At 48.9% G+C, this 72,089-nt stretch overlaps 1 protein-coding gene across 1 annotated transcript; it reads right to left on the bottom strand.

Annotated features, from left to right (window-relative positions):
• Nucleotides 1-32,359: 32,359 nt before the first annotated feature.
• LOC144179432 (carboxypeptidase inhibitor-like) lies at nucleotides 32,360-41,967 on the bottom strand. Its single transcript, XM_077707784.1, has 3 exons — nucleotides 41,751-41,967; nucleotides 34,021-34,137; nucleotides 32,360-32,660 (listed from the first exon to the last, which is right to left on the bottom strand). Exons 1-3 carry the CDS (start codon nucleotides 41,797-41,799, stop codon nucleotides 32,539-32,541), a joined length of 288 nt encoding a protein of 95 aa, XP_077563910.1. The 5' UTR covers nucleotides 41,800-41,967; the 3' UTR covers nucleotides 32,360-32,538.
• Nucleotides 41,968-72,089: the final 30,122 nt, after the last annotated feature.

Raw genomic sequence — 72,089 nt, 5'->3', positions numbered from 1 at the left:
TTTGCTAAGGAAATGCCCCCCTTTGCTTTCCCGCTCATCTCTTGTGCTGTTCCTCTACCGTCCCGCTCATTCCAAGGTAAACACACTAAAGGTTTGCGCAAGGCGATTCGAATTTACCGCCTTCCACTGCTACAGGCCGGGTTCCTCTATGCCACCGCTGCAGTACGGCGGAGACGCGCGTGAATGGAGGCGGCCGACTAGAAGGTTTATAGAGCCACGTGGCCGTGCTCCACGTGCGTTCCAAGCAGAACGTGGAACCTAGCTAGTGGAACCTTTCGTTGCTGTTGCCGCGTGATTTTTCTTATGCCACCAGGAGGCGGTGGTTTTCTGCGGTAGATGTAGAATATCATTTGCTATCAAAAAACCAAGAACCCAGGAATTATTACTAAAGGAACACTGTAAATATCCCTTGTGTACTAATTTCCTGTCTTATATTTGCGTGATGTCTTGTTCTTGTTCAACAAAGTTGACAGGTATCAACATATAAACCGGGCTTAGACGTTTACACGTGGCTGTGAGTATATAAGACTATTGCGCAATATCAATTTTACTTTGGCCGGGCGACTAGAGTGGAACAGTGATTTTATGTCTTAGTGTAATGGGTTTGTTTTGTTGTTGTGTATTATGTTTGTAACAGCGGTGTTTGTCTGGAAATAAAAAAAAGGGTGACTGAATTGAGTCACAGACATACAGACGGACAGACAGACAGACAGAAACACACACAGAAAGGCATACAGACAGACCAAACTTTCTGGGTTTAAGAAGCCCAAGAAAGACTATCGTTTTTAAAAACAAAGAGAAGCAGTGTTGTTTATAGACGAGGCGTCTTCCATCCCCTCACCGTTCGGAGCAGATGGTGCGTGACCCGGGGTAGTCAGGCCAAGTCCTGACAACCTCCCGGGCCCTGGCGGTCGCGGCGGCCCTGTGGGCCACCTTTACCCCCCGTACCTGATCCAGATGGACGAAAAAACGTATTCCTTCCTTCCTTTCTTGTTTCACTTAAAATTCGGAAGCAACCAGACTACCTATAGGTGATCTTCCAGACCTAAAAGCTGACTGCTCTTGTCTAAAAGACCGTGAAACTAAAGAAAATAAATCAGTTCCCGATTTATTATTGTTTCGAGGAGCTTACATAAGCAGCTAGTCACACCCATAGGCCTGTAGCTAGCAGCGAGACAGGATTCCTTTCCTTCTTTTAGATGATGTACAATAACAGCCTGTTCCCATGTTCTTCGAAAGTGACGTGTTTGCCATATTTTTGTTAAGAGACAGAGTATTGCATTGAGAGTGTCACTGTGTAGGTGTCTAATCATGTGATAGCTGATTCTATCAGCTCAAGCGGCTGACTTAATAATTGTCGTGAGTGCCCTCATTAATTCACGCATGTTAAATGGGACATTATATCCCACATTGAAACGCTAGTTCACACGTATAGGCTGACAGTCAGCTGTCTTCTTGTGCTTCATAAATGATTGCGTATGATGCGAAGAACTAAATACATGTTCAAAGTGTTTCCCAACAGCAACTGCTGTTCTTTTACGGTGTGACATACACTAATTACTAGGGCAATAGGATGCGTCTTGTAGCCTTCTAGTTTATTCTAGTCCCGACTTTCCTATAATCTGTATAATACTTTATAGACGATATTAAGCTGGTCCAACTTTCGTTTTTTGCCATACGACGCGTATGCTTTCCTTTGGATTTTGTCCGTTTAGAGTTTCGCTGGTTGTCGGCCGTGGGACAGCGGCGTAAGAGTGCCCATGCCTTGTTCTGCTGATACCGTGCACATGTGCCGTCCTCATTCTACCATGGTCTGGGTTTTGGGAAAATTTTAGATATTGTCTCTAGAATGCTTTTCGGCGCAGAGTCAAGAATATGAGCCGTAATCAGTGAAGCGGCTTCTTAAACATCTAAAAGGCTTATTAATGCAGGGGGTAGCCTTGAACGTTCCTTGTATATTTTCCATCAAGCTGATTGTAATTTAAATGTCCGTAGTGGCTCTTTGCCTTGCGAGTCATTGTTTACAGCCAATAACTTTACGGAAGAATGGTCGCTGCCGTAGGGTTTGTTACTTCCCTTCCACCCAAGCATAGGCACTAATAGTGTGGAGCCAATTGCCAGGTCTATTGCTGGAAAAGTGTGGTGTGTGGAGTAGTTATAGGTGGTGTGTTCCTTATTAAAGATACCACATCCGGACGACGTCACAAATTTTTCACAGAGCCGCCCTCGCGCATCGGTTCGCAAAGATTCCCAGATAGGGGTTCTGAGCATTAAAATTACCGGTTATGATCAACGGTTTGGGTAGCTCATTGATGACATTTTCAAATTAAACGTTAGAAAGACGATATTCAGGTGGAATGTAAAGCGAGAATACTGCTACCAGATTGCCGAAAATACCGGCTCTAACAGCTACAGCCTCCATTGACTTCTGTAGCGGGAGATATTCGCGCGCCACAGATTTCTGTACTACTATAGCCACACCACCACACGGATGGATGCAGTTTTGCCTGTGCAGAAAACAATGTACAGTGTTAAGAAGTTTGTTCGTGATGGTTGGACGTGTGTTTCTGGGATGCACAGGATTTTTGGTTTGTGATTGGAGAGGATATAATAAATATCTTCAAGATTTCGTAGCGACCCCCCACAGTTCCACTGCATATTTTCAGCAGCCATGAAAAAAAGAATCACTGGATTTTAAGTGCGTTTCCTTGGTAGGCCGTGTTTTTGGAGTGCTTTTCAACAGGTTGATTAGGTTGCAGATTCTGTTCCGCGTGTAATTACCTCACGGTCCTTTGGTTTGGTCTGTTTACCCTCACCAGTAGCACCGCGGTGCTCCAGTGATGTCTGAGGAGTAGACTTGCATGGTGAGACATCCATGGCCTCAACTGCGGTTTATGAGGATGAGAGTTTTGTGGGGACCAGAGTTTGTGACAGAGGCCGTAACCTCAGAAATGGACACATCTGCAACAGTAGTCGCCACAGGGGCAGCTTCTGCTCTTGCACAGGAGTTTTAGACGAAGAACGACATAAGCCAACAAACATAATGCACCTGCTTCGCAATAATGCAGAGTCTAGCTGTTGCTACCGGATATTGATGGGATGTGTTGAGCAGTTCGAGAACGCTTTTCTCGGACCAGATGCGAACTCAAAACCGGCGAGCAAAACACAGTTCTGGTTGTGCAATAATAACAGTTATATAATAAAATTTATTATTATAATTACTAATACAATAACATAATAAAAATATGTTTAAAAATATAATAAAATAAAACAAAATATACAGAAAAGATAAAGGATACAAATTTTAAAATACGTTTTTACAGCGGAACTCTGTAACATAGCTGAAAGTTGTAAATTGTTGCACGGCCGGGCTAGAGAGCGAGCGGCGCGCGCTTACTCGCCGCTCCCTCTCTAGCCCGGCCGTGATTGTTGAAAGAGCTCTTTAGCCTCACGCGGCGCAAGCGTGCGCGGGCCACGTGAAGAGTTTGTAAAAACGGACAAAACAGCTCACGTGCGTCCGCGACTCATATGCGGAGCACACGACAGCTCGCGCCACGGACCCCGCGTTCGCTAAGCCGGTTGCCGTGAGTTTTATCGCATGCTAACGCGGTCCACTTCGGGTAGACATGAAATGCTACGAACAAAAGGATCTGGGATACACTCATGGAAAACTTTCAGCGGCAAGTTGAGAAATCCATGAAAGGGGTACAACCGAGTCCCCGAAGAACGGAGAGGGGCCGCACTACAACAACCGAGCCGCTCTGAACCGCTCTGAGCACATCTTAACAGCAGATACGTTTACGCTTGAGCTTCGCCCGGTAACGTGGTGGGGTTCGGGTTTGCGCCTTGTGCTTGCAGCACGTGAGGAGTACACAAAAAAAAAAAAAACATACAGCTCACGTGCGTCGGCGACTGAAATGCGGAGTATAGGACAGGTCGCGCTAGCGACACCGAGTTCGCGAAGGCCGTTGTTGCGGGTTTTATCGCGTGCTAGCGCGGTTCACATTAGGATAGATGTGAAATACTACAGAAAAAACGATCCGGACCTGCAGCCATGGAGAACCTTCAGCAGCAAGTTCGGAAATCTATCTGAAGGGCACAGCCTGGTCTCGGGAGAACGGTGAGGGGCCGCACTGCAGTTACCAAGCTGCCCTGAGCCGCTATAAGCAGGTATTAACAGCAGACAAGTTTATTTTTAAGCTTGGCCCGGTAACGTGGTGTCACCAAATCTTTCGACTTGTGCTTGCGCCGCGTGAGGAGTGCGCAAAAAAAGAAAAAAAAAACAGCTCACGTACGTCTGGGACTCAACGGCGGAGCACACGACAGCTCGCGCCACGGACACCGAGTTCGCGAAGCAGGTTGGCGCGTATTTTATCGCGTGCTAACGCGGTCGAATTTAGGATAGATGTGAAATGCTACAGACAAAACGCTCCGGGCCTGCAGTTATGGAGTACTTTCAGCGGCAACTTTGGAAATCCATGTAAGGGGCACAGCCGGGTCACCGAAGAACGGAGAGGAGCCACCAGCTCTGCTGTTTCGCCAGCCTTGCACGACCAGTGGAAGCTGGCGCAATTTTAACGGCGAATCTGTGGTCACTGGCCGTAATTCCCTCGTTCCAAAAAACTCCCAGAGCGCTTATAACCCTTAGGGAGATTGGCCAAGATGGCCCCACCCCCATAAAAAAAACTCCAACCTTTACCGTAATCGTTGCAACACTTGCTCGGAGCGAGAAATACACGTCATAGCTTACCCCTTCATTCGGTCGTTCTCGTGTCGCCGTACGCAGTCGCTCAGTACCGTAGAAAATACCACGCGCGCGGCAGCGTCTCAAAGTCACTGTGCTGGGGAGAGGTCACCGCAGCCACCGAAATTCTCTAGAAACTGTAATTGATAACTCAAAACTGTGTGTCAATCATTGCCGAGACAGCTTTCCGATACCGCCAGCGTTGCCTCGAGTCAGTGACGAAGAACTGGTGGAATTCTACAATGCTGAGGATGACGTTGCATCCACCACTCGCCGCGAAAGAGACGCCGACCTCCTCGATGCGTATGATGACGATAAGTAGTACCACAGCTACGAAAATAAACAATGAAAATGAAAGTTAACTACGTTACCAGCAAAGCTGACCTACAGCAGATTCGCCATTCAAGTTTTTCCCGTGAATTCGAGCTTCCCTGATTTTTTTTTCCTGCGAATTTGTTTGTCTTCATCACAAAAGCTTCCCTGTGCAGTAAAGCTTCCGTTACCAGCGCTAGCTGTTATTTCGGTGATTGGCCACAAACTATCGGCATTTTGCTTTGCTCTAAACTCCACTTATCTCAAAATTTTCATGGGATTTGACGACTTAGAATTAGCGAGGTTTTACTGTACAGCGATGAAAAATCTAGTCACGCTGAGGAATATTAGACACCTTATAACACTAGGCTGATTACGCCGTACGAGAACGTGATTGACTCCAAGACCCGCTCCACCATGGTCCTCAGAAAACTTGCAGAAACCCCTTGTACGCACCCGGTACGTTGAGATCAGTGGCTCTCTACGTGCTTCTTATGTATCTTGTGATCTTAGGGATCCAACGAGATACCTCTTTCTCAGACGTAAGAGCTCGTTGGGAGCACGAAACAGTTTAAATTTACTAATTGACGGTACTCGCAGTCAATGTGCGGTTTGCCTTTTGTCATTTTCCCGGGAGTGCAAAGGATCGCCTGGTTGAAGGCACACCTATATGCTCGTTGGAAGTACGACTCGCTCCCTGCTCATTATAAGCAATAACATGCTTGTTGGGGTTCGTTGAGTTACTCGAGTATTCTCGATCAACGTCGTGGTTCATTCACCTCTTATAATGATAATACCCGTCCCCAACTTGCACCGTCGGTACGGGCCATCTATGGGGTTTTCTGTAGCGTTCCGCTGTTCAGGAAACAGTCACGGCGGTGGCAGTTCGTGCACTACCGAATGAATCAGTACAAAAAAATTCCCCGCATTTCCCCGAGGGGAAGAATGTGAAAGTGCGAATGCACGAGGTGAATTTGCGCGGTTCGGTAACGTTCGCGAAAAAGAGATCACACACACACACACAACTACAAAGAAAGAAAGATGCATTTATTCACAGACACCTATTTGTGTTGTCGTTGTACTTGATTGCTAGAGCGGATCTCAGCTTTGAAATTTCGTGTCAGTACTCCTTTAAGCGGGTGCATTAGCCCTTCTCACGCCCGATTCCTGGCCAATCCCCGCGGTGGGTATGTGCCATGTCAGCGGCCAGGCAGCACGCGCCCATCTCCCCCCGTTGCTAGGGAAGACGAGGAGCGCGCGCACCCGCAGCTGTTGCTATGCGGACTACGGCGGCGGACGATTCAGGCTCGCTTAAGAAGTGCATTCGCACTTAAAAAAAGTTAGTGAAATCACAAGCATAGCTCCTTTTTGAGCGTTAGCAGCCTCAGTTGTGGCCCGTCCTTACCATTTCTTCCCGTCCCCGAAGAATCGCACGATTACTGTGGACCTCAATATGGTGTGCCCTATATTCGCACGCAAAGTTATCTTACTCGTGAAGTCCGGAACACCACATCAGAAAGATAAACACTAAGACTAACGTCTTGTACCGCACAAGATTTGTTACCTGTTAAGCCATTGTTTGTGAATATCGTCACCCGCAGTGTCTTTGTACAGTCTACGGCTTTCAGCAATATTTTATGATATGCGAAGGCAATGTTTATTGTTTTGATCCGTCTCGAGTTGTTTTCGTTGGCTGAAAGAGATGTTTATGCCGGAGGCAAAAGTGACCATCCCTATTGCACTTCAGATTGCATGAATGCTTTGGCAATAAAATTAGAAACCACCAAAAATGTGGTTATTTCATCCTTTAGGTTGCTGTGAAGCAGTTTTTCAGGACAACAAACAGGGTGTCCTTTCCCAAAAAAAGATGGTTAATGCTTGCCTAATTGAATTTAAAGGCAGCCGTGACTGCACTTCTCGCACCCGGATATCTGCATTATCTAAGGGACACTGCTCCATCAAGAACATCACTGGTTTCACCAAGAGCAATGGGGCACCACAAAAGGTGTACTTACTTAAAAACACTACTAGGATTGTAGGTGTGGCATTATTTAACTCATTGAGCACGAATACTGTTGCACGTATGACTCCTTATGAATTTTAACATTTATTACTTTATTTCCTCGTATACATGCCGCAGGCTCCTCCCGGGCAGTAGAACGAGCGTAGAGATCACACACTTTTTTAAAACACAACTAATATTTCCAGCCCTGTTTCCAATATCGATACATACAGTGACTACAACATGTGGGTATTCCTCGGGGCAATTGCTCGAGACAGCCGAGCGCCCCCTCCCTAGAACGTTATGAAAAAACACATTTCCCACTCCCACAAACAGTGTAGTGGGGGTTGTTACATCGAGTACTTCGAGTGCACGTTACGTCAGAAGAAAAAAAAATTGAAAACTATTCACACCGCGATTCCAATACAGATACTTGCAGCAGTAGGCGTAGCCACAACCCCAATAGCAAGGTATGCAACGACGTCCTTTCAAGCCGGCCTGAGCGAGCTACTTCATTCACGTCCGGTGAACCTCATCGAAACAAAGAAGTAATTCGGTACCTGTGATTAATATATCTGGCCTCCTAGGCACACTGCCACTTGCCCCATCTACTTGTTTGCTTGGAACACTATTTCTATTCTCTTGAGCAAGTGCTGCACAGAGTATTCGTTTCGGCCCCAGCACTGCAGCCTAAGCGTAGATTTACAAGTTTCGATGCAAACGGCCCCGGGTAAAGCCCATTGTTGTTAATTCTTTTTTTCGCACTCCAAGTAATCTGTTCGGCTGCAACGAGCTTTGTTACGTTAATTCCACGCTTCTTTTCTAAAATAAAAATATTTTTTTTCTTTCAGATCAGGTTAGCTACCAACACGTGTATTAGTTATATCAATCGAGTACGACGCAAAGAAAAGGCGAACGTGCGCTGCATCCAGGCAGACAGGTTTGTCAAATACGTATCCAGTACATCATTTGCCAGCCACCGACACAGTGGGCAATTTTTCTAGATTAAAAAGCCGCTCCACAGAGCGTGTAAAGTGCTAGCTGCTTTAGGATTCACGATCACAACCAGCGTCAATTGAAGTATCTCCACCACCTCGCATAAGCCGCTCGCCCGAGCGTAACACTTCAGTGGTTCGAGGACACTTTGGTGTATTCTGAAGCCACAGAGCAGATGTAGCTGCACGCAGGGGCCTACAAATGGGAATAAAAAAGAGTTTTTTCGCCAAACGTGATGCCTAGGCGCTGACCGAGGCACCAGCCCTGAACAAAAAAGCAGCCTATGGTTCACACCGGAGCATCATGATGATTTTTTACTCCATTGAACCACAGGTGAGATTGATGCTTCCCCAATGACTACCCTTCTCACTAGAGACCTTGTTTCATACACCGCGCGTTAACGCGGCATACAGAAGCTCTTACTTACCTCGTGTAGGTCAAATTTCAAGCTCACATTGCGACACCTTTTGCTCTCCAGAAACAATAAAACATGTGCTGCCAGAGTTCTGCACTTACATAGGATAAGGTCACCGCAGAAGGTCTAATGTCTTAACTATGGGCCGATTGCGCCAATCCTGATACTACTTTTGTGGCCTAAGCCTAACTGTCACCGGAAAGGGCTCGTCGCATTATTTACCTACCCCGTGGATATTAGCATCGGCACACGAATAGTCCGGACTGTTTACTTTACTTTCAATGCCCCTGAAAAATGCAAACTACTGTTCTATTTCTTCTTTTTATCCTGATTTTGTTATTTTTATCCTGATCTCCCCTTTCCACATCCCCTTCCTGCAGAGTAACACGTAGGCAAACGCATGACGGCAAACCAGTCCTCATTTTCTTCTAAAAAAGTATCTCTCTCTCTTTTATTCTTGTTTGGTTTCGACGTTTTCGGTTTACATACATCAATATGGCCATGCGATTCACGAAATGAAGATATTTGGGGACACCAATCCATCTCCGTCATTAAAATTTTCTCGAACGCTATGGTCTCATCTTCGTACGTTTGAAGCTCCAGTAGATGACTCTGTCATCTTGGCCTGAGGGTGTGATTTTTTCAGAGTTCATATAATGACAGAGCTTCATGCTCACAGGTACTCACGTTTTAAAAGTTCTTCTGGGTGCTTCCCATTTACAGTAATGTTACGAAAAGGGAGAATGGTAGTGCCCTTTCAGGAAAAAAGAAATTTCAATCTGCGTTGTATTGAACAGCCCTTTATTTCAATTCAATCCTACCATAATCTTCTCTTAAAAATAAATAAATTAGGCCGGTAAGCACCAAAGGGAGCAGAGTAAACGAAGTCGGCGATGCTTCCTTGTAGCTGACTGAATAAACTTTATTGAAGTAAAGATGGAGGAAAGGGGAAGGGGAGAAAAGGATGAAAGAATCATAGGTGGAACCCTTTGTCCAGGGCTCCAGTGGCTTCTCCTCCCGTCTTCGCCCGGCTGATTAGGTCCGTTTGGATCTGTAAGTCGGGGCTGGCGAGGGCGGCCTCCCGTGATTCACGGGAAGTCAGTGGCGGGTTCTTTTAGTGTTCGGCCCCTGCCAGAGGTGTGGGCAGGCCCACGTGGCATGGAAGAGGGTAGCAGTCTCTCCGCATAGCATGCAGTCTTCTGGGTAGTCAGGGTGCCATTGTTGGAAAATCTTCGCCCCTCGAGATTTATGTATGATAAGTCGCGCTCCTTGTAGCAATGCAAAGTAGCAATGCCCCCTTGTGAATATGTGCGAAACGTAGCAAGAGCCGCGGCATCGTCATCATCATTATCATCACTTCAACGCTAATGACAGCAGGCGGTAGGAATGGGCCGCCGAAGGAATCCAGAAAGCCTGTCTCCGCAGGCTACGTACTATGACCCTCGCTACAACAAACACTTCTACTCGGGCGTGCTCCCGCCGCTGCCCCCCCAGTTGTACCCGACCTTCCAGCGGCAGCCCAGACCTCCAGCCACGCCCACCGTGGATGTCTACCCGATGAAGCGCACCCGCCGGCCTTCTATCCTGATCACGGAAGACGATGACAGGCCCAGGTTTGTACACGTCCTGAAAAAACATTAATTGTACCACAAACGTTGCTGGAAACGTCGACGACGAGTGGTAACATTCGTTTGCATGGACAGGCATGATAATGCAATCATTCGTCCCCGCCAGTTTTGCTAAGCTTTGTGGGCGGTGGAGACGGTAATTTCCTCTCTGGCGTTGCGTTATCGGCGTCAATTTTGCAAACAAGAATATTGGGCACACGTTTAACGGCTAGCGTGAAGGAGTGTCCTGTTGCGTCTATGGTGTGATAAAAAAACACAATGAAACTTGTGTGTCCGCCTAAACATTATCAAGACGTGTAAACGTTCCCGAAATTGAAGTCTGTACTGACAGTCTCAAAACAGCGTTTTCATCCGCAGTGGAAAGTTCTGGCAGTTGTCGGTGTTTTTTTGTAACGGCCTGCACCAATTGATGGTGAACGGGTATACATTATAATAAATTACTGATATCTAGACCTTGGGTTTTGTTTATGTGAACAGACGCTGAGATATCTTTCAAGCAACATTGGGAAGTACCGTCAGGAGTTCAAATTAAACACTTGTAGAATGCAGTGCCTAGGCTGTTTAGATTATTTATTTGTATTCGATTTCTTTTTTTCTGGTCACCACATAGCTCAGCGCGTGTACGGTCAATTTAACACATGGTTGGTGTTCTCTTATTTCGTCGCAATGAATGTTTGAGGCTATTGTGGAGGCACAGCAACGACTTTATAAGTTGCCTGAATAGACTTTGGGAGACAGTTACAATCGATATATTTCACTGTATGAACTTCCACAGAAACTGGCTTTGCTGCTTATTTATACGCAATAATCATAAAGTCAATCGTCCATAAGTGTTTACAAAGGAGTTCTGGATGGGCTATACAACGGAAACTGTCGGTAGGCAATACCCTAGGAAAAAAGTTCCGTGTATCTGCTCCTTTCGTTGCAAATGTCGACAAAAGACGATAGTCGTTGTCTACATTTGCCAAGTAAATGCCTCCCTTCGCTTTCCCACGCACCCCTCCTGTTGTTTCCCTTGCGTCGCGCTCCTCCCAAGGTAAACACGCTAGAGCTTTGCTTAAGCCAATTTAAATTTACCTCGTACCCCTGCTCCAGGCCGGGTGCCTTCATGCCAGCTCTGCCGTATACCGCGGAGGCGCGCGTGAATCGAGGCGCCCTACTTCAAAGTTTATATAACCGCATTTTCCCAGTCCACGTGCGTTCCAAGCAGAGAGTGGAACCTATCTATGGAAAGCTTTCATAACTGTTGCCGCTTGGTTTTTTTAAAATGCCGCCAGAAGCTACAGTGGCGCGAGCGACCGCAAGTGAGTGTGTGAATTCTTTTTCTGCACTGGACGTAGCATTCCATTTCGCAAAAAATCAAGCTTGTATGAATTTTTTTTTGTAAAGGAACACTGTAAATATCTGTGCTGTATGAAGTTTCTGCCTTATATTTGCGTAATGTCTTGTTCTTGTTTAACAGTGTTGACAAATATAAGCGTATAACGCGGACATAAACGTGTGAGTATATAACACTATTGCGCAGACATTGTTTCAGTTTGGCCGGCTGGCTGAATCGAGTCACAGAGAGACAGACAGACATACCGACAGTCCAAAATTTCAGGGTTTCAGTAGCCCAAGAAAGACTATCGTCTTTAAAATAAAAGGGTGTTGCCAAAGGACACAAAAACTGGACATGCTGGTATTTATTCATTTAATACAAATGACGCTAAACCGACACAACGCCACGACCGTCTTTATAGATAGCAACCTGCCCACGCTCGCCGATTCCGCGTGCGGAATTTGTTTTACCTTTTTGTTTGGCTTTTTTGGGTTCTTTCCGACGCACTGCGACGCGTGACGCTGCATTTGGTCCCCATTTCTACGCGGTGTATGGGTTTGTTGGCCTGCCATAGTTGTTATTAGATGCGACCCTGAGAGGAGCATCTCTTGCCGGCGGCCCTGTCCTTCCTGCGTCGTTGTCGTCCGCGTCCGCACAGCTGCGTCTCTCCTCCGCTCGCCTCCTCTGCTCTCTCCGATAGCGCCGATAGCGAACGCTCTCTCCCAACAACTGTGTGCGGCGCTGAGCGTAGCGCAAGCGCGCTGTGCGCATGTGCAGCGCCCTCTCTCTTCGCGGTCTCCTCTCCTTCGGGCGCGCTGCACTCCGCAGCGCGCTGCACTCCGGCAGCTGCACTGCGCGCTGCGCTGCCGGAGTGCCGCGCTCCGGCCGGTCTCTCAGTCGACGGTCGTCCGCGCTACGCTTTCTCTCTCTCTCTCGCATTACCCGACGATTGCTCACGCAATTCGAGTAATCGACCCAACGGAAACGCACAATGGAACTCCCTTCAGCGTCGCATCACACCAGGGTTCCCGCGAGGGGACTTGGGCGTAATTTTTTTGTTTCTTGGTTCGTTTTGCTCAGTCTTTGCGATTCACAGTGGGGGAAGGACACACCTTTTGTGACATTAGAGGTAGGCTCAAATAATTGACTAGGCTGGTGAAAGCACGCACCGGCCGCCGTCGGATGAACGAGCACCGACCCGGATACCGTCCGCAATAAAAGTGTACACATATGCTAGCCCTTTGCCAGCATGTTCCCTGCCATTCAACGCGGTTGATAGCGCGCGTACACCAGAAAAAATAAACCCCCCAAAAACTCACCGCAATTTGTGTAATAGCATAAATCAGAAAAAAATATGAAGAACAGTTTAACTTGCTAGATTTTTCCGTCTATTTTTTCTATTTCTGGGTTTTGCAAAACACTGTTACACCAATACTCTCGATTTACGCGATTGCAACGATTATGCCTGTTACTTCTGCCAGATAGGTATTTTTGTGGAAATGGGATGTGTTACAAGGTTTGATCATTTTCGATATTTCGTGGAATTGCGAATATACATTGTCGGAATTTTTTTATTTAATCTTCTGATTTTCGAGGAGATATACCGGGGACGCATTTTTGATTTCGTCAGCTCATTTTTGTACTTTTTTCTGCTCTACTTTATTTTCTTTTTCGTTTTTTTTTTCAAATTTCTGTTCGACCAATCTTTAGGCTATTATAACGATTAAATGTGCTACTTCGCCAATCCTGCATTTTTGTGCGAATGAGGGGCGTTACATTGTCTCGGAAAAGAATGCTATGCATTAACATGGCCCCCTGAGTTCGTAACATTCAAACAAACCCTTCAGAGGGATTATACAGCAGAACCTTGAGCGAAACAGGCGGTGACTGGCATGGATGTACACCCTCCCATTTTTTTTTATCAATATCACTGGAGCCTCGACCATTTGGTTGAACAGCGCCGTGTTAAGGAGTGACAGCTCGTCCAGGAGCTAAGCACAGCCGCAATTGTTTCCTTGGCCAATCCTACTGCATTGCGTGTGGCAGTCTTTGATGGCACCTCGCGCGAGAACTTCAGAAATCGCTAAACACGCACTATTCGAAGCTTCCTCGCTGAAAGATTAGGCTGTTGATATCAGTCACTTTCATTTGCCCTCTTTGCGCCGTTAGCGTTAGCGGCTGTTTGCCAAGCAGCGTGATAAGCAACGATAAAAATCGGGGGCGGTGCTCCGCTGTTGGAAAAGCCTAGCGCACGATGGCCGTCGTAGCACGAGGTTAGTGCGCATGCTGTAACTCTCTCCGTCATACAACGCAGAACAACCAAACCGTCGATGCTCTCTCGATATATATTAAAAATTGGCCGGGTGTCCACAATGGGAAGTACGGTCCTTTCAGGAGGCGCTCCACAGCCGTGGCTTATACTGGGCAGAAAGTGCCAATCGTCGCCTCCAGTACACGAAGGAAGAAGAATAACGATCACACAAGTTCACCATCGTCGTAAACCTTCCCATTACGCGGCGAGTTGAGCCAGCAGTGATCCGTGGTTACGATTGCGCAAGCAACAAACAAGGACCAGGAAGAAGAAAAAAACAGAAGGACGACTGCACTCTAACAAGAGAATTTTATTGTTTCGACTAAAACGCTGTATACCTACTAAACTGCGTAACATCATCACAAAAGCGCTTGACAGCGCAAACAACAACCACTTATACTACTCCCGACATTACACAAAAGTCGATAGCCACGACATTTCTTTATCCGACAAACCCACAAGTGACACACCCACAGATGACACACCCACAGATGACTGACACACGCGTCTTGGTACCTAGAAATATAAAGACTTCAACAACCCAGTTATACGATTCCAGATATAGCGATATATCGGTTATAATTACCATACTTAGGTGCACGTACGACGTTCCTATGCTACCGATTGAAACAGCGTGAAGATACACCGAACGTTTATCAAAGCGTCCTACTTTTCCAATGAACACTTCCGACGCGGTCGCGGTAAAAGCACGGCGCATACAAAGGGAAAAAAGAAATCAAAACATTTCTTAACGCACGAAACAGGCGGCATGCTGGTGCGTTCATCGCTTCAGTTAAATCCCGACGAAGATATCCTAGATCGCCGAGCAACGCCCGCAGATTTCGGGCGCAGCGACCAAGGTCACTTTCTTTCCAGGCACTTCTCCAGATGCAGAATGGCAGTGAGGAAGGAAAAATAATTAGGGAACATAAAGCTTGGAAGGGCTATGACGCCGCCCGGAGTCGACGCAAACTCGGCATCGCGCACTGCAAAAAGTGCCGGTGGTTACTTAACTGCCATCTAGAGATCGCGGTTCGCGGACACTTCGTTTGCCCAGTTGCTGATAACGAATCATGATGGTATTCAAAGTTTCGATCTGCGCTCTTCTCCGGCCGAAGGGACGCAGCTGCAGGCGCGCTCAGCCTAGCGTGACTGACTGATTTGATTTGATTGTGGGGTTTAACGCGCCGACGCAACGCAGGCGATGAGGCGCGCCGTAGAGGAGGGCTCCAGATTAATTTAGACCACCTGGGGATCTTTAACGTGCGCCGAAATCTCGTACACACGGGCGTTTTTGCTTTTCGCCTCCATCAGAAAAGCGGCCGCCGCGGCCGGGAATCGAACCCGCGACCTCGTGCTCAGCAGCGCAACGCCTTAGCCACTGAGCCACCACGGCGGGTAGCGTGACTGACTGCTACCGAAGAAGCAATTATGGCGAGCGGGGATTTGAAGGCGTCCGAGAGAATTTCTCCGCAACCATCCCCGACACATACGTAGACGCATGACCATATTGTTCGGTCCCTCACGCATCGTTATCCCCTATCATAGGGTACTGTCACAGCATCCCACTATCCAGGCACCGATCCCATCCCACCACCAACGAGGCGTGCTGGGAGGCCGCCCTGCGTGACCCAAACCACCAAGTTCAAGAAGATCTGGCCCGGTTGGTTGAAGGAAACAGGCCCCTGCCCAAAAAGGGCCCTGCTGCCCGACGGACGACGGAGAAGACGTCGCCGGGCCTAATCGCTGCAGCGGTGGCCAAATTAAGTTGTTTTGTCTGTCTGTCTGTCCGCAGCCACTGTTGCAGTAGCGGCAGGTTCCACACACAGTTCACTTCAGGAAGACGCGGGCGTCCCTTCATGAAACGAACTGGCTTAACGTAAAGGTTGTTCGACATGTTCACCAAATTGCGCGTGTTTTGAAGGGCGAGTCCATATACAACATGCTGCGGATACAACGACCACTTTTCGCGGCACTCTAGAGTTATAAGTGGGTTTGGCTCTTTATAGTTTTGCGGGTACATACGTCTTTCTTCGCAACAACAAAATTCTTTTTTTTCGAGTGCGCTCATTCTTGTGTTTCCTTCCTGATCCTAGTTTTTTGCGCACTTGTAACCGTGAATCGTTTCTAACTATGCCGGCTCGCTGTGCTGCGAGCAGTGACGCAATGCGTAGAAGACAGATCAACATTATGGCTGTTAACTAACTTTCCCGTGATGTGTTTGTCCACACAGCCGCGATGACCAACTCGAACGCCGTGTTTCCTGGGACGCCCCGTATGATGAAGGCGGCGAGGAAGGCGAGGAGAACCCACGTGGCGACGAACATGCCGCTGGGAAGCGCCGTCCGCTGGCCCTGGCCGCGTGCGCGGCCATAGTTCTCGGGTTCTTGGTTTTCGCCGGGATGCAGCTGGCGGCAGGGTACCGGGCGCAAGGTTCGCTGCGTGCAAGGCCAGCCGAGGAAGAGACGACCGCCACGACTTCAGAATACTTCCCAATGCCGGTTCAAGAGTGGAACGCGACGACTGCCGAGGGGGTAAAAGAGGCCACGGAGATCACCGCGTCCGATAGCAACAGCGAGACAAACACAACAGCGCGGAGGACCACCAGAAAGCTGAGAAAGCTGTCGTCGACGCGAGGCGCAGGCAGTTGGCTAGAACGACTGAACGACTCAACTTATGGCACGGCCGGGGATCAGTGAGCCCAGGGCAAGACGACGCTCTCGACGAACATTTCCAATGCGATGAGCAGCCCTGGGTTATGATGAGCTACCATTAAGTCACAGCGCTACTTTAATGTTCTTTAAATCGAGAACAAAAGAACACCACCGCAGATAATTTGATTTTTGCGTCACCTATATACACCTTTCTGCTACAAAATCCTCTAACTTCCAGAATGTTCTTTAACGGGAAAACATTGGTTGTTTTGAGTATGCTCAGCTTCATCTCCTCAGCAGTCTGCGAAGCAGGGGAAAGTACCCAGCCAGAGATGCCTACGCACTACAGAATGGTGTTCGGTTTAACAGCAAACGCAAACAATATCACGCCCATATTTTTATAAAGAAGTTTCCGTTATTCCTCGAGAGAATGATCATGCGTGGACCCGTGCGTGTTTTGTTGCTTGCCGTATTTTTACGAGTTATGCGCAAGCAGAGAATAGGTTAAAAGTGCAATCCATTTTCCTCTGCTGTGCGTAATTTGCGAGAAAAATAATGGAAAGGTGACGCACGGGACGCGCGATTTCCGACGACTGCTGTTTTTTTCCTGCTTCGGGGCTTTGCGTACGGCAAGGTTTGATTGTTTTCGGTAAAATGTGTTGGAATACAGCAACTAAAACAAAACAAAATGGCAGACAGTTCAAAACAGGTTTTGCGTTGTGCCGTGAAGAGAAAAATTAAAATAATTTGTGAAATCTTGCTGTGCGCTAGATTTACAGTTTGACTCCCCTTATCTGCGTATCGTTGATTGTGACCAACATGTAAGTGGTAGGTAACGTCGGCTAGTTATCGGTAAATATATCTGCAAAATATCGCATTTCTGGAGAACATATAAATGTACGCCAAAAAATATTGACTTCTGTGCTTTTTCTAAAAATCCACGACTTCAAACACCAAAATACAAAAAACGGTTTTGATATACTTAAAAGTACGGGAAAAGAGGCTCCTCAAGAGGGTAAACGCTACTGCTAAAAACCATGTTGAATCATTTTGTTTGTACCTAATGTATAAGCAGCTGAAATCACGCGTTCGAGACGCGTCTCCATGCCGTGTGCTTTGATAAAAAAATTTCTGTTCGCCTTCTGCAGCCATACCAAGTACTTTTCTACCTTTTCCGTCCTTTCAAAGCAACAGCCACGCTTTTATATTGTTATTTACGATCTTTTACTGAATACGCCCTTGCACAGCTCCGCCTGTGGCGAAGACGCGCCAAAAAGCGGACTTTTGCTTGCGTAACGTTTCTTCTAGAAATTTAAAAGACGGGAAACAAAAATGTTTTTGCTGTGTCGACTGCCGTAGGTGACCCGGCGCCAGCCACTGGTTCAAAAAAGGTCACTTGTGTAAAAATGGAGCCCTTGTTGAAATAATGAAAAATTAGAAACTGCAATTTATTTTTGATGTCAGAAAAACACCTGTATTTAGAAGGACACGGCTATAGTATGCAAATGCCGTCTGAAAAATTTATTTAAAGCACCGATCCGGTCACAGCATGACTGAACTGATAGAAAAAGTCGCCGTGAGTGTTTTGTCATGATTAATGTGAAATAACGCGAACGTCTGGTGATATGCCGGATGACGTGGTAGAGATTCAAAACCATTGCTTTTCCATTTAAGCCACTCAGAAGACATGATGATAACCGTAAAATTAAAGTGAAATTCTCACAACATTTTTATTACAACTTCCACGTTCGCACATCCAGACGCAACACACCAAATTTCATTATAGGGGCATATGAAAGGTCCCCTTCGTTGCTGTGCTATGTAACTGAAAAATAGACGGGGCTGTATCATAAAGACTAGAACAATTTTAGACAGCTGAATTTGTTAGGTCCTTTATTATAACCGATCCTCACCCTAGCCTCACGATAACTTCACGCGCTAGGCGGCATCTCCGAGGAATGGCGCGTCACAGCCGCTGCTGACATCATGGGCGTCTATGCGAAGAGGCTTGCTACTGGATTGCTGATTTCATGAAGGAAAGTTTGACATCCACCTGAGTGCAGCCATACGGCTACAAAGGAAAGCTATACAGCTTTCTCAGAAACTTAGCAGTTGAAGAAAAGTTCGTCCTGGTCCAGGATTCGAACCCGGGACCACCGCTTAATCGGAGCAGTCGCACTACTAACGGAGCTCACCAGGAGGCTAGCCGTTTGTGGCGCGAGAGTGAATTGATCAACAACTCGAAGTGAAGGACAGGTGTAATCGACCAGATTTAGGGGAAATCCCCAAGGTGAAGTAAAGATCTGTGAGGGAAAGTGTGACATCCACCGGAATGCAGCCGTACAGCTACAAAGAAAAGCTATACAGCTTTCTGAGATACTTCGCAGTTGAAGGAAAATACGTCCTGGTCCAGGATTCGAACCCGGGGCCAGCGCTTAACGGGAGCAGTCGCTCTACCAACTGAATCCGGTCGATCGGTGATTTCAATGTCGGGATATCTGCAGCCTCGGTGGCCAGCGCTTAACGGGAGCAGTCGCTCTACCAACTGAATCCGGTCGATCGGTGATTTCAATGTCGGGATATCTGCAGCCTCGGTAGAGACAGACGTCATTTCTTTGTTGGAGGGCGCCCAACCTTCGTCGCCTGCGTAAATGCGCCCGTCGAGGAGCAGTGAGTTTTAAAGACGATAGTCTTTCTTGGGATACTTAAAGGGACACTGAAGTGATTTGTAAACATTGCGGGATTACTAGCGCAAATTGTAGTTCGGAGTCCGTAGGCATTGTTTCCACCACTTTGGTCGCGTTTACGCGAATTTATTTAGTAGAAAAATCAATTCGAAAATGCTGTCCTCCTCTCTTTACGCTCGCCCATTTTCTGTGGCGTTTTCGTGGGACGTCAGCAGGAGATGAGCTGGAAAATGGCTGCGCTACTGCGCGGTTCGCCGACCAGCCGACCTACCGATCGAGAGAGAGAGAGAGAGAGAGAGAGAACACTTTATTTTGTACATTCTGGGTTACTGAGGTGTGGTGACCGACACCTGCATCTTGCCGGTGACCTCGGCCGCTCGTTCCGTTAGATTCTTCTGAACCTGCAGGTCTGAGCTGCCCAGCGCCTCCTCCCAGTGCTCGCCAGTGGGTATTAAGGGAAAAGGGTCTTTGGGGCAATTCCACACAAGATGTGTGATGGTCTCGTGTGCACCACATGCAGGGCAATTGGGTGAGGGGTACACACTAGGGTAAATTAAATTCAGCCTGGCTCGACATGACAAAGTGTTAGTTTACATGAGGCGCCAGAGTCGCTCCTCGGCGTTAGTCAGTTCCGGGTGAGCAGGCGGGTATCGACGGCGGGTGAGGCGGTAATGCGCAGTGACATCGTGGAAGCTCAATAGGCTGTCGCGAGCCGACTGGGCTCCATGGAGGGGGACAAGAGTAGGTCCTGCTCGGATGGTAAGCTCTCGAGCTGCTGTGTGGACCGCTTCATTGCCCCCCAGCCCTGTGTGGGCAGGAGTCCAGATCAGCTCCACCTGGGAGGTTGGAGGATTTTGAAGGAGAATTTTGAGCGCCAGGGGAGAAATATTCCCCTTGGCAAAATTTTTGATGGCCGTTTTCGAATCAGAAATTATAATTGCCGGGGTCGGCCGATGTGATATAGCCAGCGCAATAGCCGCCTCTTCCGCCGATGACACGTGGCGCGTACGTATGGTGAGAGAATTGAGGGGGGGTGCCATGGGGTCATACATAGCCGTCACTGCATATGCTTCGTGATGTCTGTAACTAGCAGCGTCTACATATACCGTATTTGGCCTGATGGGGTACTTTTTAGCTAATGCCCATGCACGCTGTTCTCTCCGCTTCTGATTGTGCACAGGGTGCATATTGCGCGGGAGTGGGCGCACACGTAGAAATCCATGAATTTCTTGGGGAATGGGGACACGCGCGTCACTTATTATTGGGGCTTTGATGCCTATCCTGTTCATAATGTGTCGGCTGGTAGGTGTTTCCGACAGGCGAGAGTACTGGCTAAGCAGGTGAGCTTCGATTAGCTCTTCCGCGGTATTATAGACGCCAAGCTGTTCCAGTCGGGCAGTGGAAATACTTTGAGGTATCTGGAGAGCAGTTTTATAATTTTTCCGAATCAGACAATTGATTTTAGATAATTCACATGGAGAGGGATTAAGATATGGCAAGGAGTAAGTAATGCGGCTAATTACAAAAGCTTGAATTAGCTGTATTCGCTCGGCCTCTTTTAGCCCCTTGTTGCGGACAGTAATGCGGCGTAGGAGGCCTATCGTTTGGTTGACCTGAGAAGTTAGTTGTGCTATGTAACGAGTGTTGGCTCGGTTACTCTGTATAGTGAGCCCTAGGATTTTTATGCTCGGTACTGACGGTACGTTTGTGTGGCTCATATGGATTTTTATTGAGGTGTTTGACGGAGAAGTTCGTTTCGCTGGAAGTACAAGAAGTGCGGACTTTTCTGGGGAGCATTCAAGGCCTGCCTTAGTGGCTTCTGCAATTACTATGTCAGCCCCGGTTTGAAGAACATCTTCTATTTGTGCGTCGCTGCCTCCCGACGTCCAAAGGGTTATGTCATCCGCATAAATATTATGCTAAAGATGAGGAATCCGAGCAAGCTGCTGAGGAAGATTGAGCAGGGCCAAGTTAAAAAGCAGGGGGGAGAGTACAGCCCCTTGAGGAGTGCCTATTAAAGGAAGGGGTATGGTGTCGGTTAAAATATCCCCAATTTGTAGCACTGCAGTGCGGGCGGTTAAGAAGTTCGTTACATAGTTGTACGTGCGTTGGCCTGGAGCTATTGATTCTAAATTTTGGAGTATGGTTGTATGGGATACTCGGTCGAAAGGTTTTTTGAGATCAAGTGCAAGAATGGCTGCCGCGTCCACTTTGGAGGGAGGTGTGATGACCTCGTGTTGTAGTTGTAGAAGTATGTCTTGGGTAGATAACCCATGCCGGAATCCTATCATAGTATGCGGAAATGCCCCGGTTCGATCAAGATATTTTACCAGACGCGCGTGGACAACGTGCTCCGTGACTTTTCCCATACATGACTTAATAGAAATTGGACGAAGGTGTTCAAGGCTGAGCGGTTTTCCAGGCTTAGGTATTAGGGAAATTTTGGCGTGTTTCCACGTAGGAGGTAGGATTCCATTGGTCCAGTAGTAATTATAGTATTGGGTCAATACTGTGATGGAGTTGTCATCAAGGTTGCGGAGCAGTTTGTTTGTTACGCCATCCAGACCTGGTGCTGACCCAGGCCGGATGGTAAGGAGTGCCGCTCTGACCTCGGCTTCGGTTATATCTTGATCGAGCTCCTCGTTGTCGGTTCCTTGATAAGGCGGAAGTGATATCGTGCTCCCCTGGGCTATGTATAGTGCTTGGAGGCGTTCTAGAAGTTCTTGGTTAGTTCCAGGGAATGTCTGGATTATTTTTGTGAGGCGATGGTTGTTGGCTGTTCGGGAGTGACCGGGATCGAGCATATGGCGCAATATGGCCCAAGTGCGACGCATGCCAAGGTTGCCTTTCATCTGGTCACAAAACTGCCCCCATTGCGCGCGGGTCAACTCGGCTGTGTATGCTTCTATTGCTTTACCGACGTTTGCTAGCTTAAGGCGAAGGCGTCTATTATGTTTCTGGTGCCTCCATCTGCGCTGTAAGCTTACGCGTCCCACAGGTGCTGTAGGCGAGTGTCCACCGTTTCAGCGGGAATATCTGGGTCTATTAGCTGATCGTACTGCCGTTTTGTGTCTATGAGTTCGTTAACCCACTCCTGAAGTGTAGCGGCATTGACCTCGGGGGGAGAGTTCTGCTCGCAAGCACGTCTGAAGGCGTCCCAATCGGTGAGATATTGTTGTCGAAGGCGTGGTGTTAACGTGGAAGCAAACTGAATGTCAAGATGAATGATAAAGTGGTCGCTACCCTAAGTGTGGGTCGTGCAGCTCCATTTTGCCACATCTATCCGGCGTGTAAAAGAGAGGTCTGGCGAAGTGTCCTTTTGTGCATTATTACCTATCCGCGTGGGGATTGAAGGATCTGACTCAACAGTGAGCCGTTGAGATTGTACCAATTCCCATAAGAGGCGGCCTTTTCGTGTGGATTGGCTGTAGCCCCACGCCGTGTGAGGGGCATTGAAATCACCTAGCACAACTAGTGGGTGCTGTTGCGCGGCTCGTGAGGCAAGAGCGAATAGTTTAGTAAAGCTGTGGGCGTGTTCTCGAGGGCTGCTATACACATTCAGTATATAGAGTCGGGAGGCAGCACGTTTTGGAGGATATAATACGACAAAATCATGAGGTATGTCGATGCTATCGAATTGCTGACGTTCCGCGGGGATGTTTCGTTGCACTAGCGTAGCTGTATACGGATTATTGCTAGACTGAAATGTTTGGTACCCTGTGAGTTTTACCTTGAGGCCAGGTTCCTGTAAGGCTATAATTGAAGGTGTTTCTGATTCCGTTGAAAGAAGCATCTCCAGGTAGGGGCGTTTTCGGATAAAGCCCCTGCAATTCCACTGCCAGACTTTAATTGGCTTATGACGCTTGTCCATTGGCGGGATTGAAAGGTGGGATGGGAATATTTTGCGCAAGGATTGGGGCAGTATTGCTGGCTACCAGTCCTTGTATGAAGTTATGCATTTCAGCACGTAGCGCTTCAATGTTAGCTTGCATAGTGGATTGGTTTTTAAGAGGATTTGATGAAGATTAATATATTCCTCTTTTTGTTCAGCCAGTGCATTTCTGCATGCATTTTCGATGGATGCAAGTCGTTCTTCCGAAATGGGGGAAATAGTTGTAGGAGTGGCGTCGGCCAAGACTGCTTTTCGTTTTGTCGGTGGTTCGAGGGGAGTTCCGTTATCATTTTCAGTATCATGGCTATTTTGTGAAGGTTCCACAGGTCGAGAGTTCATCTGCTGTCTTAAGGCATTATTTTCGCGTTTCAACGCCGCGTTCTCCTGACGTAACATAGTGATTTCAGCAAGGATAGCTTGTAGTTCTTTAAAAACATCAAGGTGAGGGGTAGATGTCAAAGAAGGGTGGTTCGGGGATTGAGGCGAGCTACTGGATGGCGCGCTTGGGCAGCTCACCTGGTTTCCGACTGGGTCTTCTTTTCTGGGCTTGCCGCGTTGTGGCATGCTCTTGGAAGGAATATTCTTGTTGGGGGGTGAGTTTGAGGGCTCTTGCTGCTCGTTGCCCGGCAAGGGAGGGAAGTCTTCTTTTGTCGGTGTCGTGTTCTGGGTCGCCGCCTGCGCGTATGACTTCGGGTGGCGGCGTGGTTGGTACCGTTTAGGGCATTCCACAGTTCCGGTAAGATGGGGACCTCCACAGACAATGCACTTTGGTACACACGGGTGGTCCTCAGGAGCAGTCACCAGTCCGCAGGTGGGGCATCTTGGAGGTGCTTGTGCGTTGGGGCAAACGTCCTGGCGATGTCCAGGTTGCCAGCATGCCGTACATGCTTCAGATTTCCTGCGGAAAGGCTTACAACGGTAAGTTGCAGCCCGGTATCGAATCCAATAGGGAACTTTGGTTCCATCAAAAAGGATTTGTACAATATTAGAGGAATTGAGCCGCTTGGCGTCCAGTATTCGGAGGCCAGGGTTGTATTGACAAACACTGTTGAGGATTTGTTCTGGTGTGTCATCCTCGGGAATGTTAAAAATCACTCCCGTCACAGTGTTTGCTGGGGCCGACACGTGCGTGGAGATTTCGTATTGATGGCCTTTCAGCACAAGAGAAGTGATTTTTTCATATTGTCGAGCGCGAGCTTCCGAGGGTGTGCTCACGACGATGAAATTCGATGTAGCTTGAATACGGACCTGATCGGCGCTGTAGGGATCAAGACCCGCTTGTTTTTGAACAGTGTCTGCTAGCGTGGCTAGAGAGATGGCCGTGAGTGCCAGGCCACCATGCGGGCGCAGGATTATCTTAATATCATCTTCTGGTAGAGGCTCAGCGGGAGGCTTGCGCTTTGCAGTGCGACGCGCACTCTTGCGTGGGGGATTATTGGTGTGGTGTTTTCCACTTGCCTGAACCGATCGAGTCAGTCGGCCCAGCGTTTCGTCCGCCGGCCGCCGACGGGTCGTCGCTATTCGCTTGCTCAATTGAAACTAAGCCACAACACCTTTGTGAATGAAAGAATGTGCCTTTCCTTACTTTGTTAGTTTGTACACTGTGTCAAACTCAGAGTCCGGGTCGCTCCACACAAGCGCAGCACAAGTGCACATGCGACGCTTCGCTGACTTTACGCTAGTAGGAAAATCTAAGGCCAATTGAAGGCGGGAGAAGAGTCAGCGAAGTCAATATAGGTACTAAGAAAATAAAAGCACCTGAAACTTTTACCGTACAGCGCAAAACTAGGGAGCAGGAAGCACTTTTTGCGCTGGGTAAACAAGCACAGCGGTCAGCAGCACGACCGCACATCTGCGAACGCTTTTCCGTCAAAGAAATGCAATTGCTAGACGTGAGATATTGTGGAAGTTTGGGGGACACTTACTGTAGGAGTGATATACAACAAATAGTCACATAAAGTACTTAAAATGCTTAAAATAAATAAAAGTGTAAACTGGTCATACATTATAAACCTTATATATCCATAGCGGCCACCGCCGGCTTGTGGCCTAGCGGTCTGAGGCGCTGGAATTTGTTTCGAAAGTCGCACGTTCGAATCCCCAAGGGTACAAGGATTTTTTTGTTCTGTAAGTTGAATTTTTTCGTATGCGGCCGATATTTTCTGAACTGAGTTCCCCATTTTTGTGCCGTAACGTTCACTGCTCCACGAGCGAGATCGCAGAACGCGCGCATACTGACAATGACGCGCTAGCGAGTTCTCGTTGGCGTGCTGTTGCCACAAGCACCGACTGCTTGCGGGCAGTGGGCCCAGGCCTGAATCAGCACACCCTTGGCCTGGTGCGAACTAGCTTTTTACGAACAGACATGAGTGAGGCAAGCTGCGAATATGCGGGAAAAGCGCATGGCATTTGAGAGTCTGCGGTGACGCGGAGGGCGTTCATCCACTGCCTCGTCTAGTGATTTCTGCGATTCCAAGCCGCCCTGGGAGGTTTATCTTAGACATTTGACAGCCGACAACATGGCAGAAGCGCGGTACGGCGATAATTGAGAAATCGAGAATGCCCATCCAACAACGCCATCAGATGTCAAGCGTGTTGTTTTACAGAACCGAAACCGAAACTTTTGATTGCTAACCTTGGGCATCGTCCAATCACGGTGCCCCCCCCCCCTCCTGACGTCACAGCCTTTAGTTGGTGCGGCCGCCGCAAACCGCGCATAGTAGTTTTTCTTCTTTCGCGCTTTGTAAAATAATTTCCGATTTGTCAACAGGATGAACGATGAATAGTGTGTTAATTTGAGCCAGTCTACACAGTGCAAGCAAAAACGGGAGCTTGACAAATTCACTTCAGTGTCCCTTTAAACCCAGAAATTTTGGTCTGTCTGTATGTCTTTCTCTCTGTCTGTCCGTCTGTCTGTCTGTAACTCGATTCAGCCACCAGGCAAAAATAAAATTGATATTGCGCAATAGTCTTATATACTCACAGCCAAATGAAAATGTCTAAGCCCGGTTTATATGTTCATACTTGTCATTGAACAAAAACAAGACATTACGCAAATATAAGACAGAAAATTAGTACGCAAGGGATATTTACAGTGTTCCTTTATTTAAAAAATCATGGATGCTTGGTTTTTAAATGCAGAGCATTTCTTTAACTCACGATGTTATGCGTCCGTAAGTCGGCGTCCGCAGCCAGCCAGCACGTGCGCCCCTCCCCCGCTCCTCCTCGCTCTCAACAACAGGTGCGGGCGCGCATGCGCGTGCTCCGGCGCTGAAAGAGGCGTTGCAGCAGCAGGTGCTACCTCCTCTCCCTCTACTGCGCGCGCTACGAATATACTCGTTGCCCGAGCGAAGGATCCGCGGCCCGACGTTGACGTTTGGCCGCGGCTTCTCGTGCACGAAGTTCGGCGTCGGCAGCGCGCTTCAGACGCTTCGGCGTCGGCAGCGCGCCGTCTCGATCCAACCGATTGCCCCGCAGAGAGGGTGGGGTGCAAACGATCGCAATAAATAACACGTTACGTACTTACGTCTCTCTCTCTCTCTCTCTCTCTCTCTCTCTCTCTCTCTCTCTCTCTCGTCTCGCAACCCAACTACCCAACCCCTACGACAACAACTACAACTACCACCGCCAACCACCACAACCTACGCCACGTGACCACCCCCAATGCTCTGCATTTACTCGTGTCCCTCGCGCGGGGGCATGCGACGGAGGATTTTCGATAACAAATGATATTCTACATCTACTGCAGAAAACCGCCGCCTCCTGGCGGCATAGAAAAAATCACGCTGCAACAGCAACGAAAGGTTCCACTAGCTAGGTTCCACGTTCTGCTTGGAACGCACATGGAGCTCGGCCACGCGGATCTGTAAACCTTGTAGTCGGCAGCTTCCATTCACGCGCGTCTCCACCGTAATGCAGCGCTGGCGTCGAGGAACCCGTTTAAGTAATAAAAAATAAAATACTGCAATCGATTTCGATGTCGAAAAAACACCGACATTAACCTGGACACGGCTATTGCGTGCAAAAGCGCGCCGTGCAATTTAGGGGCCCAGATCGTTTTGTCCTCAGGCTTTAACATTCTTCCCAATGTAGAACGCGTCTACAACCGGCGGCAACCGGGTTCGCGAATTGAGCGTCTGTAGCGTGACGTCTTTTGTGCTCCCCCTTGAGGCGTGGACGCATGTTAACTGTTTTTAGATGCAGAGCATCTGATTCACTCGCCTTGTCCCTCCGGCGTCGTCGTCGTTGTCGTCGTCGTCGTCGTCGGCGTTGTCCACCGCTCCCCCATTCTCCTCGCCGCGCCAGCTGCTCTCTCCGCCGCTCACCCCCTCTTCCCTCCGATAGCGAACACTCTCTCGCGAGGGGCATTGCATTGGATTCGATTGGATTGGCTTGGCTTGGATTGGCTTGGCTTGGATTGTATTGGATTGGATTTGGATATGGATTGGATTGGATTAAAGTGGATTGTGCTGGATTGTGTTGCGTCATAGCCACGGCATGTTGCGTCATAGCCGCGGCAGACGCGCTGGGGCCGGAGCATGTGCAGTACTCTCTCTTCCGCGGTTTCCTCTCCTTCGGGCGCGCTGCGCATATAACCGGTGTGCCGTTCTCCGGCGAAGCAACATCCACGCTTGGCTGAAACACCTAGAGTCCACGCCGCTTTACAAGTACGCCATCGTCGTCATCGACTGGGACCGGCTTACCAGTCCCCTCAACGTTATGCGCGCTATAAAACGCGGTCCCTTCGCCACTCCGCCTATGCGTCGCATCTACACAGGGGTTCCCGCGAGGGGAGGTGGGAGTTTTTGTTTTTGTTATTTCTTGCAAGCGCCACGCGCAAGCCTGAACGACACTGGGCACTCCGCCTAAGACGCGTCTCACGTTCGCTGTAAACGGCAGGAGTAACTATGATTGAGCTTTTCTGATGACGCCACACAGCGCACACACTTCGGCCAGCAACAACAGCTTGGTTGTCAAAATAACGTAAAGATGCAAGAGAGTAATGATAGTGTGCTGAAAAATCCCGCTAGGCGTTATCATCCGAGGCGACTTTGGAAGCGGTGACGAAACTTGTGCCGGAACGCGAAGCCGACACTTATCTACGCCGACCGGCCGTGGAGGTGCTGTGGCCTCTGAAATGTGCTCAGCGGCGCGCCGCCGGCACCTTGTTCCGAAGGAACCTCTCTTCCATCGAGCGGCCTTACGGAGGCTTTGCACGTGCATGCTCAAGGCGGTAAGCGGCCGAAGGATGGCGCTAACTGTGCGCAAGACTCAACGCGGCACCGACCGCTAAAATGGCAACAACCGAAAAAGTAAATTTCCATTTGCGAGAATGGGGACGATAGTGTAGTTAAAAACTATAGTACCTCCCGGGTGGCACAGCGAGCGATGAATGCCGGTGGCCGACGCATGGTGCACTTCCGGGAAGGAGGGTGCAGTTCACGCCAGGTTCGCAACCTCGGCAAGATGACTGCTGCATTTTTGCTTTTGTTCTGTTATGGAGAGAGCTGATTACATGCTTTCAGGGTTTGTTTTGAGTCTTCGAATAGGAATGGCATATTTAGAGTATTTGTTCCTTGCGCGAAAGCAGTATGAAGTTCAGCAAACCTATCGGGTTTCGAACATCCCATGCTCTCAAAGGTGCGTTCTGGCGCAGTTTTAACAGTATAGACTTTCGTTATTGTGCTATTCAGCTAACTTTATTTTATAACACAACTGGTGAACTGAGTTGGTTAATTTTATCGTCTCTTAATTAAACAGACGCATGCTTGGGCCCAAGCGTTGGTGCTTGTATAAAGAACAGTCGTAGTCCCCAGCGGTCTTCATAGATATTGCAAGCGCTTGTCGGGAATGTCATGCTTCTGTACGAAGTGTGCGTTCCTAATGCAGCCTTTCCCGCATTCACCAAAAAGATTTGTCACAGAAACATTGCTTGATTAAGGATTAATGGGCCGCTTTTCAAGCACATGTTTAGCTACGGTGTACCTGAAGGTAATTAGCAAAAACACCCTGGCAACAGCTTAGTGCACACAAACCAAAGGCGTTACAACCATTGGCATTTTTTTATTGCAATGGTTGGCAAAATTATTCTCTTCAGCGACACAGTAGGCGTTATTTGATAGAACCACTGGCACAGGTGGCACTTTCATATCCATATCCATATAACTGCAATATAGTAGTGTACTTGGCCACCGTTGGCAGTGCGCCGCTTTGTTTTGCAATCCACCAGTGCTTGCTGCTTCAGAAAAAACAGTGTATGGTGCACTTTCCTTTCAATTGCACGAGCTATATTGTCGGCAGCAAATTTTCCCAGGCACGCCAGTTAGGCTGAGCCAATTAAACTAGGAGGCTTACAACGCAGCGCGCTTGTGACGCTTTGTTGGAGACTTTTTCTCGAGAATATTTCTAGTTAATCGCTTTGCTGACACCCCTGGCTCGAAGTCTTCTAGATAATATGTGATTATCTTAAATATCGCATCGTGCGGGGAGGCTAGTTGTAACAGTGGTGATACTGAGCATATATGCGTGAACATATATGCATGCACTCGGGGCATCTGCTCTCAACATACTTTTCGCAAGCAACTGCAGCTGTTGTCAATGTTCAATTTTGCAAGCCGCGTAGCACCGAATGTAGAGGCAAACATGAAAACATGCTTCTTGTTCGGGCGGTAACCACCGCTTTTACCCTAAGACGCAATAAGCATGTTCTCGATTTAAACCATCACTTTGGCTTTGTAATTTTTATTTACAGTTCCACACAGATGTTTAGTGACAGGCACGCGAAAACAACAACCAGAAACTCCGTGCGCGATTTGCCGCGGCACGGATTCGCCCCCGTCTAGGGCCGATGCAATATCAGCCGGAAACTGCTGGGAGGGGCTGACGGAATTGTTTGTATGTGCGAGAACCCACACAGAACAATAAACAATACATCCCGGTGAAGAAAAATTGCGTCCACAAGCACTTCAGTCACGCACGCTCAAGGCCACCTTTCTACCTTCCGAGGCAAACATACTGCATCGTCCGCTGAGGCAACACTTTCCCGCCAAGCAGCGCCATCTGGCATCAACAATGGGATTTCATTCTAAACGGCGCCACCCTCTCCCATAGTGAAGCACTCCGCTCATCACACTAGTCAGTATTATCTGGGCAATACAGAAAAGCTGTGTTGAGGATTGTCATTCACAATTGCGGTGATAACCGCGATAAAATATCTGCGCCTATATTATGACTTTCCAACCCCCCAGCTGTTGGGAAGGACGCTTTTTTAGAACTCGTAGCGCGCAAACTTATTGTGTTTGGGTTCCCCCAACATCCTGCGGTCCTCAACGCTGCGTTCACCTACTCTAAAACTGCGTATGGGCCACAACGCCAAGCCTAACGTTATCTATGCTGACCAGCCACGGAGCGGCCCGGAACCAGCACCTCCGCACGACGCCGCGAACGTCCTGCCCGAATGTAGGAACTAGGTTACACATGCGAGAAAGAAAATGAGGAAGTGTTTAGAAGCTGTGCTAAGAATTGTGATTAGCGCTGGTAGTGAAAACGATGATCCAACATCTGCGCAACTTCCCTGCGTCTGACATACCGAAGTCAGCCGCTAGTCGTTGGAGTTTTGGAAAACTGCTTTCTAAAGCTCGGTGCGAGCGAACTTGTTGCGTTTATGCTGCCCCTGGCTCTCCTATTTTAAGGGAAGATCGTGTCCGTCTTCAAATCTCCAAGAAGTATACTGGCCCATATTTGAACGGGAACAAAATGAGCTCTCCAGGTCGACCAGTCACCGCAGGCCGTCACTTCCGAACATGACGTCATCTGCCGCCGGCCAATGGCGAAATGAAGCCGGGGCTTTGACAGCGGCCTCGCGCAGGGGTCATTGGTTTTGGGAACGAAAAAGGTGGTTTGCATGTACTCACACATGAAACAAACATGTTTTTAGAGTTTAGCGTTGAGAAAACTATAACAAAACGCCCCCAAGAATTTTTCCAAAGCTCTTCAGCAGCCCTTTAATCCGCTGTCGGTGAAGAGCTCTACTGACAGCTCATCTGTTCGTAGTCTCGTTACGTGTTGGACTCATGACGCTCACGAAGTCGAAATTCAATTATACCTGAATCAATTTGTTTCGGAAAATATTTATACCATGTATGCTTAGAGATGTACCTTTAAAGTTTAGCATATAGACGTTATGAAGGTGCTACATTTAGGGATCATGGCAATGATGCATGCAGGCATTTACTCAACCATACTACGCGATGTGCCTCGAAATCTATAGCGAACACGTAGAAGTTCACTGTAGTTTCAGTTTTGACAGATAATTTACACACTCAAAAGTTTCGCTCAATATATGAGCACTGTACGTTGATTTCCATATCAGTTGAAGGTTATATTAACTCCGTGGAAAGATAAGATGACGTATCCAAAATTTTCTTAACGAGATTCCTCCAATCACTACGTAGGTATATTTATGAAAGGGCTATCATTAAGGTATATTTTGTGGTCTGGATATATTGATTTTACCTTAGGTTTTATAGCTCTTTGAACACACCGATAGATGAGTTGTCTGAGACGTTACGCGTAGGCATTGCTAAGCGAGAAATCCATGTATCAAAATAGTACTGAGACGCTTCTTTACTCTTGCTCGTAAATGTTTGTAGTCTTATGTTTTTCAACACAGATTTTCTGTAACATATTCAAGAGTGCGAAAGTTAACTCGAACTACGTTTCCGAAAAGGGTTGCGATAATTTGTTTTAGGTGCAGTTATGTTTTTTTTTTTTGCAGATTCACGTGATGTTGTTGCGCGTCATGTTGACACCATGCTGCAAAGTTGGGACAGCCGCCAGGCACTCCTGGCCATCCCGTTCCCTTGTTTATAAGAAACAAAGAAAACTTGACTACAACTTACCACAATGAGCCCCACTTATCCTAACCTTGTCGTGGCTACGATGGTTCGGGTTAGCAGCGGCCGCAGGCGATACTTTTATCCAGTCGAATAGAAACACATCCTTTGAAATTATGCAGCGGTCCCTCTCCTACTCCAACACGGAGAACGTTGCCAGAACAACCTCTCACCGATTTTCAGAAAAATGCATATCGTGGCTGCTATTGCGTCCCTTAACGCACTCCTCACCCCAAATATAAACTCTGTGTTCCTTTTCCGTGACACTATTTTCAATCACCATTGCTGCTTTTGGTGAAGATGAGACCATGGAAGTAGCGTCAGGTTCTCTACTCTTCTAGAGAAACTGATTTGAGAAACACACGTTGCCGGCAACTACACCTGGGGTTTTAACAACGTGGTGGTACCAGCCACTACGGCCGAATTAATCACATTTGCACCACACTCTGCGTAAACTCCGCCAAAGCCGAGTCATTCTGACATTGACGAGAAGCAGAAAAGGGTTTCGCATGTCGCTCTAAGGCGTAGATCACTTTATTCGTTTCGTTTGTCAGCACAATTTTTGTCTTTGCCTTTGCTAGACATCGAGCACTTCCTAGGCGAGGATGAAAATGCGGCCGACCACCTTGATGTTTGCGAAGTTCGAGCTCGACCAGCAAGAGGTTCCTTGACTCCAGATGCGTTAATTAACGTAAACGCAGCACTTCTGGCCCCTGGGACAGCTGCGATTTTCTGCCGGCAGCTCTACGCACTTAGAAGCGCGGCTGCACTCCCCTCCTCTGTTCCTGCAGCCAGTCAGTTTTCCTGCACAAAGTGGGAAGAAGCACATTGCACATTTGTGTTAACAAGAACCTTATTAGAATTGTAAAATGAAGACGGGGTGCGTGTGCACACACACGCATACACACACTGTTATTCGGCCGACTCTCCTAGAAGCCCACGTAATGAAAACCCCGTTCATTCAAACGCAAGCGGCGTCTTCCACAGATAATTCGAACTACGGGCCACCGCGCCGGCAGCTTGGGGCCTGGTGCACGGCCAGAGAAACGACGCGGCTGCCTAACCATGAGGCTTCCCCGCCTCCGGAGAGAAAAGAACGGGAGATATAGAGAAGTTAAATTGGGCCAAACCATTCTAAAACCCCCATAGCGGACGTTCTTGAAGGAGTTTCTTTGCGGATGGGGACCCGTGTTCAGGGTGCGGGGCGTGCTCACAGATGACATCATTTGTGAGGTCAGAAGCGTAGAACCTGACGCGGCCAGTGACCACGATGAAGTGACGGACTAAGCACCAGTGCGGCCGTCGCACGGAAGTAATGCACGGATGGAATGCTACCCATCTTTTCTTTAGTCATGAAGCACGCGAGAAAGAGGTCTTCGGCTACATTCGCCCGTTAGAGTAAAAAAGTGGTATAGCATCCTCCTTCAAGGCTGAAATTCAGGCTTCAATCGCGGCACTTTTTAATTATTCAGTGGCTGACACGCTCTACTGTTCCACAACCGCATTGCATGGCTTTTGTGCTTCACTTTCATTGGTCCGAACTTTCATTGATTCCAAGTAACGTGGCGTCCTCTCGGAGTTCCAATTAACGAGCTTTTACTTCACATAGGGTATCAATTGAAGGCAGGTATGGTACAGCAAAAGTACATCAAGGGCCAACAGTCAACCCGAACAGGCAATAACGTGGACATCTACCTAAATGCAGCCAAACGGCTGCAAAGGAAAGCTATACAGCTTTCTCAGAAACTTCACAGTTGTCCTGGTCCAGGATTCGAACCCGGGACCACCGCTTAACCAGAGCAGTCACTCTACCGACTGAGCTAACCAGGAGGCTTGTCGTTTGTAGAGCTAGAGCGAATTGATCAGCAACTTGAATTGATCGAATTGCATTGAGCGAATTGATCAGCAAACGTACTCCACCTTGGGGATTTTCCCTAAATCTGGTCGAGGCAATAAGTTAGCGGTGGCGGGGTTCCAATGTACGGGCACTGATACAGATTCGAGCTATTCAGAGGAAGTGAAGACATCACACTTATGTAAAAAGATGCGGTGATCTATCCAAGCGCTTAATTCGTTTTTTCCGCGAGGCTCTTTTATACAATCCGATCGATATTGTAGGTGTAACCTGGTTCTCTTTATCGACATGAATCACTTGTTGGCTTACCGAGGTCGCAGCAGACGGTGTCGCATCCTTTGAGATTCTTTCTGTGCTGTGGTGGGCATCTCTGTGCGGGAACGCAGCCATAGCCTTGGGACACGCAGTCGTTTCCTTGGCTGTAGGCTGCACAGAAATACAACGTAGCCGTTACACTTAAAGGAGTACTTACACAAAATGTTCGTGTTACGTTTTTTTTTTCAATGCTATGTGTACCTACCAGCCCACTCATCATAGAATGACACATTAGACGGTAGAGCGCAGCCTAAACATTCATTTAAGGCGTCCTTTATTCGTGTCAGTTTCGCTTTCGACAAAAAGAACGCCGAGCGCCCGATACGGGAGGTGTCACGTGACGCCACCATTCCTGCCGTACCGCCCGCTGTCGCTCCGGAAGCGCCCGCGGGCAAGCGCACGCGCGAGCCCAGACCGACCGATGTCTTCACCGTACCCACGCGCCCAGGGAGAATGACGTCAGTCCCAAAACCATGACGTGTACACACACCGGAGCAGCACGTCGGGTTCGTCACGGAAGCCCCGACGTCGGCAGTTTGGGGCAAGCAGCAGATGATGTCATGTCCACCCGCTGTGGGCTTTCTCGTGCGGGCGAAGGTTAAAATGCATTTAAGATATGTTACGCCGAACGGTTGCTGTTGAAACTTGCTGGGAGATATCTCCTGATAAAAAGGAAGCATTCTACATAGTTATCTTAGCTTGGAAATTTCGTGTCAGTACTCCTTTAAACACCACAAATGGCATGTAAGCTTTGTGTCACTCTTCGACCATAAGCGTCTGTGCTCCTACGAATGCATTTCATATGATTGGTAGCCCGCGGCAGCCTTCGTGAGGGCAACCACAGGAGTACCCTTGGTTAGTCCGCATTCTCTTTTACCTTTATGACATTGGCAGGCCAGGCTTATTGGCATGCGTACAGCCTGCATTGTGTTTAAACACACAAACCAAGGCAAGTAAATTCACACCAGTGTATTTTACACTGGCCAATAGTTTATCGTTTCTATTTGCGTTTGTCTCTATGTGCCCATTTCTGCGTATGGCTGCTGACGTATTTTGGCGCGCGGGCACAACGAGCGTCAAAGCGAGAAGGTTTAATTGAAATTAACAAGCTTTATTACAAACATGATGGCCGACGACTCCCTCAGTGGGGAATAAGCAAAATGAAAGAACGAGGTTCTACGTGTGGTTGTAGGAAAATGCGCAACAATAAAAGGATCATCAAAAATAGTCAGAGGACCGGTTTGGTTGTCTCTCAGATCATCATGGTCAATGTTTAGACAACCTTTTTTTTCAAAGTTGCTACTGAATGAGTGTGTTGCTACAACTGAAAAGAATAAGGCAGAAAATCGTGATATCTTATTGGAGAAGTCAATCAAACCAGACAACAATTGACGAACGAAAAAAAATGTTTACTGGTCCATATCTCAGCCGCACAGAGCAGTATAACTTGGCTGGTGTGCTTCGTAGCCAGACAACCTGAATGCCAGACGCTCATGTCCGATACGTTTCAAAAGCTATGCAGATTTTGGGGAAAACGCACAAAAACTGTGGCAAGGAGCATTGAAAGGTCTTTAATTGCAACGTTCTCGCCAACGGGGCTGCGATTTTGGTGCACTAAGTTGAAAATTCGTAACAGATATACGCCCCCACTCCGGCTCATTCATAGAAAAAAAAGGCACGAAAAACGGGCGTTCGCTTCGTTATGGAGAGGCTTGTGACAAAGAATTCATTTGACGTAAGGGACCGCCAAAAATTTCGGAGAGCCAGCACACACAGCCGCGTGTTCAGAGGGCTACAGTCGTTCCAATGCCGCCGCGGAATATCTTTTTCAGCTGTGCTCGTACCCCAACGGTTATAAAGATAGTCTTTTGTTCAGATAATACTAAACCTACTAAAGTGCATCACATTGCATTGCACGTCCTGTTTTCCTTGGTCAGAAAATATGCCTTATAGTCAGCGTCTGGGTTTCAACATGAATCACCAGCGCTCCTTCGAATAGGGCGACAATGGCTACACACGGGCATATTTATTTATCGGAACCTGAAGGTTCTGATAAATAGAAATGCCGCGTGTAGCCAGTGTTTAGCCGTCGTAGAAAACTCTGGCCACATACGGCCAGTGTGGAGCCAATAGCTGCGTCGCCAGTGAAGAAATTTCTTTACGGCAGGAAACTCATGGGCAGCGATTAAAGTTGTGCGCCACATCAAAACACAGCTTGTGGTCCGGGAACACGTCACGCACGAGCGAGCACACACGTATCAAGAAGGAATGAAGCCGGGCGTTACTCGAAAGCTAATCTGAAGGGTGCACTTTCATTACGTTGTGCTTTGTCGCGGGCAGACGCAGAACCAGGTCACACGCCCACACCGCGTCTGGAAAGATCTTTAGTAACGGCGATGAATACCCGCACTAGCCGCGCAAGCTTCGTGGGCACCTACAACGAGGCCAAAAACTGAGAATGGCGCAACGTTTCATCAAAGTTCGGGTGAAAGCATTTTAATAAAACTCTCGATTTTGTACTCATTGCACAAAACATCTGTCCAGGGTCCTTCTCTCGACTTCGTGAATTATCCGAAAATTCGTGAATTCACCAAAAGGTTTGCCTGGTTGGCTTTTATTTTTGTCACGTGCTTACGGTTGAAAAAGTGGATGTACGTGCTTTCGTCACTTTCACGTTTTATGGCGTTTACTAACAACTGTTCTAAAGAATTCCTTTTTTTTCGCTACTGAAACCGCATAATTCTTGGCCGGCTGGAAGAACTAATCGATTGATTGTCCGGTTTACGCGCTGGCGAACACAGGCGATGAGGCGCGCCGTAGTGGAGGGCTCCGGATTAAGTTTGACCATCTGGGGATCTTTAACGTGGGCCGAAATCTGGTACTCAGAGCCGTTTTTGCTTTTCGCCTTCATCAGAAAAGCAGCGACCGCTGCCGGGAATCGAACCCGCGACTTCGAGCTTAGCAGCACAACGCCTTAGCCACTGAGCCATCGCGGCGGGTGCATTGAAGAACTAGACAAAATGCAACAGGCACGGCCAGAATTCCTAAAAAAAATCAGCCCCGAAACTACTTTTCACAATTCAGGTGGCGCGGGTTCCCCAGCTTAACTGAAGCGGAGGGGAAAATTTACTGGCGCGGCACGTAGGCATTAAAAACTGGACTTCGCTAATTATTTACTCACTAACAAAACATGATAAAACAAAGCGGGCTTTTTAACAGCGAAGTTGTTTAGCAAATCGTAATTTTTTCCTGTCCGCAGTTACAAATACCAAGGAAATGTCGAGCGTGTGTATGTTAGCACGTGCGTATAGCTGCGGCTGCCCAGCCTCCCCGGCGCACGTCTGTCAAGCCCAGCACACCCACGAAGGGGGATTGGCCAAGATTGGCCGGAGAAAAAGGCTCCAGCTTTCGCCGTAATCGTGGCAACACTAGCTCCAAGGTAATGGCAAAGGAATAGCACTTCCAAAAAAAAACGATGGAAGCTCACACTTATAGCAACAATGATGGAGTAAAGGTCGTTGCGGCATCAACGAAGAAGCAAATCGGCGGCAATCGTGGACTTACACCGTCCTGATGGTCGTAGTAACAGCCAGTGGAAGCCTCAAATTTGCAAAGAACACTGCGCATTGCATCTGTCACGCGTGTGGATCACATGATCGAATTCAAAACAAAAATAAAGAAAACTGAATGTTTTTATCATCACCGCGCTGATCGAGTTCGGGATACACTTAGTGAATCCGCGGCATCAGTGTGCTTTGCCATTAACAGCCGTAGTATTTCGCTTTTTCGTACCTCATCACAGAACCAATAATCCCCTATAGTCACGGCGTTTATTTTGCTGTGCGCGCGGCAAACTTTCGTGTATTCTAGCAGCAGACGATAGCGTGGCGGCGGTGACAGTCGGGAGGTGCATAACAACAAACAACTTGCAACTATAACATTGAAGCATAGAGCTCAATTCTGCCTCGAAAATTGATTGAGGCGAATAAATGGATACGAAAAAAAAAAAAAGATTGTGTGCGGTTTTTTTAGCATAACACAGCCCTTCCGCTCACTTTTGGATCCCCTTTACGACATCACCTTGTGTTGTGGACGACAATTTTTATCTTAAGAAATGTTTCATTTGCCAACTTAAGCTTACGTCTCATTTTTTCTTAAATACGCAGGGAGTGTTTCTACACGTTTTATGTGGAATATGTTTTTTGTAGTACATGTGCAAGAGTTTTTATATCTATTCGTCTCTAGGTGCAACTTTAGTCTTTAGGGCGACACCAGACGTTGCGATGCACCAGAGCCGCCTATATAATACTGCTTACAACGTCACCCGCTTTATAATGGGAATAGTAGGGTCGTCTGACTCATCGCTAAAACGTGGGGTAGCGTGCAGAAGACGGCATTTTGCCTTACTTCACTGCTCGAGCTTGACAGGCGGGAAATATGTGCACGGAATAGCGCCTCCTCCCCAAGGCTCCACAAACCATGCCAATTCTTCCTTGCAGTTTCCGCGAACCGGCGCTACCAAGCAGGAGAGTACCCCAGACGACAACACGCACGAAAGCCGGCGCACGGGAAAGGGCAGGAAATACGAACAAGGGGGTAATACATAAAACTAGAAAGGTATAATTAAAGAATTTGGAAGTGGCTGTTACGCCATTTTTTGAAGACGAAACGTAACAAACAAGCAAAAGAGTTACTGGTTAAGCGAAAACGCCGCTAGGTAGCGGTGGAAATTTATTCGGCGAGAAGGGAAGTTTTCTGAAATAATGTTTTTAGCCTAATAACCTTTCCTTCCAAAACAAAGGGCGATTTTGAAGGCAGCGGATTGGAAACCAGGCCACGTTGAAGATATCGTAAAAATCGGCATTCAGGAGATATAATAGTACGAGACACGCCCAGGCTTTACTAGAATAAAAAACAAAGGGTCTACAAAGGGAAGAAGGGTTAACAGATTGCAGCATTTTTGTCCACCGACATTATTGGCTCAACTTTCATTTGTGTAAATTTGCCTTTTAAAGTATGGTTAGAAGAAATTCGTCCACCTTTTTGTACTCACTTGCGGATATGCGAAAATACCCGCGTTAAAGTTTGACATGAAGGCAAGCAGTACAGCCGCAAGCATTATAAAGGGAATTATGCTATCTATCCACAATCTTCATAGCACGCTGATGCCGTTCATTGCTTATTACTAGCCTTACTTGCATTAGTACTGTAATGACTGTTTCCAGAGAGCGGAACTTCGGCGTCCCAGATTTGCAACGTCCGTGGATTATCCTAGAGAGCGCAGATATTACTCCGGCGGGAGGAGTACTATGAGCATGTCGTGAGATAGTGTTTCCCCGAGCTCGGATGGGGGTGAGAGGCCCATATGCCGCCAACAGCGCGTCCGGCGAGAGCGGCAGACGGGACACAAAGCAACATCTATCTGTCCCATGGGGCTACTGCTAAGTGTGTCCTAACAAGAAGTCACTGGACAACCCAGGAACTGATACACCGGAGACACAGCGCCTTTTGCATCTGTTTCTCTGTAGAGATTAATGCAATTACAGGGGAGGTCCGGGAGACTCCAACATGACCACACAGCCGGCAAGACCAACGGCATTTTTTTTCCTCTGCGGCTGCGCGCAGCGAGGCGGGAGATGGCTGGTCGATTTGCGAGTTTTTTTTGCACGCAGGCGTGCTGCTGATTTCATTGTTTACTGCAAATCAGTATCTGTCTCCGCCACCCCCCCCCCCCCTTCCTAGTTTTCATTCCAGAGAAGCACATTTACTCGGCGCCGCTCCGGCGCTCCACTTCGCCACCTCCCACCCGTTTCACAACGGTTATCGCAACGGTTATTCCCCTCGCCACGACCGATGCCTCTTTCACAATTTCCGCAGTCGGCTGACAGCGGGCGTAGCGCCGTTATGAAATGATTAAGGAGAATTAACAGCACCTCGAATGGGTGTAAAAACGACGAACGTCACCGCCACCGCCCCCGCCGGGAATATAGCCGCGGCCCTTGACGCCACAAATTCCACCTGGCCCACTAGATTCGGGTCCCTGCTGGTTGAAAGCAACTTGCTCCGTCAAAGCGCTGGCATGAGCACATAATTCGCCTTTACTTTGAAAGCCATCCCGACAGACATTGTCGTGACAGCGGCCCTCGTTGACCAGCTCGTCGTAATTCTTCTGGCGGAATAATAGTAATAGACCTTAGTCTACCCGCATATAAGGTCTTTCTCTCTGTCTTCACCGGGGTATTTCGCGCCTATTTCGTCCTAACATAATTTCGGCTGTCAGAGCCTCTACTGATTTTCGATTAGAATGCCTGCCATACCTTGCAGGTGCGAGCTTTTTAACGAAGTTTTTTTTTTTTAATTCGTTTGGGAAGCGTGATTGATTGAGTGATTTATTGATTGATTGATTGTAGGATTTAACGCGGCGACGAAACGCAGGTGGTCAGGCGCGCCATAGTGGAGGGCTCCAGATTAAATTTGGCAACCTGGGGCTTTCAACGTGCGGGGAAATCTTGTACACGTTGGCGTTTTTTATTTTCGTCTCCATCAGAAAAGCAGCCGCCGCGGTGGGGAATCGAACCTGTGACGTCGTGCTCAGCAGCACAACGCCTTAGCCACTGAGACACTGCGGCGGGTCATTTGGGAATCGTAATAAAAGCGGAAACAGTAAGCATCTCGTACCCTATACTTATCTCTGCCAGCCTATTGTTATTGAGTTCGACCGAGTACTCAACCCCATATTCAACCATCTGTATTTATACCTCAGCTCTTTTCCCCCGTTCGCTACGACTCCGTGATAGCGCTAAGATGCGGACACCTGCAATCCCCCGGAACCGAGGCTAAGACTCTGCTGTCCAGCCTCAATTCCTCAAGACAAACCGGAATTCACCATGCCAAATGGAGTCCTTGGTTTACGGTATCCATTGCTGGCTGATGTGACTGAATAACGCTCGTTGTAAAAGATGAAATTTTCGATTTTACCATGGATCGTGCAGCCAACGGCGATTATTACGCCCATTGAAGCAGAGGGTGGAGCGGGTGGTCAAATTCGAATAATACCTAAAGATAAATTGTTACCAGTTATTGAATGCCACTATCGAATCACGCTCTTCACATGTCCGTATGGTTGCTGATAATGCTATCTGTGTTCTAATACCAAAGCTTCGGTGCCAAATTGAATTCAAGCGTTATATGCAAGGAAGCGAAACTGTTTCTTCGGACCGAATTCAAGCGAAGTATTAAATACAAATGGTCGCTCCCACAAGAGTGTCATCTTAAAGGAGGGCGTGGTAATGAGCCTTCCCAATGAAAACTCTTATAACTGCCCTCTAAATCGCAGGGGCACTGGAAATGTTTGGTCAACAGGAGGAGGCCGAACACTGAGACGCATCTCACGGGCCCCTTGGGTAAATAAGACGCTGCTCACGCCAGACACCCCAACAAGTCTCATCAAAACATTGCGTAGGATTGAATATTCTTGCAAGGTTGGCGCAGATTGATTTTTGCTGCCATGTTTGAAGTAACGTTAAATGTTGCGGCACTCCTGTCGTTTTGCCTTCATCGCTGCAAGCAGTAATGGAAACTATTTCAGGCTATAGCGCATCAGCCAATTCAGGATTGGCATCCGAAAAACAGGAAATTCGCACGTCGTTCCACCGAAGCCTCAGCTAGACTAAACTGGTTGCGCGAAAGCGGGTCAAGGGCGAGTAAATGCCTGCGGCACTCACCGAGAACCGCTAAGAAGCAGACGACGAAGAGGAAAGCAGCGGTGGTCATCGTGGCTGGGAAGTGGGCTCGCGCTCCTTACACTGCTTGTCTGGCTTGCTGGCTGGCGGTCTTAAAGTCGAGGCACGTTCCTGGCCAGCGCTTTCTCCTTCTTCCCTTTAACGAGAAGAGCGGCGCACGCGGACACGTGCTTCCAGCGACCGGGCGAGTGAAAGTTGTTTTGTTTTCACAACGGCGCCGCGGGGCTTGTGAATCGGACGAGAAACGTGCCGGAGCTATTGCACGCGTGTGTGCAGATCACCTTTCGCTGCGCCGCCGTCGGTTTCCTCTCTCTGCATTAGCCGGATTTAGCGGCCGTATTTCCTTGGTTCGAGCGTCCACTGGCCTTGGCACATTGCGAGGCCAGTTGCCAACGTGCAAACGTTACCGCTACAGATGGCAATTGTTGTGCGGTCGCCCCTTTCAGGGAATAGTAGTTCCAGAAGGCAGGTGAACAAAAAAATTCAGTCCCCTTCGTCTCGGTGAAGATAAATAACCAGTGAATCTGGGCGCTTTCCAGAGAGTTCGCGAAATAAAACAGGATTGTAATTTTCGAGTGATCACACTGTCTAGTAATTAGCTGAATGAAGCGTCAAATGAAGAATAGAGTTTCATTGTTGCGGACAAACATAATAATGTCCATTTCTCTCCCGTACAATTCCACGTACTGAGAGCAGACGGAAATTCAACAATATTCGCAGCTCTAGTGCGAAATACTTAATTGAGCAAAGTAGATGAAACTCAGTGTAATGATAGAGTCTTGGTATCAGGTAATTTTTATATAACTTGCTTCAGGATATAGTTTCGATAAAAGAAGGGTTGCAGCCATCTTCTGTAACCATATTCTCTCCGTAGATTACCATGTATTGAGAGCAGCCGGGGATTCTGCAAGGTGTGCAACTTCACTTGCAGCTAATTTGGACACGTGAATGAAACTTTGGAGTATTTGGTCCCAGGTCTAGCCACTAGCTGCGGGACAAGGCCGTCTCATTTTGTCTGTGTTGAATGATTTTACAAAGAAACTAACAATGAAAATTATAGGAAATGCGCCGAAACTCGTAGCGGCCAGTTTCAGTATGATTTTCTTCCGGATATCTGCATTAGATTGGGTGCTACACAGCAGTCACGAGAATCTTGGCTTTGCCGCAAGATAGAATTATGCCAACGCGGCTTTTTTTTTCTACATACCGTGTAAGCACGCCCAGTTGTGGTCAGAACCGGACGTGTACCAGCCCCGCTGTAAAAATATATTTGCCGAAATTAGGGGTCACCCCACAAGAGACTAATGGGTTAGGAGGGGCCTTATTGCGTGAGGATGCGAATTCAATTCTCTCTCGTAACGTATTTTTTTTCTTTTCAGATAAACGCAAAAAAACGCAATCACGCGTCTGTGCGAAATTATGGTGAGGTTCGCGGTAAAATGCCGGGCTGTACAAATTATTCGTATACACGCGCAATCGCATGCGTCACACCTGAAAAGTAGCTTTCTGACACAGAATACCAACTTCAGAAATTGGCGCTTGCCTTTCCATTCGGGTATCACCTAGGTAAAAAAGAAGAGAAGAAACCCCTGAAATTCACGCTCTCTGGCAATGTAATATTGAAGGGCAGTTCCCTATCGCCACGCGATGTTTGTCGTCACCAGTGTGCGTAGGCTGGAACGCAAGCATGATATTGTGTTACCAAAATATGTTATCGTGAGGGCGGTGTGGGTGGAGCGGTTGCGCCGTGCCTCTGCTCCCGTTTATACACTCCACGCGAATAATAATAGATTAGATGATTCGATAAATTTACAACAAACTAACAGCCGGAAAAATTGTACACAAAAGGCTCCAAATGTACTTACTAGCGTAATTTCAACCCTAAATTTAGTGTAAATAGGTAGCTTATGCTTTAAAAAACTCAATGCGCCCGCCTCTCTACCTCTTTCCTCCCTCAAAAACATGGGCGAAGCGTTCACACAAGCACACACATCCTGAAACGAGGAGGCTTTGGCCCACAAAACACTGCTCACAACCACATGAGTTTGGTGCTCCGGTTGAAGCAGGTGACGCTACATCCGGTCTTCCCACTCCTCCCGTCAAACGATGAGCACATGTTGATATGTGCACGTGTGATTGATGAGTCCCATTCCACTGTCCGCAGGCTTGTGATTGCCCGAGATGGAAGTGCTTTTTAACTGTCCAAGCCCTAACCTTCTGCGTGACCCGATAAAGCAGCGCCCAGTACACAGTACACACATCCTGTCTGTAGCAGTGTGATGACGTTATTGTATCGAGGCGCGGTCTCGAATAGAGAGAGTAAATACGCAAAGGAATACCATCGGAGACTGATCCCCAGCCGTTCCATATTTGCTAACTGAGTCCAGCGCGCGGTTGCAACTAGCTGGATTCTGTGAGTCCAATTATATAGAATGACGCGAAAACGCACTTTGATTAGGAACATTTCCAGAATGGTGTAGATTAACGGGTCCAATGCTGCAAGGGGGATCGTGGTAACACAGGGTTCTTATGGCTCTTATAGCTGGTGTACACTGTTTCGTAAGCTTGTGCGGCTGCGCATCTACGTAATTTAGTACAGACGGTAACAAGCCGTTTTTTGTAGGCTGCCTTACAGGGCCTGGAAGCGACGTGTCATCTACGACGAAGGAAGCAGAACATACAAAATGTTTCTCTCATTTTTATGGCAAGAAAAAAATTTCCGATGCAAGAACGGCCCCTCAAATGCACGATACAAATCTTGGGTGCAGAGTACCTAGGACTGCACAATGTCCGTCCGCGTCCGTGCGCATGGCATTTACAATCGCAGAAAAGCACACACGCACCGGCAGGATTCGAGCCTGTCTCTTGTACACGAGACACAGTTAGTGTCAGTCGTCTTACCACTGGGCTACGACCGTGAGCAAGTACAAGAGAGTCAAACGGCTTAATCCCTCGCCGGTAACGATGCGGAGTACCTTAGCAGCTCCTAATATTCGTCCTAGCCATCCGTGCGGACACCACCATCAAGCAATAATCAAGCGAAATTCAATTTGACCCGTGAGTTGCAGTTTCATTTAGGGAATAAGCAACGTGCAATTCACGGATCAAACCGAATGAGGGTCGGGAGGCAAATCGAATGTCACTCGGGGCGCAACTTGGATGCCATTTCGAGTCCCCGTACTCCGTACCCTCGCCATCATCCATGGAGTGGAGATACTGCCATTTTTTTTTCGGACGATATTCAAGCCAAGCTTCCTGTTTTTAACTGATGGCGTGGGACGTCCGTGTAAAAACGCACTGCTGGAAAGCCAAGTTAACACAACAAGTTTCCCAAAACGATGATGATCAGAAGCGAAGGCAGATCAAGCCCATTAAGTAAGGGAAAAAAACGTTTCCCGTGGTGGCAATCGAACCTGGGTCACTCGCGTGATGAAGGCGACGTCTACCCATTGCGCCATTTCGACACGGTTCAGGCAGTGTGAACTTTGGCTTTCACTTTGACTCTTGTTGCGTGGGAGAAAGCGTCGAGTTTTAACCATATTTGTACTAAGAAATCGCTTCGATTTTTTTCTCTTGGGCAGCTCAAACGTGAAAATTTTGGTCTATCTGTCTGTATATATATCTGTCCAGTTCAGCCGCCGGGCCAAAGTTGAAACAATTCGTCAAAAAAGTATATATAGGTACGAACGTTCAAAACAACTACAACTGCTGGCGTAAGTCATAAATGTCCCCATTACTTTACGCCGAGGAAGCGTCAGGCACATGTCAGGCAAAATGTGAGTACTTAGGCGGTGGTTCTCGTGTTTTTCAGTGAAGTCTACACGTTGAGGTGGTTTTTAGTATAGCCAGTAAAATAACAACGCTTTAAAAAGGCGCAGGAGGGATCCAACACATGCGGCATGAAAGGAAGCACAAAAACAGCATATCTCCGGTTCGTGCTGTTCCAGATGGTTCCAGAAACAAAATATAAAGAAAATACGTGCGCTGTCTCAACAAAGGGTGCTCGAACAGTATGAAGGCAAAAAAAATTGAATTGCTTTGAAAAAAACGTCCATTTTATGCAACTCGAGACTACAAAGAGGGCAGGGGAAGATAGTAAAGGGTTTGAGCGGAGAGCTGAGGTTAAGTTACTTGGCAGGGGTGGCAGACGACTGTCGTCTTTCGACAGCATTTGCACTTAAGCACGCAAACACCCGGTCTTTTTTTTTGCACTATAGGTATAAAAAAACCTGCTCTGCTGGAAATAGGCAGAAGAAAATCACGGTCGTTGCACGTTCTCTTTTCGCAGCCACGGCTGGCTGTGCAAGGGCGAGATGGTGCGTGGTTGCTACACGTGCCTTTGCACAACCTACAGTCCTGTGTATCATTCGCCGAACAAATATTTTTTTTTTATTAAACCTAAACCCACTACTGAAACACTCCAGTGCTGTGTTTTGAATTTTGTTGCATTGACCTTGTTTTAAGATATTTTTATGAATGATGTACGGTACACTCCACATTACGCAGTACGCCTGTTTGCCGTACTCCATTAATAGGCACAGCCTAGACGGCTTGTTGTAATAGTTATCCCTTCAAAGCACAAAAATGGCACAACACCATTAAAAAAACATTCTGAGCCTCCCACGCAAGACCCACTATCTTCATTGTATGAGCCCATGGCGACGGCGTAAACTTTAAAACGTTCGATGTCTTGCTGTAACTTTACAGAGACGTTCTACAAGGTGCATGTGACTTCCTCGATTACTTATATAAATTCATATTTCAAGCGGTATATAGGGTACTTCGTTTTAGCGATCGAATGTTTTGATATTCAGGGAATAAAAACAAGGCCCAATGCGATTTTATTCAATGTCTTTCTGAAAGTACGAAGACGTTTTAAGAAATTAAAAAGGGATGCTTGATCTGTCTTTTTTTGCTACGTACAGTTTGTTCGGCGCAAATGTTTTATGAAGATATCATTTTCACCCCATTGCGCTTTCTAAAATTCCCCAATGTCTTACAGTCGTGATGTGCAGGGAGGATTAAAATAAATATGAACATCGGAGCGCGCTGCCTCTGACGAATGCTGTGCCATCTGGCTGCAGTTAGTAAACTGCGCGCAAGCGAAATTCTTCCATAGCGTTTGGAATTGCAGCCTGCTTTTATGGGAAAGGAAATTGGTTGGTCAAGAAGTGACAGCGGTCATTTATTCTGTGGCGCCTCTTCTGTGCTGGGTCACGACTAAGTTATACAGGAGTTGAAGGGCACCGTATAAGCTGAAAGCACCCTGCTACACGCTCGCTCCCGAATATGCTTGATAACAAGCACTCTGGCACCGTACTCGCTTGCTCACAGACGCGCGTGTCAAAATGTAGTGCTTGCCCATGAAGAAAGAAAAGAAGGAAGAAAACGTTAGCGCAGAAACGCCATTAATTATCAGGATCAACAACAACAACAACAAGTCCTCTTTTTATTGGTTTCGCGGTAAAAAAGGAAAACTACCGCGTTTCCAGATGTCCGCACGTTAGAGATACCCTGGTGGTCAACGTTAATCAGAAGCAATGTACAACAGTGCGCCAGGGGTAGCTTCGGCACGTGAAAGATCACAATCAAATCAAATAATTTGGGTGGCTTTGTGTATATAGTTTTTCTTTCATCGGCAGAACAGGGTAGACAAACACGTGCGCCGAGTGTTTACTCAGGCACGACCCCCTTTATACGAACTGAGACGATTTCTCTAGGTTACCCTTACCATCGCGTTTGCTCTAATTGTTTTTTGGAATATTCCATAAATTGCTCCTTAGCCGCACCCGACCAGAGGCGTATCCAGACTGTGCTTTTTTGGAGTGATCGGGGTACAATGGCCAAGAGGAGGAGGGGGTGTTGCTACGCCAGCTCTGGATTTCGCATTGTTATTTCGCGGGGCCTGGAGGGGCCAGTGTAATCCCAATAGGCGAGAACTTAGGAGTAATTCCACTCTGTCAAGGTAGACGGTCAGAGAAAATGTCGTGACACCGAAGTTCGAACAAAGATAAGACCTTTTGGCGGAAGTCGTGCTGTGGCTAGTTGGGGCTAGGCCAAACTGCCAATAACTACACTGTGTCGGATTTTTTTCTTTGAACAGCTTTTCCCTTTTTCAAGCCAGTTGCACGGCTGATACGTGCTGGGCTCCAATATTTCTTTTGCCCTGTGTTGTCACATTAATAAGTGCACAAATTGACATTATAAGTGACCGCGGGTTCGATTCCCGGCCTCGGCGGCCGCTTTTTTGGTGGAGGCGAAAAGCAAAAACGCCCGTGTGTACGAGATATCGGGGCAGGGTTAGATCCCCTGGTGGTCAAAATTAATCCGGAGGCCTCCACTACGGCGTGCCTCATCGCCTGATTTACGTCGGTGCTTTAAACCCTACAACCAACCAACCAAACATTATAAATGCACATAATTAGATCACCCCATCTCTATTTTGAACCAAAAGTTTTCTTAACGAGACCGATGGGGCCCTGTCAGCAAAGTAATTCATTCTCCTATAGACTGATTGACTGACCGAAATGCTCTCAGAAAAAATACAAAGGTCCCGCGGCCTTCAATTTATGATATAAGTCGGCCTAAATTGCTCCTAAAATGTGTTCTAAGCAAGGCATCTGTGTATAGAAGTAAAGACGACCTTCGTTCTTAGTATCGGTGTGCGCTTGGTGCTTGTAAGGTGGCTTTCTCACATATTTTGTTCTGCAGAGAAGCATGGCCCAGATGCATGGCCCATACAAGGGAGTATGGTGACAGAAAAAGGCTCTAACGTTTCTGCTGACAAAGGTATCTCGATAAAAATTACAGAATATTTTTTTTTTTTTTGAACAAAACAGCGCAAAGCACGGGACAAAGGGAAGATGAAGACAAAACAAGCGCTGACTATCAACTGTTTATTTGAAAGCAAAGAACGAAATATATAGGCGAAATGTTATCAAAGAGTAGCCGCGCGCATGATCAGTGAATGAATTAGGCTATTTGCTAACAGAGGGAAAGTCACAATCAATGGAAGACGCTATCTTGAGAAGTATGATTTTTCTTTTTCCAGGAGAGCTACTGAAGGGGTGCTTACACACGAGGTTCCTCTTATGTGTATCGCAAACGCTTCACAAATTTCGCGCGTGCGCTGACCCTTGTATCTTCGTAAGATACTACATTTGTCGAACTGTGGTGTACATCGGCAGGCCTTGACGTGTTGGGCAAGCATGCTGCCCGTGCCGGTCTTCAGTGTGTTGGCATGCTCCCTTAACCTGTCGTTGATGCACCGCCCGGTTTGTCCCACGTACGACTTGCCACAAGGCACCAAGGGGATCTCGTAGACCACCGCTTCCTGGCATTCGACAAAGGGCTTGGTGTGATTTACCTGGCATCCTTTCTCCGCTGCTTGATCTACATTCACTCTCCTGCAGAGCCCGCCCAATTTGTTGGGGGCAGAAAACAGCAGCTGTACACCCGACCGTCGTACTATCTTTTTGAGTTTGTGGCTGACACCATGAATGTATGGAATTACTGCTATTTTCTTGCGGCTTTCTTGCGGCGTTTCCGGTGCGGCATTCTTCCTCGTGTCGCTCAAAAGTTTGCTGGCTATGCTGCTAAGAAGGTGATCTGGGAATCCGGCGGCAGAAAGACGCTGGACTTGCACGGTGAAACTCGTCTGAACGGTGTGTCCGCAGGACCGAACCAGTGCATTCTTCATAACGGACGTGGCGACCCCCCGCTTCACAACCTTAGAATGAGCTGACGAGTACGGGAGCAGGTTCTTCTTGGAACGCGGGGAATATGTCCAACACAGGTGTTCAGGGCTCAGTTGAAAACAAAGGTCGAGGAATTGTAGCTTCTCACCTTCGGGCTCCTCCTTAGTGAGGTCGAAGTCGCAGTACACTGTTGAAAAAATGTCGAACAGTTTTTCAACTTCTTGTGGATTGTGCCTTTGGGGTGCCTGGAAGATTATTAAGAAATCATCAACGAACCGGAACACCCTCACAACTGCGGTGTCCTGCAGAGCTTCAAGCAGTTTTCTATCCAGGTGTGCTAGAAGCAGGTCACTAAGGACCGGAGCTAGACAGGAGCCTATGCATACTCCCTTCTTCTGTATGTACAGGTCGCCTTCAAAAAGAACATACGTAGACCGCAGATAAAAGGCCAGCAACTGAAGGAAGCCATCAACGCTCACCCCGCAGGAATTTTGAAACCTGGTTGGACCGAAAGAATCTATTGCTTCTTGCACCACTTCGAAAATTGGTTCGTGTGGTAGAGAGTAGTAAAGATCTCGTACGTCTACCGAGAACGCACTGACCTTGTTTAGGTCCTCAGCCTTCAAGAAGTCCGACACATCTTGCGGTCTGCGAACGAGAAAAGGATCCTCTACAGCCAGCACTGAAAGGGACTTCTGTAGATAACTGCCAAGGCAACGTTGCCAGGTTCCTTGCTCCGACACAATGGCCCTAAAGGGACACTCGGCCTTGTGAGTTTTCGCGCTGAAGAACACATGAAGAAGAGCGCGAAAACTCACAAGGCCGAGTGTCCCTTTAGGGCCATTGTGTCGGAGCAAGGAACCTGGCAACGTTGCCTTGGCAGTTATCTACAGAAGTCCCTTTCAGTGCTGGCTGTAGAGGATCCTTTTCTCGTTCGCAGACCGCAAGATGTGTCGGACTTCTTGAAGGCTGAGGACCTAAACAAGGTCAGTGCGTTCTCGGTAGACGTACGAGATCTTTACTACTCTCTACCACACGAACCAATTTTCGAAGTGGTGCAAGAAGCAATAGATTCTTTCGGTCCAACCAGGTTTCAAAATTCCTGCGGGGTGAGCGTTGATGGCTTCCTTCAGTTGCTGGCCTTTTATCTGCGGTCTACGTATGTTCTTTTTGAAGGCGACCTGTACATACAGAAGAAGGGAGTATGCATAGGCTCCTGTCTAGCTCCGGTCCTTAGTGACCTGCTTCTAGCACACCTGGATAGAAAACTGCTTGAAGCTCTGCAGGACACCGCAGTTGTGAGGGTGTTCCGGTTCGTTGATGATTTCTTAATAATCTTCCAGGCACCCCAAAGGCACAATCCACAAGAAGTTGAAAAACTGTTCGACATTTTTTCAACAGTGTACTGCGACTTCGACCTCACTAAGGAGGAGCCCGAAGGTGAGAAGCTACAATTCCTCGACCTTTGTTTTCAACTGAGCCCTGAACACCTGTGTTGGACATATTCCCCGCGTTCCAAGAAGAACCTGCTCCCGTACTCGTCAGCTCATTCTAAGGTTGTGAAGCGGGGGGTCGCCACGTCCGTTATGAAGAATGCACTGGTTCGGTCCTGCGGACACACCGTTCAGACGAGTTTCACCGTGCAAGTCCAGCGTCTTTCTGCCGCCGGATTCCCAGATCACCTTCTTAGCAGCATAGCCAGCAAACTTTTGAGCGACACGAGGAAGAATGCCGCACCGGAAACGCCGCAAGAAAGCCGCAAGAAAATAGCAGTAATTCCATACATTCATGGTGTCAGCCACAAACTCAAAAAGATAGTAGGACGGTCGGGTGTACAGCTGCTGTTTTCTGCCCCCAACAAATTGGGCGGGCTCTGCAGGAGAGTGAATGTAGATCAAGCAGCGGAGAAAGGATGCCAGGTAAATCACACCAAGCCCTTTGTCGAATGCCAGGAAGCGGTGGTCTACGAGATCCCCTTGGCGCCTTGTGGCAAGTCGTACGTGGGACAAACCGGGCGGTGCATCAACGACAGGTTAAGGGAGCATGCCAACACACTGAAGACCGGCACGGGCAGCATGCTTGCCCAACACGTCAGGGCCTGCCGATGTACACCACAGTTCGACAAATGTAGTATCTTACGAAGATACAAGGGTCAGCGCACGCGCGAAATTTGTGAAGCGTTTGCGATACACAAAAGAGGAACCTCGTGTGTAAGCACCCCTTCAGTAGCTCTCCTGGAAAAAGAAAAATCATACTTGTCAAGATAGCGTCTTCCATTGACTGTGACTTTCCCTCTGTTAGCAAATAGCCTAATTCATTCACTGATCATGCGCGCGGCTACTCTTTGATAACATTTCGCCTATATATTTCGTTCTTTGCTTTCAAATAAACAGTTGATAGTCAGCGCTTGTTTTGTCTTCATCTTCCCTTTGTCCCGTGCTTCGCGCTGTTTTGTTAAAGTTATGTACCAACTTGCCCAACTACAAACCCTGCTACAGAATATTTACCCGCTATGACTACATCGAGCTTCTATTGTATTAAAACAGTCAGCTGAAAATCGTCAAGGAGCAACGGTTCAGCATAAGACTTATACATGCATCGATCATAAAGGAGGTTTACAGTAGTATACCTTTATATCATAAATCACGTACCTGTAGTCATTCAGATCGCTCACAGATGCATTTAATTAGTGCGGGAAAAATTGACGCTATCGCGTTTCTCTGAGGTTCCTTTATTAAGGGTTGGTAGAATTATTCAGTCCAGTTGTCTATCGACGGCTTTGATGTAGTCGCCCTCATAGACACGAGAGCGGACTACGCGGTGATGAGCGGATCATTCGCGTCTAAGCTGAAGAAAGTTACGACCAGATGGGACGGTCCGCACATACGCAAAGCAGGAGGCCATCTCGTAAGGCCCATTCCAAGAAAAACGGAATCGATACCTATGAAAAGAAGTACCCGACTGACTGACTGACTGACTGACTGACTGACTGACTGACTGACTGTCTGACTGACTGACTCATCAACGCCCAGCCCAAACTGTTAGGTCTAGAGACTTGAAATTTCGCGAGTTTATTTGCGTCATTGAGTAGGTGCTCACTAACGCGGGTTTTTCAGAAATTGCACTCCTAACCGCGGAAAAGGGCGAAATTGTGGTTTCGCGAATTCGTGATTTTCTCGGTCACCCATTCACACATCGAAGCGCTTTTTGCAGATATATGTAGCCCGTAAGAATATCTAAAAATCAGTTTTGTTTTGTATTTCGCCCTAACCTGCACTATCGAGGTGATTCCGCATTCCAGAAATAAAATGGTGTTCCTAAAGATTCTCAAATAAATCTTCCGTCGATTAGGTTATCCAAATGATTTTTTCTGGCATATGTTACTCGTACAAATGCACAGAACCTCTTTTAAGAATTTCGCCCTGTGACGCCGCTAAAAGGACCAAATTGTTTTTTACAAATGACATTGCTGAAGAGCCAAAAAGTCCTGACAGGTTATGTACACGTCTAGCCAAACTGCTCTTTCAAACGGCTACAAATTTCAAGGGAACGTTATGATTACGGTGTTGGACGTCACTATTTCTGAAAATTTTAAAAATCCCACCATGGGGAGAGTGAAAAGCGGTAAAATAGTTTTTCAGATGTAATTTTTTTTTACCGCCCGCCATTTGAGATATCGAACTGGTTTTTGTTGAGATAGGCAACTTACTCAGCTTGTTAAACAGTGTTCTAGTACTTTTTTCAATAACACCCTCCCAATACAGGCAAGCAGGATTTCGGGAAAACACTGTGTTTTTACACATTCCTAAATAACCACGCCGCCAGTTCATATTTTACATTCGTTTTTTTCTTGAAAATTCTGCCCATTTAATTGCCCCAAAAGAAATTTCAGGATTTTGTCTTAACATTCGCCCAGGAAGGCCAGCGAGATTTTTTAATCCGCATCTCTTTGGACGTAAAATTCGGTTGAGTTTTCCCGCATTCGCTTAGCGGTCGCCATCTGTTAGCCCCTTCGGCAACTACGCATCTGCGTAGGAGCCGGTGTCATCTATACCTATAAAAAGAAGTGCCCGACTGACTAACTGACTGACTGACTGACTCATCAACGCCAAGCCAAAACTGTTAGATCTAGAGACTTGAAATTTCGTGAGTTTATTTGCGTCATTTAGTAGGTGCTCACAAAGGCGGGTTTTTCAGAAATTGCACTCCTAACCGCGGAAAAGGGCGAAATTGTAGTTTCGCGAATTCGTTATTTTCGTGATTTTCTCGGTCACCCATTCACATATCGAAGCGCTTTTTGCAGATATAGGTAACCCGTAAGAATATCTAAAAAGTAGTATTTGGATTTCGCCCTAACCTACACTATCGAGGTGATTCCACATTCCGGAAATAAAATGGTGTTCCTAAAGATTCCCAAATAAATTTTTCGCCGATTCAGTTATCCAACTGATTTTTGCTGGCATATGTTACTCATACAAATGCAAATACCCCTCACCCAGTCGGCCTCCATCGTGTGTTCCCAGCGCAATCTCCTGCCGAATTCAAGTTGTGTTCACAACCTGGCTTTCTTCCTCGTATCATATTAAGAGTGCAAGCAAATTAAGCTCCTCTTTCTTCCATCCACTTTTCTCACCCTTTAGCTCTGGGAGAACCTGGAGACTAAGAGCGATCTGGATGTCCAGACAATACTTCCTCCAGAGCGATGGCTGCCCGTTCATCACATGACTTTCTGAAATTGGCAACCATTCCCACTTCGCCTGCTCAATAAAACTTTTTCCATCACTGACTCAGTCGCTCGAGTGCACCATCTTGGTGCAATTTGTTTAGCGAGAGTTGGAGTAAAACACGAGTGCCAGTCGTTTGACATAACCGCTACGCGCCTGCAATTGCAACCCATGTACTGACAGCAGGCATGCGCTCCCAAGTGTGTATCACTTCGCAATGAAGTAGCCTAATATGACGACTAACAAATACACGAACTTGTGGTATACCTATTGCTGTTCTTAATATAATGGCCCACCCGGGCACCGCCGGTTACTACCGCTAGTAAATCATAAATACACAAACCCAATGCATGGTTCGCGGCATTTTTTTTGGACTCATTTTGTTATGGTTTCGGGCCGATGTACTCTTAGATGATGGGTAATGCCCCGAACCATGCATTGGGTTTGTTTATTTGTGATTTGCTTTTACTTCCCGGCTGCGCCCGGCCGTGTTATCTGTGTCCCAAGCGAAGCGCAGGTTCAATTCTTTATTTTTATGCCGCCCCGGTTATCTCATTCGAACAAGGAGAGCGTTTCGCCCTAACATCACTGGCCTCTAATTATCCTGTTTAATCTACAATGTTCTGGATGTAAATCGACGGTTCGCGAAACACTTGGGGTGAAAGATAAATCCTGCAGAGCAGGGAGGGGGGAAACAACATCTTTACTCGCCGGCTAAAAGGTCACGGTGGCTCTCACTCCCTCGCTAGGAGGGGGGTGCCGGCCGCGACTGCTGGCGTGTGATCGCCGCCAGCGCAAACTGCGCGGCGGCTTTCTGTGCGTCCTTGTCCGTCTCGCGCACCGCACGCGCGAGATGGGGCGGTAGTATATTCGTTCCCGCTTCCGCGTCGTTGCACTCCCACATCATGTGGGTCATGGTCGCCCTCGCGGCCCCGCACACCGCACACTGGTCCGTGATGTATCGTTCGGGCATGACATGCACGGCCCACACCGGGGTCCACGTCGCTCCCACTTGGAGTTGTCGGAGGAGCGCCGCCTCCTGCCGGGTGAGGTCCGGGTGCGGCGCAGGGTAGCGTTTACGTTGCTCCCTGTGCCATTCCAGGACCCCTCCATAAGTTGTAATCGGGGCGGGCTCCTGTTCTTCCACCCCCTCGTCTTCTGTGTTGTCGTTGTCGTCTCTGGCGTCGTTGTTTTCTTTGGCCGCACGAGGTGACGCGGCGCGCCGGCCGACGGGGCGTCCGGTTAGCGCCCTCGCCGCCCTGTCCGCGTCCTCGTTGCGGTTGCGAACGGGTCCCACGCTGCCCATGTGGGCCGGGAACCATCGCAAGGTTATCGGCGTCCGCGAGTCCAGGGCTCCGCACACCCTCACTGCGTTCACACACACTTGGTTCCTTGCGAAATTGGCGATTGCCTCCCTCGAGTCACTTAGCACCGTCGTGCATCCTCTGGCGGTTGCCGCCAGCGCTATGGCCGTTTCCTCCGCCTCCGTGGCCGTCTCGACACGCACGCTGCACGCCGCGACGACTCTGCCGGTGGTTGCTTGCACGACCGCCGCCGTGTAGGCATGTTGGCGGTTGTCGGGGTATCGGGCCACGTCGACGTACATGGCGCCGGCGTCGTCATCGTACGTCTCTGCCAGGGTGCGAGCCCTGGCCAGGCGACGCTCACGGTTCTCTGTTGGATCCATGTGCCGTGGGATCGGTGCGACGCGGATGCTGTCGCGGGCCTCGCGCGCCAGCGGCAGCCGCCTCTTGCTCTCCCGCAGCCTCGTTTCGTGTCCTACCGCGACAAGGATGGCCCTGCCCGTGCGCGTCGTTTCCAGTCTGGCTATCTGCGCCGTTGCTTGCGCCTCTATGATCTCGCTCAGCGTGTTGTGCAAGCCTAAGTCGAGCATGTTCTGTGTATTTGTGTGGGTGTATAAGTCCAGCGCAGCTTTGTATGCCCGGCGTATGAGAGCGTCGAGCTTATTGCGTTCGGCCGCGGTCCAGTTGTGAAAGGCGGCCACGTACGCCAGGTGGCTTATGACGAACGACTGGACCAGCCTCAGCGTGCTGCGTTCCTTCATGCCGGCGTGCCTGTTGGCAATCTTCTTGACGAGGCCGAGTGCTCGGCTTGCTTTGATTTGCAGTAGCTTGACGGTGTGAGCGTTGCGTCGGTGTTCGTGGATGTGTAGTCCGAGGACTCTGATGGTCTCTACCTCGGGTATGGCCGACCCGTCGCCCGTGCGCACTTGGATGTTTGCCGCCTTCCCGTTCTTGGGGCTTCGCGGGGCCTTCAGGATTAGTAGTTCCGACTTGGCGGGGGAGCATTGCAGCCCCGTTCCCTCGAGCTGGTCTTCGACCGCTTTCACCGCGCACTGGAGCGAGTCTTCGATCTCTCCGTCGCTGCCGCCCGGCACCCAGATGGTGATGTCGTCGGCGTAGATTGTGTGGTTGACGTTGGGGGCGGTGCCGAGGCGCTCCGCAACCCCGATCATCACCAGGTTGAACAGCGTCGGAGAGATCACCGCTCCTTGCGGCGTGCCCACGCTGCCCAACGTTTTCGTTGGTAGTTCTAAGTCTCCGGCCACGATGGTCGTTGTGCGTGCCGTGAGAAAGTCTCTAATGTAGGCGAACGTCCTCCTTCCCATGTTGAGGCGGGACACCTGCCGTAATATGGCGTCGTGGCGAACGTTGTCGAAGGCGCCTTTTAGGTCCAGGCCCAGGACGGCGGCGTTGTCGACGGATCTCTTATTATCAATAATATCGTGCTTGAGAAGCAGCATGGCGTCTTGCGTGCTGAGGCCCGCACGGAAGCCGAGCATCGTGTTGGGATAGTGCTCGCCGTCCTCGAGATACCTTTGCCATCGGTTAAGTAGTACATGCTCCAGCACCTTGCCCACGCACGATGTGAGCGAGATGGGACGCAGGTTCTCGATGTCTGGCGGCTTGCCCGGCTTGGGTATTAGGACCGTGCGAGCTTCCTTCCACTTGGGGGGTAGGGTGCCGCTCCGCCAGCACGCGTTGTAGAACGTCGTGAGCGCGGTGATGGCCTCGTCGCTCAGGTTTCGTAGTTCCTTGTTGGACACGCCGTCCGGGCCGGCCGCCGACTTGCTGTTGAGCTTTTGCAGGACCGCACGCACCTCCCACTCTTCGATGTCGGCGTCGAGCGCCTCGTTGGGCTCGCCCTCGTAGTCCGGTAGCGGAGTCGGCGGCGTGGCCGGCAGGTACTTAGCGTCCAGTCTGCGCCGCACCTCGTCGTCCCCTAGCTCCCTGCGAGCCTTGAGGAGGGTGCGGGCCAGGACGTGCTGCTGCTCCCCTTTGGTCTTACTCTCGTCGAGGAGGTGGCGCAGCAGCTTCCAAGTCCTACTCTTGTGTAACTGTCCGTCGGCCTCTTGGCATACGGCGTGCCAACGTTGGCGGTTGAGCGCTGCGCAGTGCTTTTCGATTTCCTTGTTAAGGAGCGCCACGCGCTTGCGAAGCGTTCGGTTGCGCTTCTGAGTTCGCCATCGGTGTTTCAACGAGTCGCGCGCCTCGATGAGGTGCGCGAGCCGGCTGTCTACCTCGTTGACTTCGTCCTCGGCTTCGAGCTCGGTGGTGGCCCTCTTTGCTTCCCGGCGGATCGCCTCCGTCCACCTCTCTATGTCGTCTATGACGTCGGGTACGTTCGCGAGGTTGGTCCGGAATGCGTTCCAGTCTGTGTGCTTGTGTGTGCGTTTGGGGCTCGCCCTGCCTTTTAACGGAACGGTTAGCTCGAGGAGACAGTGGTCGCTGCCGAGCGTCTCGGTGGTGTTTCTCCACTTCACCTTCGCGTTGTTACTGAAGGCGAGGTCCGGGTTGGTGTCCCGGTGCACCGACGTCGGGGCGTGTCTGGTCGGGATGGAAACGTCGTTGACGAGGTGGTAGCCGGCCGCTTGCGTTTCCGTCAGCAGACTCTTTCCTTTTGCCGTGTCGTGGCCGTAGCCCCATTCCGTGTGCGGCGCGTTAAAGTCGCCGCAGAGCAGCGTCGTGTGGTCTTCGGCGAGCCGCTTGAGCTTCCCCACGATTGTTCCGTATCGTTGTTGCGCGTACCGGGGTTTCGCGTATGCGTTGGTGACGTAGACGTGCTCCTTCTTGCTGCCGCGGCCTACCACCAGCTCCACGGTTAGGTGCTCGACGTTCGCGGTGTGCGCGAGCGTATGCTCCAGGCTTGTTATGCCTTTCTTGACGAACGTGCAAACCCCGCCGCTCACTCGGGCTCCGCGTTCCGGGCCCTTGGGGTGTGCTAGGGCGTAGGTGCGGTACCCCGGCAGTGTCGGGGCGTGTTCGCTGTGAGTCTCTTGCAGCAAGATCACGTCCGGTCGGCGTTCCGCTTGCGTTACGTATTGCGCGAGCGTCGCCTTCCTCCCTCGCAGGCCATTGATGTTCCACTGCCATACGAGGATGTCGTGTTGTTTCGGTTGCGTCGTCGTCGTCGTCATTACGGGGACGGTCTGGGTGACGGTGTTGTTGAGCGCGATCGCGACGTGAGCTTCTTGCACAGGGCCGCTAACATGTTCTCTATCTTGTCGGACCGGGCTTTGAAGCTCGACAGCATCTCCGCCTGGGCCGCTTCCACTGCCGATAGCCGGGTGTTTAGCGTATCAAACTGTCTATTGGTGGCGGCTTGGTAGCTTTGGAGCTCTTCCCTCGTTATGTACTGTTGCCGCGCGTCGTCTCGCGCCTTCGACTTGAGCGCGCGCCTCCTCTTGACGGGCTCGTTCTCGGCTTCCATGTCGTCGTGCATTGCCTCGACGTTTGCGCCTTCGTTTGCGGAAGGGTCGTCGTCTTGTGCGTCCTCGACCGGTTCGAGTGGTATCCTCACGCGCGAGCGGGCGGCCGTCGGTGGCGTCGTCCTCCCCGGAGAGGATGTCGGGGTGCTCGTCTCCGGCGACGATGACGGTTGCCATTTCTCGAACACTTTCTCGAGCTTGCGGCACAGCTCCGCGATCGTATGCTCTTGGCGTTCCATTTGGGCCCTTAGTATTGCGTTTTCACGCCTTACACTTCGTAGCTCTCTTTCGAGCGCGGAATCGCATCCGAGGCCGTTGTTGCCATCGCGGGTCGGCTTGCCCATTGTTCCCGCTCCCGATGTCATCGCCGCCCACGTCACTTCGGTTGGCGGGTGCAGTTGCACTCTCCTATTTTCCATTGTTCCGCTCGCTCGCGTTGACGCGGACATTGGCGTAGCTGCTGACATCGTTGCCTTAAAGTTGCCGCCCCTCTGGCCCCGCGGTGTCGCGAAGGGGGCGTTCCCGCTTTGCAGCTCTGGAAAGTTATCCGCCGTTTTGCGCGGGGGGGCTTGCTTTTGTTGCTTTACTGCTTCTTTCTGTCGTTGCGCGCGCTCCCCGCGACGCTGCGCCACCACGTGGGGAAGCTTGAAACGGTTCGTGCAGCCCGTGGCGCCCGTTGTGTGAGCCCCGTCGCAGAGTTTGCAATGGGGTCTGCACGTGGCCTCGTGGTTCGGCTCTGGCTCGCGCTTCCCACACGCCAGGCATACCCTGGTCTTCGGGTTGGGGCATACGTCCGCGCGGTGTCCTAGCTTGCCGCAGCAACGGCAGAACTCGTGGTGTTGGCGATATAGGCTACATTTGACTATCATAGCGCCGTACTTGACGGAGTTGGGCACCTTGCTGCCATCGAAGGCCACTATCACTGTGGAGGTGTTACCTATCCTGTGCGCCTCGAGCGCTAGTGGGTTGGCCGCATTGACTATGTTGGCTTGTAAGTCCTGATACGATTCGGACGTATCTATCCCTCTGATAATGCCCTTTACGGTGCCGTCGGGGGCCGATACGTCCGCGAACGTTTCGTATTCGGCGTTGCCTATCTGGAGTTGCTTTATCTGTACGTACCTCTTAGCTCTGTCGTCGCTGGGTGTACTGACTATAATGACGTTCTGTGTGGCGTTTGTGCAAATGGTGTCCTGACTCGACTCTTGCATGGTGGTCCCCGCGGCCTTAAAGATGGCCAACATTAGGCGCTTGGCCTCCGTGCGAGCTACGTTGAGTCCGCCTCTCGGGCGGAGGATAATTTTGGTTTCGCCGCGCGGTAGCTGCACGGGTAGGCGCGCTGCCTTGCTCAGTCGCGTGGTAACTTTCCTAGCGAAGCTAGAACTACTCTGATGCTGCTTTGAGGCTGCGGGAGAGGCAGAAGCCGGCTCACCCACTTTCGGTGCGGTGCGTCGGCGTAGTCTCCTTCCCGCGACGATCCAGCCCTCGTCTCCGTCGTCGTCATCGCCCTCCTCGGTGTGGCGCGGTGGCAAACTTTCGTTGGGGGCCGACATTTCGGCGTCGTAGATTTCCTCGTCGTCGTGGTCTCCTTGCGAAAAATCAGTTCGCGAGGAGTCACGAGCACTGTGGTCGTAGGGGGCTGGCGCCGGTGATCGAGGGACGGTCACATTCTAGGTCGGTGGCGGCGAAGCCGTGGTCAATGGGGGCAGCGTGGTGATGACTGGTGTTGTAGACGCAGAAGGCTGAAGCGACGCCGGCTGCAAGTCCAGCACAGGGGGCCGCAGTAGCGCCGGCGGCGCCGACATGATAGCTGCGAGGCCTAAGGCAGCAGTGGCAGTGATGGGGCTAAACAGCCCCGCGGATCAACGAAACTGGGGAAATCGAGTATTAAATGAAGCGGGGTGCTTAGCAAGCAGCGGGGTATCACTAAAAGAAGGTAGGTGGTAGCGAACACGGTTTAAAAGCCGTTGAAGAAGGAGAGCAGACGCAGTGGTTTTCGATGATGTGGACTCCGGTGATAGCCAAGCACGTGTGCCCGGACGTGTATCCGAGTGATGTGTGCGCGGTGTGTAGGAAGGGCAGGGCCACGATGGCTCATCTCCTGTGGAACTGTAAAGTGAACGACGGTGCTACGGAGACGTTACCGCCGCACCTAGCGGATGCGGTGGCAAGCAAGGACTACGACGTGCAATATAGGGCCGTCCAGCAAGTGTTGGAGGCACTCGAGCGTCAGCGGCCGAAAGCACTGTCCCCTCGGGGGCTGGGTGCGTGTAGGTAGCCGATGCCGAGGGACCGACTGGCACGACGTTAGGCAGCGTCAATTTGGCCGGACAATAAAGATGTTTTATATCTCTCTCTCTCTCGATTCAATAACACCATTCGCGCACATCACTTTGTTGACTGCTGTTTGGCCGGGCGTGTATTTTGTGAGTTGTTATGGGAGCACAAGTTCGCTGCAATAAACTTGGTTTTCCTTCAAGACATCTGCGTCGTCTTTGGCTTTTTGACAACATGTAGCTCGTACAAATTTCTAAAAGGTAGTTTTTTGCCCTAACCAACACTGTGAGTGCAATTGTGCATTCTAAGCAAATTGAGTGATTCCCTCCGCCCCCCCCCCAATATATATTTCCCAATATATGTATCACTGATTGGCATTTCAAGCAGGTTTTTTCTGATAAATGTAACTGAAAATGCACAAAGTCAATATTACGGAGTTTATTCTCAGACGCCACTTAAACGGGGAACAGAAGTTTTTGAAATTACACACCTCGTGGTCTTAAAAGGCCTAATAAGTGATTCCAAAACGCCCAGCCAATATTTTGGGTTACTGGAGCTTTCAACTTAAGGACTACTTTCCTATAATGGTGTAGGGGCTCAATATTCCTGGCTTTTGTTTAAATTACAGCCCTCAGAGAGTAAAAAGTTCTAAAATATTTTTTCACATATTTCTCCTTTCATCGCAGGCCCGATGAGATATATAGTTTTGTTAATATAGGTAACCCATAGAGATGTAAAAGAGCTTTTTAAGAGGATTCATTTATAACAGCCATAGAACCTCCGTTTTTGGGTAATATACATGCTTTTTTTGGGGTTTATGAATTCGGACCGTTGATATATCGATTTCTCTCTTGCCTATAAATTCTTCCCATACAAATTCCCACAAACCAATTGCAGTATTTTTCCAGACAAACCTATAAACAGGCGCGGGGAATTTGTTTAACCCTCCATCCCAATCAAAGTGCAATTCAATTTTCGTGCGTTCCAAAAGCGTGCGCCATCTATTTTGACTTTGTGTAACTACATGCCTTCTTTAGGGGTCCGTGTAATTTATCCTAAAACCTAGACTGATTGTTGTCGTTCACACCTACTGAGAAAGACCTACTGTGAGAGAGAGGGGGGAGAAAACCTTTGTTCGAGGAACTGGTTAGAGAAACGCGGTGGCCACCAGCCGAGGGCGAGTGACGACACCGGTGGCGCTTTCGACCAGGGCTTCTTGTATAATCCGGGTAGAGCCACCCAATGCCCCCTTCTACGGGTCGCTGCTGGTGATTAGAGCGAAGGGGTCTTGGGGGCAGCCTCATATGGAGTCACTTAGTGAGGCGGGGTCCTCCCCCCCGCCTTACTCCGATAACACTTCCTATGGGTAAGCAGTCGGTTGAACATACTATCGTTGTGCACTTTCTTTCTGGAGAGTTCTAATAAAACACGATGTCCAGCCGTTTCCTGTAACCACGTGCCTGCAGTAGGGGCCCAGGTATTGACAGTACACAGGAGTTCCTAATTGTTGCTCCACGTTGAACTAACTAATCAGGACATGTAAGAAGTAACTCAACAGTGTTATGCCTAACATTAGGCAGTTTTAGAATATGAGGAACGAGCTTTTGGGCCCCTCAAGAACTTAAAGGAACTCAAACGGGTCGCGCTCCCGCGCGACGGGTATTGCATGACGGTCTTCCCCCACAGCCGGCTGGCGGCTTGGGAGCTTTAGGCCCAGCATGGCTGGAGGTACTTGATCGCCGCTATCACTCCAAGTGCTAATGACAATCCCTAACACAACTTTTCTCCACATTTTCATCAACTCTCTCGCATGTGAAACATTGTTTTCGCGGTGATTGCTATTTTAGCAATCGGTAACCCCAATACCTGCACGGCCTGTGTGTGGTCGTGCACCTGTGTTGACTTTTGGGCTCTGCAAACGCTATCCTTCGACGGCAGTCCACATCGAGCATGCATGGGCCGCTCACCAGCGTCCGCGGCCGGTCGGCGAGGACAAGTGTTGGTATCGCATCGCGGCACAAATTTCCCGCTTTCCCGCTTTCGAAATCCCCTCGGATGACAATGTCCAGTACAATTTTTCACCACACTATGACCCACTCTCTTGCATGCTTACCTTCTTTTTGCGACTGCTTTGATTCTTGACAGCAGGGGAGAGCGGTTGCTGCCACGGATTGCGCCGGTTCGAGCCGCTTCATGGGCCGCGTGGGCAGGCATGACCGGCGTGTGTGCGGAGCGTTTCCTCGTGCAGAAAACGCTTCGTGATTTCTCGCTTTACTCATTTTCTGCGATGGAAGCACGCAATCTACAAACGAAACGAAAGCTTGGTTTGTCGACTGCGCCTACACTTTGTTTGCAGCTGTCACTTCAACTGCGGTCATCTTACTCTCCGCGAGAAAGACTCAAGGTGCGAAAGCTCTCTTCGGGCAAGTTCTCGGACGCCCCCTATTTAGGCAAAATAGCGTGCGGGCTCAACGCAAAACTAAAACCCTAAGGACGCCATAGCTTGATGCGAATTCGCTGGACGGTGCCCCAAGGCGCTTGTGGAACCCAGGGCGTTGAGGAGCCCTATTCTAACTGTCGCTAGTGTCATTACTGCAGTGCCCCACCCGGGCATCGCCGGGTTTTTAAATGCAAAGCATTTCTTTAACTCACAATGTCACCCGTCCGTTGGCGATTGGCGTCCGCAGGCAGCCAGCACGTACGCCCCTCCCCCGCTCCTCCTCGCTCTCAAAAACAGGTGCGGGCGCGCATGCGCGTGCTCCGGCGCTGAAAGAGGCGTTGCAGCAGCAGGTGCTACTTCCTCTCCCTCTACTGCGCGCGCTACGAGTATACTCGTTGCCCGAGCGAAGGATCCGCGGCCCGACGTTGGCGTTTGGCCGCGGCTTCTCGTGCACGGAGTTGGACGTCGGTAGCGCGCTTCAGACGCTTGCGTTAGACGTCGGCAGCGCGCCGTCTCGCCGCCTTGTCTCCTGCCGCCGTCGATGAAGAGGATGGCACGATGTCTTGAACTGGTACTGCAACGCTGACGTTGGTTCGCGTCGCGGTACTGGTTGAAGGTGTTGCTTCTATCGCTTATGAACTTCGACGACGGCGCACTGCCCTCCCGAGAGGGATAATAAGAAAGAAAAGAAAAGAAAGAAAAGAATAATAATAAAGATCCAACCGATTGCCTCGCAGAGAGGGTGGGGTGCAAACGATGGAATAAATAACACGTTACGTACTTACGTCTCTCTCTCTCTCTCTCTCTCTCTCTCTCTCATCTCGCAACACAACTACCCAACCCCTACGACAACAACTACAACTACCACCGCCAACTACCACAACCTACGCCACGTGACCACCCCCAATGCTCTGCATTTACTCGTGTCCCTCGCGCGGGGGCATGCGACGGAGGTTTTTTTTTCGCTAGTACCACGTAATTGTACCTTTTGCTCTCGTCACCGGGTTACCTATACCGCCTAATATTCGAATGCCAACAATAACCTCTATCACCACTTCCCGGCCGTACTTACGGGCATGGATAAGTGTATCGGCCACTGTGCTCGTACTTTGCAGCGCATAACAAACTCATCGCTAAATCACGGGCAAGCAGACAGGACGGCAGAGCTGAAGCCACCTCCCCCTCTACTCCCAACCCCCCAAGTGTCAGTGCCCTGCCATCGAGCGCAAAACTCGCTCGGACCAAACCAATCATATCGAAAATAGAAAACAAACGACACGCACGATGAAGATGCTGTCATATGACTGGTACAGGCTTGCATGATTAGTATATCACTTATGGCGCCGTTTTCCTGGAATTCAGACGTGATGAAAAAAACAACTGGCTAATGAGCACCACCTTGAAACGTTCCGTAAATACGTAACGGAGCTCTTGCCTGCCCTGACACAAGGACACCAACAAACGAGGGATATTTTTGAGAAACACATAATAATAAAATAGTTGATGTGAAACCTTTTCCCCCTCTATAAGATTTCCAGAAAAGCCGAATCATTGTTCGTATAAATTCCGTGTATACGGATTATACAGAAACCTACGAAGCCACATATCGCCCTTTGTTGAAAACAAACACTAAAACCGTGCCAAACGCTGTTATTGTGAGAAATCACCTGATTTCACTGTTTTCGGAACGAATATTACCGTTAGTTACCCCTCGGCGCGCTATACCCCGTACATAATTCCCATAATTTCGTGTATACGGAGCGTTTCCCTTAGGCAGTTCTTTGGACAAGCTATACAATTGCCAATTACCCCGGCCAATGAAGGGTTACTCACATTAGGCATCCATAACTGAATTAACGAAATAATTGAAGCGCCGCAGATATCTCATCTGGAAAGCTTGTCCAAGAGGAAGCCATACACAGGCATTCTGTAGTCTCTCGCAGTAAGAAACGGAAGTTTCCCTTCACACGAAGTGGACCGCCACATGAGTGAAAAAACGTGTTCACATCCCGCCATTACGGAAGCGGATGAACCCAGCTCTCAACGTACAAACAAGGCAAGACAGGAGAACTGCTGCACGAAACTTCGCATAACCACGCTTAGAAACTGTAGATCGCAAACGTAGACGATGCTGAGTAAGACGCAGGTGACTGACATCTTGAAGTTATTCTGCTGCAGTCATGTGAACGGCTGAGTGGCAGTGACGTCATCCTCCAATCCAGCCACAGATCGCACCCAGCCGAGGACATAGCCACAGGAGAAACTATAACGTGTACCTGAGCAGGCAACCATCATCAGTGACGCGAACGCAGCGGTACTGAGCTTCGAGAATGGCCGAGTACCCACTGCAGCTGCCTCGCTGAAGGTCCACAGACATGGTGAAATTCTTCTAATTGGAACAAAGGTCCACTCTGGTCTACCAGGAAACGAACTCACGCAACTTCAGCAGCATTCACCAACACAGCTGCATTACTGACAACCACCGAACTCCTACCAGACGGCACAAGAGAGACTAGAGCAAGCACAAACTGCTAGATCGAACAAAGATAGACTGGGTACTATCAGGCACATACTAGAGCACTGCAAGTTAGCCAGATGTAAATACCCATCGGCACAGTACACCCTCAGAAAGAAAGGGGCAGACACGTGGCGATAATTGCAGGCAAATTCTTTTTTTCTGAGCCCCATGTTCATTGCTCATTACCCCCCTGACATTTATTCAAACATCCGCACTCTGTTAAACAGCAAACCAAGCCTAATACACATGATGTGATCTTGCCATGAGATGCAAGAAGATACCGCCGACTATAATACAAATGCAGATAATAATAGACTTAGAAAGTATACTATTAAGAGAGCCCAATAATAAACAAGTTTGATGCTCAGCTGCACCCTTGAGCCGCCACTCACAGCAGCCCGGACCCGTATATCCAGCTTAAGCTGGTGAACCGAGCACGGACGGCAAGCCAAAGTCAAGGCATCCAGGACTAGGGACGCCTTCCATGGGGTTAGACCCACACATCGGCCTCTTTGGAAAAATAACAATATTTTATTCTCTCTCTCTCTCTCTCTCTCTCTCTCTCTCTCTCTCTCTCACACACGCACACACACACGCACACACAACAGTTCGGTTGGCCGCAGCCACCGCAATAATTCAGAGAATCCCACCCGACGTCTAACGGACGGAGATGGTCTACAACGTTTTCCGTTCAAAACCCATCGCGCATCAAGCCCCCGCCTCTTTCCGTGGCCAATAACGTCATACACCTCACCATGCAGTGGCGCACTTACAAGACTATCAAAATTTATGATTCTGCATGCAAAGAGAACCAAGAAAATGAGGAACAATTGGTAGATGTGTAGAATGAGCGAGTATCTTGTCCCTCTCTATCGCAAAGTAAGGGCTCGACCCGATGCGCACACCATGCAGCGGATTCTGAAGCCCACAACGCGGCGTTTCTAGCACGTTCCTTGTGCAGTGTACAAACCGTGCTTAGCGCTCTAACCGTCTGAGTGGTCACGTTTGTCCGCTGTGGCAGTGACATTGGCTGCCTGTCGCTCCATTTTTCCACGAGTAGCGGCATCTCGTTGCCGTCATTCCCACTCGTTCCTCTTTCGCAGCCCGAACTAGGTGCGGAATGGATTCTAGAACACGTGCAGGCGATGGTGCGAGTCACAAGACTCGTCGAGGCAGAAGCAGCTTGCAAGCCACTGTTCGATTTGGTGCCTCCATGGCTATGTGGCCAGCAATGCCAAGGCAGCTTTCTGGACGGGGAACACTGGGAAAGACTGTACGAAGAATACCCGCTCGCTAATTCGCTGGAATGTAACTGCGACAGATATAATTAGCATACGTGGTAATTTAATACCTGAGCTACACAGCCGTTTGAAAGGCCTTCCAAAGGTTATTGAACTAGTTGTCTATTAAGGGCTACATAGGGCGCACTTGCAAGGGAGCGTTCATCTGTCAATTTGAAGTTGCCGTGTAGCATAGGATGTGTTACACCAGCAATGCAGACAACGTGGAAGTGGTCAGTGCTTGCCCCTGTATGACCTTGTCGGGTGCTTTAGTGTCAACATGATGAAGCACCGTCTCATCAAGCGCATATTCAGGTTGCACCGCCCCATTGCGCGTGTAATGAGTATATGGCACCTCTTCAAGTGGGGGCCGTAATGCCATGAACAGAGGAAATATCCGGTGTTTCTATCAGATCTCTTATAGAAGGGATGGAGGATTGCTTCAATCCGTAGGCCACACACAGAGAGAGAATCACATCATTCTGTAGGCCCCCCCCCCACACACACACACGCACACACACACACGCACACACACACGCACACACGCACACACACACGCACACGCACACGCACACACACACACACACACACACACACACCACCAACGAAAAAGGACGGGTGAACGGGAACGTTCACGCACGCACGCACGCACATACACACACAGACAGACAGACAGACAGACAGAACAAAGCGTTGGTACTTTTGGCTCCAGCTTTAATTAAATCACAACGGAAGTGCCAGCTGTTGCTACATCACTTTCGTGATGCTTTTCTGAACTCGCCACATTTTGGCAAGGTATTTGGAATATTCAAACGCTATGTAGTCCTTCATATTGATGTAAAGGTGATTGCGCTGGAAAGCAAGGCTTATGTGTTCGCCCAGTTATTCTGGAAACTGCAGCAGTAGTGGTCCAATAAACAATTGGTTTGCCACGAGCGAAAGGGTCTGTGCTTTTGTGCGCTATTATCTTCTGCTTTCAGCAGGCTGACAACGTTCATTTCTGGTTAGGTTCTGAATTGCGAAAAGCGACGATTTCATCGGGACAACATCTGAATCTCCGCAGAAACGCAGTTCCGATTGTTTCACTCCAAAAATTGCCGAACGTGAGCGGGGGAAAGAAAAGCATGGCGGAATCTGAAAACTAGCTTACAAAAATCAATCGATCATTACTGCGCTACGTGTGATAGTAACTTCCATCGGCAACCGAAGGTAATTTCTATTCCCCTCTCAGTGAACACGCTCACGCATTTGTTATTGCTACACAAAATGTTTACAGGTGATGCGGGAGAACGGAGATGTCCCCTCGTTGAAACCGCACTCAACATGTCGCCCTTTTTCAATTCCGAGTGAAAGTAGAAGCTCAGTTGCTATCTCTGCTATGGACACGTGCTTCGAATAATGGATCACCCTTGGAGGTGTTGGTCCCTCGATTCAACCACCATGATAAAAGGTAACAGAATCCTGGAAAGAGAAGTTTATATATGCAAACCCTTTCCCAACCACTAAAGCTGGTAATACACTTCATACTTGCAAACACTGTTCAGAACAAACGAAAGCATTAGGCATATTTGAAGCAAAACATAAATGCATAAGTGGTACATTTTAACCTCGTTATAACGGACACTGATATAGCGAATTATCGGCTGTAGCCAACGCAACACAAGCTTTGGTTGGTCACACTTTCTCTCGATGAGACTCATTCTTTTATAACGCAAATGAAACCATGGGAGCCGCCCGCGATATCGAATATAACGAAGAAATATTTGACCAGGAGGCTGAGAAGCTACTTGGAAAAACTCCACCTAGTCCGAAACTGTACAACTGTCGTTTTGTTTGCGGAGAGTGTGGGAAACTTCACCCTGATGTGGGCTGTGAAGAGCCACCAGATGAAGTTGAAATCCTTTGTCAAATAAATAAGTACAAAGCCCCGTTTTGTCAAGGCAACTTTGTTCTGTCTTAATTCCACGTACTCATGTTCCGGTTCATTGAGCTTGAAATGCAACAAGGAGGAAGGTAAGGGACACCTTGTTTATAGTGGGTTTGAAGCGTGAAGAAATGCATTTTTGTGTCAAGTATTTTTTCGCCAGTCACTTTGCCGATTCGTTACAGCAGATGTTCACCTCTTCTGTTGCAACGAATGTCTGTTATAACGAACCTAATTTCTGTCCCGATACTACTTCTTTATACCGAGGTTCGACTGTATTTGCATTTGTTTCAACAATAATAGAAGCCCCTTTCTTACGAGAGAGTTAAAACGCGAAGTTTTTTGCGTGAAAGCGGAGTCAAAGTCAAAGTCCAAAATCCGAACTGCTTCTATGGGGTCAGAATGGCGCAATCGTCAGAGCATAATCTCCCATGAGAAAAAAAATGGCGCAATCGTATAGACGTCGGATTCGCAAAACGAGGGACCCAGGTTCGATTCCAACCACGGGAAGCGTTTATTCTTTTTTTTTTTTGATTGAGCCGCTTTATCCGCCTTCGCTTGTCGTCGAAATCTGCTTTTGAAACACATTTTGGAATGCCGGCTTTCTTGCAGTGCATTTCCGCGTTATGACGCGATTAGGGAGAGATACAAAGCTTCGTTTTATTAATTTGTGCTCAGTTGTTACAATACAAAATAAAATACGCGTTCAAAACTGCTTTGACAGAAAAATACAGAAAGCATTCGCGCCCTTGCGTAGAGATTGTGGTGGCATTCCAAGTAGGCCAATAGTAACGAAAGGTTCCAATAAGTAGCGCAGGGGCAGTGGAACGCATGAAAATTGAATGGACATGAGTTCTCATCCACCGCGGTTATCGTGGAAGGAGCAGACGGGAGGGGCAGACTGTGAGGGGTGGGTAATGGAGAAAAGAGAGAATTACAAGTTAGAGGCGGCAGAGGACTTTCGGCTTTGGACGAAATTTGCAGAGAAGCTGTTCTCCTGTTCTCCGGCCAGTTGCTCTCATATTGTTGTGCCTAAGCAATTTCAGTGTTGACGAGGAATACAAATTTGTTTGGGCTCACGGCTGCTTCGTACTACAGCAGCATTAGTACAAGCAGCAGCTCTACGGGCGTTCCTTTTGAGCAATTTAAAATTAGCTGCTCATCTCCCCCGAGCCGAGGCAACGACAGAATATACAGCAGCAGCCATTACAAACTACAGTGTCTTCAGCGAAACCAGGCACAGCCATGCTGAGCGATTTCACATTACGCGGCCCTCTCTGGTTGTGCAGGCTGGACTAACAATGCAAGCATCTGTGCGAAAGGTGTCACATGTCAAGGCACCCCCGGGGAGGGGATGCATCAAAACCCCCCGAAAAAAGAAAAAAAAGAAACGGTCATTTGAAGTGCGCGCAAGGAACGTTCCCATGAAAGAACGCAGCGACGAAACCCCGAGGCATAATGGTCAAGTATGCTAGCGCATTTGTCAGCCAATACGAGAATACCGCGCAGAAGATCAGTGCCGTGAAGACCATATATGGACATGAAAAGGCAAGGAGCCAATGAGAGTGCGCCGCTGCGACACAGTCCAGAGGGGTTAAAAGCCGGGCGCATAAAGAGAAGGGACAGGCCAGAAACCAGGAGGCGGTAGAAGGACGTGAGTTTCAAGTAACGAACCAGGGGGGCGCCGCCAAACCACCGACTATACCTACCAAGCAAGGGCGGGAGCGGGCCGACTTCGCATCGGCTGCGGCAACCTAGGCGCACTATGAACCTGTCTTCGTGGCCCCAGAGCCGGCGGTCGGGCACCTGCGGCCGACGTCCCCGCTCCGTCGACCTTCGCCTCGACGGCCCCGAAGGGCTACGTTCGCGCCGAGACCTACCTGGGAACTCCAGCAGCAGCGGCTACCAGGGGGTAGCCACAGAGGAAACTTCAGGACACGCGGAGCCTACGCCGTCCAAGGAACGACCGAGCGCACCGAACGCCGTCATGGATGCAAGACGAGGACTGGTATACAACTGGGTGGCGGCCACACAAGGGTACGACACGTCAGCGCCGACGACCGGGGTAGGCCAGTCCAATAGGGACGCAGTCGTAGGACACGACTAGGACGTTGTGGTGGTAGAGAGGTCACCAACAAGGTGATTGAGTGGATTTGAACTAATGGTGTAGGACTTCATTGTGGAGACTAAATTTGGATTTCAATTGTATTGTGCAATTTTTAGTTGGGGATTTCAGTGTTTGTTGTTTGAGCGCAATGATTTATTAAGTAGTTTGACTGGGGTTTCTTTGTGTGCATGAAAGGTGTGTTGTGTTAAACCCGTCAACGGCTTTCCTGCGTCCATCTCTTTGACTTGGTCAATACAACCTCACCATCCGGTCACGTGACAAAAGGCATAGCCCGAATATCAAATTCAACGTTTTGTTTACGGCCTAAGCCTCCCTACCGTAGAACGTCGGTTTGAAACGCGGACGAGCATGGTTATATTCCGACCTCGGGAAGCAATTTACACCCGTTTTATTATCAACTCGCATGCCTGTGCATGAGATGATTACACCACCTCTATCATCGGGCACGTTAGCGCGTACGTCACTCATAAGGGAACAATATTGTAATCAAGAAATACACTTCCCAAAGCAGCCCTGGTTTCCCCCACTTCCAACCGCGAAATCCGGATGATCAGCTTCTACCGGTCGTTCATGTATGGCTTATGATTATGGGCATGATGCCAAA

This window comes from Haemaphysalis longicornis, unplaced genomic scaffold (assembly GCF_048455015.1).
Source record: "Haemaphysalis longicornis isolate Haplotype H1 unplaced genomic scaffold, Haemaphysalis longicornis Haplotype H1 scaffold_4, whole genome shotgun sequence".
Classification (NCBI taxonomy): domain Eukaryota; kingdom Metazoa; phylum Arthropoda; class Arachnida; order Ixodida; family Ixodidae; genus Haemaphysalis; species Haemaphysalis longicornis.
Note: the sequence above shows the minus strand (reverse complement) of the source record. Positions and strands in the feature narration are given on the sequence as shown.

Excerpts from the sequence above, each read along its gene's own strand:
- LOC144179432 (XM_077707784.1), bottom strand. The coding sequence starts at position 41,799 with ATGACCACCGCTGCTTTCCTCTTCGTCGTCTGCTTCTTAGCGGTTCTC. Across the intron at positions 34,138-41,750 it reads CTGCTTCTTAGCGGTTCTCG|CCTACAGCCAAGGAAACGAC; the intron begins GTGAGTGCCGCA and ends ATTTCTGTGCAG. Across the intron at positions 32,661-34,020 it reads CACCGTCTGCTGCGACCTCG|GAAAACTGACTGGCTGCAGG; the intron begins GTAAGCCAACAA and ends CACTTTGTGCAG.